This window comes from Schistocerca americana, chromosome 3, assembly GCF_021461395.2.
Source record: "Schistocerca americana isolate TAMUIC-IGC-003095 chromosome 3, iqSchAmer2.1, whole genome shotgun sequence".
NCBI lineage: Eukaryota > Metazoa > Arthropoda > Insecta > Orthoptera > Acrididae > Schistocerca > Schistocerca americana.
The window spans coordinates 986,263,132-986,335,220 of record NC_060121.1 but is presented as its reverse complement, the minus strand read 5'-3'; the positions used below and the strand labels follow the sequence as shown (position 1 = coordinate 986,335,220).

At 43.5% G+C, this 72,089-nt stretch overlaps 1 pseudogene; it reads left to right on the top strand.

Annotated features, from left to right (window-relative positions):
* The first annotated feature begins 48,826 nt into the window (after window positions 1-48,826).
* LOC124607775 lies at window positions 48,827-48,943 on the top strand (annotated as a pseudogene).
* The last annotated feature ends 23,146 nt before the right edge of the window (window positions 48,944-72,089 follow it).

Here is a 72,089-nt window from a genome sequence, read left to right as displayed (position 1 = left end):
TTAAATATTCTACGTAAACATGTGCTTTCGATGGCTTCTGAAATCATGATAGAGGAAGTCGTCGAATGGTCGAGAGTGAACATAAATCTGACGCAGCAAGAACTCAGGGATGCATGTCGTCGCAAAAACTACAGTGCCAAATCAACTAAATTCTTGTACCAACAAGGTAATCTGGAAAAGGTGTAGCTCTTACGAGGTGCATTCAAGTTCTAAGGCCTCCGATTTTTTTTCTCCGGACTGGAAAGAGGTAGAAACATGTGCATTGTTTTAAAATGAGGCTGCGTTCATTGTCAATACGTCCCAGAGATGGCAGCACCGTATGGCAGATGGAATTTTACCGCCAGCGGCGAGAATGAGAACTGTTTTAAATACTTAAAATGGCGACGTTTTCCTTACTTGAACAGCGTGCAATCATTCGTTTTCTGAATTTGCGTGGTGTGAAACCAATTGAAATTCATCGACATTTGAAGGAGACATGTGGTGATGGAGTTATGGATGTGTCGAAAGTGCATTCGTGGGTGCGACAGTTTAATGAAGGCAGAACATCGTGTGACAACAAACCAAAACAACCTCGGGCTCGCACAAGCCGGTCTGACGACATGATCGAGAAAGTGGAGAGAATTGTTTTGGGGGATCGCCGAATGACTGTTGAACAGATCGCCTCCAGAGTTGGCATTTCTGTGGGTTCTGTGCACACAATCCTGCATGACGAACTGAAAATGCGAAAAGTGTCATCCAGGTGGGTGCCACGAATGCTGACGGATGACCACACGGCTGCCCATGTGGCATGTTGCCAAGCAATGTTGACGCGCAACGAGAGCATGAATGGAACTTTCTTTTCGTCGGTTGTGACAATGGATGAGACGTGGATGCCATTTTTCAATCCAGAAACAAAGCGCCAGTCAGCTCAATGGAAGCACACAGATTCACCGCCACCAAAAAAATTTCGGGTAACCGCCAGTTCTGAAAAAATGATGGTGTCCATGTTCTGGGACAGAGAGGGCGTAATCCTTACCCATTGCGTTCCAAAGGGCACTACGGTAACAGGTGCATCCTACCAAAATGTTTTGAAAAACAAATTCCTTCCTGCACTGCAACAAAAACGTCCGGGAAGGGCTGCGCGTGTGCTGTTTCACCAAGACAACGCACCCGCACATCGAGCTAACGTTACGCAACAGTTTCTTCGTGATAACAACTTTGAAGTGATTCCTCATGCTACCTACTCACCTGACCTGGCTCCTAGTGACTTTTGGCTTTTTCCAACAATGAAAGACACTCTCCGTGGCCGCACATTCACCAGCCGTGCTGCTATTGCCTCAGCGATTTTCCAGTGGTCAAAACAGACTCCTAAAGAAGCCTTCGCCGCTGCCATGGAATCATGGCGTCAGCGTTGTGAAAAATGTGTACGTCTGCAGGGCGATTACGTCGAGAAGTAACGCAAGTTTCATCGATTTCGGGTGAGTAGTTAATTAGAAAAAAAATCGGAGGCCTTAGAACTTGAATGCACCTCGTATAACGCACCGTATTAATCAAACGTACTGAGAATTCACCTGTTGTGTTGCTCGTGTTGGGGTGGGGCAAAGACAGCGGCGTTACGGACGGAGCTATTTGCTGGCGATCGTCAGACCATTTTCAATTATGAATACGTGTTCACGTGATGAAAGTCGCAAATGGAACTTCAATCAGTTTCTCCTTTGCTCGTTTCCTCTTACAGTCCTCGGGCGGTGAAACTCGACTTCGTTCTGTACAACAGTTCTTGGGGCTCTCAAGCAACCTATTGCCGCTCCCTTCCAAAGTGAAACGTAGTCGAGATATGGCAACAGAGATTAGCACGGGCTACTGAGGCCGCTGTTAGAAATTGCAGTTGCAGTACGATCTGTCCTTAAGCCCTTGACTTGGACTTGTCGGGGAGATTATGTGCCGTTGACACGGGAACAAGTTTCCATCAGTTCGCCTTTAGACCGCATCAGCGCCGTTGCACACGCTCTTGCATCTGGACCGGAATCACAACTTACGTGTTTCAAGTGGCATGACGCAGATGTGTGTAGTCAAAAGGAGCATCAGGAGCCACCGGTTCTGAGAGACGTTCTCACCTGTATGCCTCCATAACAGACCATCGCTGTTACTAATGCGTATTAAAATACTGAAAACACCTGAAGTAACGAGATTAATATTGTGTTAGACCAGGTTCTGACCATCGCACAACTGCCATTAGTTGCTAAATGGAGACATATGACTTATGTCATTGCTAGCATGTAACGCATTTCTATTGAATGTTCTCCTCTTTGTGTAAATTAAATATCAATTGAAGTACTTGAACTGTACCTCCGAAATGCCTTCACAAAAGAAGACGAAGTAAATATTCCAGACTTCGAATGAAGAAGAACTGCCAACATGATTACCGTAGAAGTGAATATCCTCGGAGTAGTGAAGCAACTTAAATCACTTAATAAAAGCAAGTCTTCTGGTCCACACTGTATACCAATTAGGTTCCTTTCGGAGTATGCTGATGCATTAGCTCCATACTTAACAATCATATACAACCGCGCGCTCGACGAAAGATCCGTACCCAAAGGCTGGAAAGTTGCACAGGTCACACCAATATTCAAGAAAGGTGGTATGAGTAATCCACAAAATTACAGGCCCATATCGTTATCGTCTATAAGTAGCAGGATTTTAGAACATATATTGTGTTAGAACATTATGAATTACCTAGAAGAAAACTGTCTATTGACATGCAGTCAACATGGGTTTAGAAAACATCGTTGCTGTGAAACACAACTAGCTCTTTGTTCACATGAAGTGTTGAGTGCTATTGACAAGAGATTTCAGATCGATTACGTATTTCTGGATCTCCGGAAGGCTTTTGACACTGTACCACACAAGCGGCTCGTAGTGAAATTGCGTGATTATGGAATATCGTCTCAGTTATGTGACTGGATTTGTGATTTTCTGTCTGAGGTGTAACAGTTCGTAGTAACTGACGGAAAGTCATCGAGTAAAAGAGAAGTGATTTATGGCGTTCGCCAAGGTAGTGTTATAGGCCCTTTGCTGTTTCTTATCTATAAAAAAGATTTGGGAGGCAATATGAGCAGCTGTCTTCGGTTGTTTGCAGATGACGGTGTCGTTTACCGAAAAATAAAGTCATAAGGAGATCAAAACAAACTGCAAAACGATTTAGAAAAAAATATCTGAATGGTGCGAAAAGTGACAGTTGACCCTGAATAACGAAACGTGTGAGGTCATGCACATGAGTGCTAAAAGGGACTCGTTAAACTTGGGTTGTACAACAAATCAGTGTAATCTAGAAGCCGTAAATTCAACTAAATACCTACGTATTACAATTACGAACAACTGAAATGGGAAGGAACATACAGAATATGTTGTGGGGAAGGCTAACGAAAGACTGTGTATTATTGGCAGGACGCTTAGAAAATGTAACTGACCTTCTAAGGAGACTGCCTACACTACGCTTGTCTGTCCTCTTTTAGAATACTGCTGCGCGGTGTGGGATCCTTACCAGATAGGACTGACGGAGTACATTGAAAAAGTTCAAAGAAAGGCAAAAAGTTTTGTATTATCGCGAAATATGGTAGAGTGTGTCACAGAAATGATACAGGATTTGGGCTGGAAATCGTTAAAAGAAAGGCGTTTTTCGTTGCGACGGAATCTTCTCACGAAATTCCAATCACCAACTTTCTCATCCGAATGCAAAAATATTTTGTTGACACCGGCCTACATAGGGAGGAACGATCACCACGATGAAATAAGGGAAATCAGAGCTCGTACGGAAAGATATAGGTGTTCATTCTTTCCGCGAGCTATTCGAGATTGGAATAATAGAGGATTGTGAAGGTGGTTCGATGAACCCTCTGCCAGGCACTTAAATGTGATTTGCAGAGTATCCATGTAGATGCAGATGTAAATGTACCTAATAGACTAATTCGGAAGGGAGGCCCCTTTGTTCGAGATAACGATAATTTTCGCTTAATGATAGCTGGTCCTGATGTAACATAAAAGACAATTTTGGCAACAACATAAAACTGCTTGAAATTACTTGTCTCTTGCTACATCCATCTTTTTGCTTATACTTTGTAGCAGGTTTCTTCGCTTGATTAAGATTTTCGCATTTGGTTTCCCTTCCAGAAATTATCGTCAGCAGTTATTGGAACTCAGAAGCACGTCACACTACCACTGACACAGGAGGTTTTGTGGAGCACAGCTTTCAGGAACTAATCCCGCAAATCCTGATAGGGCACCACTGCCTAACCTACTTTTCGACACTTACTTTGAAAAGCATTATCATGTAACTGAAGTATCGCAGTCGACGTACAAGTCGACATACCTCGATATACACTGAGGTGATCAAAGTCATGGGACACCTCCCAGTGTCGTGCTGGACCTCCTTTTGCTCGGCACAGTGCACCAACTGGACTCGCCAAGTCTTTTGAAGCCCCCTGCAGAAATACTGAGCCACGCTGCCTCCACAGCCGTCCCTAATTGCGAAAATGTTGCCAGTTGTGCACGAGCTGACCTCTCCATTATGTCCCATAGATGTTCGATAAGATTCATAATCGGGTGATCTGGGTGGCCAAATCATTCGATCGAATTGTCCAGAATGTTCTTCAAACCAGTCGTGAACAGCTGTGATCCGGTGACAAGGCACATTTCATCCATGGAAATTCCATCGTCGTCTCAGGGAACATGAAGTGCATGGTCTCCAGGTGGCTGAACACGACCATTTACAGCTATCGATCGGTTCAGTTGGAACAGAGGACCCAGTCCGTGTAAACACAGCCCACACCATTATGCAGCCACCAACAGCAGGCACAGTGCTTGTTGACACCTTGGGTCTATGGTGTACCTTATGTGTAAAATACTACCGCCCTCTGTATATGTCCGTATCGCTATCCCAGGACTCTTGTTTTATTCAAAAGACGGTTTTTTAGTTAACTGATGACTTTCACCAAGATGTTGCTATACCTAGATACCTGAGTTTCCAAAATGAAAGTCCCAGATTCGAAACGCTGTTAAAAAAAAAAAAAAAAAAAAAAAAAAAAAAAAAAAAAAAAAAAAAAAGAGAGAGAGAGAGAGAGAGAGAGGGAGAGGGAGGGAGGGAACCGCTGATAAGACATTTGATAATCTCTACGTTATTATCTGACTTATCGGATGATTGTCTTCTAATTTTTAAAGGAGAGCCCTTACAATATGAGGTATAGGTGGTTTTAGCTTGTCACTAGGTACTTACATACTGATGTTTGTTATTACATTACGTGGCACTATATAACTGATCATCTTGGAACGATATTCACAACCGTATACAACTGTTTCTTTGAGAGAGAGAGAGAGAGAGAGAGAGAGGGACGGAGGGAACCGCTGATAAGAATGACGTCAAATTTGAGCGGAACGTTGTCGAAGGAGGAGGAAAGGTTATTGAACCAAAACAAAAAATGATCCATATACAAGAAACAATTGTGTATGGATTACTAGCCTCCTAAGAACTATTTGCCATTTGTTTTACATTTGATAATCTCTACTTTATTATCTGACTTATCGGATGATTGTCTTCTAACTTTTAAAGGAGAGCTCTTACAATATGAGGTATAGGTGGTTTTAGCTTGTCACTAGGTACGTACATATTGATGTTTGTTATTACATTACGTGGAACTATATAACTGATCATCTTGGAACGATATTCACAACTGTATACAACTGTTTCTTTTAATTTAATACGTTAGATACTTTTGAAAAATATCGTTTAGTGGAAAGAAAGAGAGTAGATGTTTCTGAATTTATATCCTGCCTGACATGTATTATTGCATAATGGGTGTTGCTGCAAGAGAAATACCACTGGAAATTCGATGTTGCGCTTCAGATTAACATTATCGATTTTATTACGTAATATGTTTTGCACCCAGAACCAAGTGTCCACATTTGTTGGTGTAAACATATCTGGTTTCACTGACACGTGGGTCCACTTTTATCTTGCGGCTGTTTTCACTTTAACTTTCAGTATTAATGATTCTCTGTTTTTGTTTACGTTCTGTCGAAGATGTTGGTAAAGGTGTTCCGTTCCTTCACTTAACCACTGATACAAAAGCATGTTGTTATGTTACCTATGCAGTTCAAATGTACTATCTTTGATGTAACTTGACTGGAGAGGGACTCTTCCAGTAATTGTTCGTCTTGTTTTTCCTATGTATGTCTGTGTGTTTGACATGAGACATTATTGTCAGTATTCTAAGAAAAATTATGACACGTGCTTGTACAATATCACTGGATAATTTCGATATTGTTCAGCTTCAAAGAACTATGGGACGCTTTTAACTAATCTGTTGCACCCTATATGTATACAAATGGAATTTTACACCCAATTTTGTATGCATTGTACTTTCATAATTTTTTAATGTCGATGTTGGTAGACATCCTGGATGATGGTTAATAATCTAAACCGTAGATGACTAACGGAACAAATAAACAGCCGATGGTTAAAATGCATTTTATAAAAAAATTCATCGTTTATTCTACAGGGTTTCACATATAAAGTATCAAATTGTTAGGTTGGTGCATAAGTTCGTGGACTTTTTGTTTTTCTTGCTGATATCCCGCCTGCTGTGGCTTTATTTATTGAGTTTAATTTTTTTATTTGTAGGTCATTGTTACTTTTTGAGTTAACGTATTATATAGTTTAGCCATTTGGAGACAGTGAGTGGAGCTGTTGACACTAGAAAATGGAAACCAGAATATTCCGGACATTTTCTTCTGTTTTTGCGCCGTTTGTGTGAATAATATCATTGGACAGAGCACATCAATAAAATGGGCACATTAGTGACCCTCCATGTTCAGGAAGATCTTCGGTCTTTCATGAAGGTCGTTTAAAGACATTAATCCACAATGACCCAGGTCAGAGTACTCGAGAACTGGTAAATGTGATGATGAACTGTGTTCATTCCATCATAGTGCGACATTTGCACAGAATGGGGAAGGATCAAAAATAGGGTGTACGGGTACCGCACGCTCTAAGCCAAAATCACAAAAATCAGCGGGAGGCCATAAGTGAAGCTCTGCTTGCTCGTCATCAATTGGCTCGTGAACAACACCGACCATTTCGATCCTGCGTCGTTACTGATTGTGAGAAGTGGTGTCTTTATGGTAGCGTAACAAAAAGCTGCAACTCACCGTACAAAGACCTACCTGTATCCACAAAAGATATGCATCTGGTGTAACAGCGACGGTGTGGCGTGCTACGAACAGCTTTCCTGAAGTGTAACAATCACTGATTACATTTTTTATCAACAACTGAGACGCCTTGACGTCGCAGTCCAAGAACAAAGACCTGGAAGACTGAGTGAAGGGATGCTACTCCACGTCAACGCCCGCCCGTGTTCTGCTACACTGACGAAAAACACTGTACAGGAGTTGGGTTGGGAAGTCATTCCGCGCCCACTTCATTCACCTGATCTTGCGCTCTCAGATTTTCACCTTTTCGTATTGTATCGAGCGAACTTCAAGGAACTTCCTCTCCGGATGAAAACGTGCTCCGAACATCTTCATCAAAAAACCAAGTTGTTTTCACATTGGAATCGGAAAGTTACCCCAGTGTTGGCATACTGTTGTAAATAGTGAAGGAGAATATATTACTGATAACTAAAGTCTATTATATCTGTATCTGAGGTGTTCATTAAACTTAAGGAAAAACGCTACGAACTTATTTACCAACCTAATGTGTTTGACGAAACAGACGTATTGTGGCATGAATAAAGTGCAAGGGCTCTGCCTTCATAGAGGTTGTAGTGAGCACGATGTACAACATTTAAGTTTAACAGGCACCTTGAATACAGTGAGGCACAAAAGCGAGCTCTTTACATTGACGCTGTACACATGAATGTGCTGAGTTGTCTACTGCACAATCGCAAAAAGATGATCACCGGCAGCATAATGTTCCTTAGGATGGCGCAGGTACACTAATCACAGACCGATTATTTGACACATAAGACAATCACAACAGAAATTACGACATTCAGTTGCTGCGAGCGAAGAGTTTAGACGCAATCCCCAGAAGCTCGACCGTTTACGAGTATTACAGTACGACCCGCATAAGAACACTGACAAGGGAACCTCCCCATCGCACCCCCCTCAGATTTATTTATAATTTGGCACAGTGGATAGGCATTGAAAAACTCAACACAGGTCAATCGAGAAAACAGGAAGAAGTTGTATGGAACTATGAAAAAATAAGCAAAATATACTAACTGAGTAGTCCATGGGCAGCATAGGCAACATCAAGGATGATATGAGCACAGACGCGCCGTGGTCCCGTGGTTAGCGTGAACAGCTGCGGAGTGAGAGATCCTTGGTTCAAGTCTTCCCTCGAGCGAAAAGTTTACTTACTTTATTTTCGCAAAGTTATGATCTGTCCGGTCGTTCATTGACGTCTCTGTTCACTGTAATAAGTCTAGTGTCTGTGTTTTGCGACCGCACCGCAAAACCGTGCGATTAGTAGACGAAAGGACGTGCCTCTCCAATGGGAACCGAAAACATTTCATCGCCAGGTCATAGGTCAACCGATTCCTCCACAGGAAAACACGTCTGATATATCCTATACGACACTGGTGACGGTATGTGCGTCACATGACAGGAATATGTTGTCGACCCACCTAACTTGTACACTTGGCGAATGGGTAAAAAGATTCTTCTACCTTGCCCGATTTAGGTTTTCTTGTGGGTGTGATAATCACTTCCAAAAACGTGATGAAAACATAAGAGTGTGTCACATAAACTGCAACAAATGAATGCAACAGTTTCACATTCGCACAGTTTTCTCTGTGCTCTGTCAAAACATATGTTTTTAACGTTTTCAAATTTTTCCGTGTGTAGATCGTCAAATCCTGCATATGTCCAAGCAAATCTGAACATGTCCTGGAATTTTGGAGAGCGAAGTTGATTATGTGTCAGTGCCTGAAGTCTGATAATTGTCTGAAAATAAAAAATTTTCTGTCGAAGGAAGACCTGAACCAAGGACCTCCTGTTCCGCAGCTGCTCACGCTAACCACGGGACCACGGCGCTCCTTAGCTCACGTCCTCCTTGATGTTGCCTATGAACTGCTCCGTTTGTATATTTTGCTTATTTTTTCATAGTTCCACACAACTTCTTCCTGTTTTCTCGATTGACCTGTGTTGAGTTTTTCAAGGCCTATCCACTGTGCCAACTTATAACTGAATCTGAGGGGGGTGCGATGGGGAGGTTCCCTCGTGAGAACGTTTTACACGAGGACGTCGTCGCGAGAAGTTTAATTCGAACTTAAGTTTAGTTTGACAAGCCACTCACAAGGGAACCTCCCCATCGCACCCCCCTCAGATTTAGTTATAAGGTGGCACAGTGGATAGGCCTTGAAAAACTGAACACAGATCAAGCGAGAAAACAGGAAGAAGTTGTGTGGAACTATGAAAAAAAATAAGCAAAATATACAAACTGAGTAGTCCATGCGCAAGATAGGCAACATCATGGATAGTTTGAGCCCAGGAGCGCCGTGGTCCTGTGGTTAGCGTGAACAGCTGCGCAATGAGAAGTCCTTGGTTCAAGTCTTCCCTCGAGTGAAAATATTATTTTTTTATTTTCAGACAATTATTATCTGTCCGTCCGTCCGTCAGATTCGAGGTAACTGCGCCGTAGTGTGGGAACGCTACACCTAAACGTAAAAATTTGAAAACGTTAAAAACATATGTTTTGACAGAGCGCAGGGAAAACTGTGCGACTCTGCAACTGTTGCATTCATTTGTTGCAGTTTATGTGACAAACTCTTATGTTTTCATCACTTTTTTGGGCGTGATTATCACATCCAGAAGAAAACCTAAATCGGGCAAGGTAGAAGAATCATTTTACCCATTCGCGAAGTGTACAAGTTAGGTGGGTCGACAACATATTCCTGTCATGTGACGCACATGCCATCACCAGTGTCGTATAGAATATATCAGACGTGTTTTCCTGTGGAGGAATTGTTTGACCTATGACCTTGCGATGAAACGTTTTCGGTTCCCATTGGAGAGACGTCCTTTCGTCTACTAATCGCACGGTTTTGCGGTGCGGTCGCAAAACACAGACACTAAACTTATTACAGTGAACAGAGACGTCAATGACCGAACGGACAGATTATAACTTTGCGAAAATAAAAGATTAAACTTTTCGCTCGAGGGAAGACTTGAACCAAAGACCTTTCGTTCCGCAGCTACTCACGCTAACCACGGGACCACGGCGCTCCTGAGCTTACTTCGACCTTGAAGTTGCTTATCCTACGCATGGTCTACTCAGTTCGTATATTTTGCTTATTTTTTCATAGTTCCACACAACTTCTTCCTGTTTTCTCAGTTGATCTGTGTTCAGTTTTTCAAGGCCTATCCACTGTGCCAACTTATAACTAAATCTGAGGGGGGTGCGATGGGGAGGTTCCCTTGTCAGTAACAGTGGGCTGTGTAATGACGTTCAAATGGTTCACATGGCTCTGAGCACTATGGGACTTAACATCTGAGTTCATCAGTCCCCGTAGAACTTAGAACTACTTAAACCTAACTAACCTAAGGACATCACACACATCCATGCCCGAGGCAGGATTCGAACCTGCGACTGTAGCAGCAGCGCGGTTCCAGACTGAAGCGCCTAGAACCGCTCGGTCACACCGGCCATCTCGTCCTCGACAACAACTGCAAGTTTAAACAAAATGACATTATTATTTACATAAGAAACGAAATATGTGATGTATGCAGTTATACAGTACTGTACTTATTATTTGATGCGAAGTTGGTGACTACTCAAAAGGCGGCGAAAAATACCCATGGGTTTTGACATGAACATTCTCTTCTTAGCGCCGGATTTTCGTAGTACAAGGCTAACCAGTGGCTCTTCTTGCCTTGTTCAGCACACAAGATGCGAACACTTTGCCTGCGAGCCACCGACTCTTACTGTCTGGCACAGACTCGTGTGCCACAAAGGTTCCTTGCAGTTCGACCGCCACATCCACCTTTCCTATTTCTCCGCCAAGGCAGTTTTACGTCAGTGTTCACCTACTCTCCCGTTGCATGAAGCGGTACTAAGAGTATAGTTTTAACATTTCAATACTTTTACAAAACATTACTCTTAAATTTACATGCATAGATTAATTACAGCAACATAAATAATGAACTAAATATTTACATAGATGTTACATCAAAGAGCCGGCCGCGGTGGTCTAGTGGTTCTAGGCGCGCAGTCCGGAACCGCGGGGCTGCTACGGTCGCAGGTTCGAATCCTGCCTCGGGCATGGATGTGTGTGATGTCCTTAGGTTAGTTAGGTTTAATTAGTTCTAAGTTCTAGGGGACTTATGACCACAGCAGTTGAGTCCCATAGTGCTCAGAGCCATTTGAACCATTTTTTTTGTTACATCAAAGAGAATGGTTAGTCGTATGTCACACTAAGTAGAAGCAGAGAAAGAAGTTATATAAGTTTAGATAATATCGATAACGGTGTTAAGAAGTGACCTGTTAATGAACAAAACACTTTACTAATACAAAAACCATACAGTTAGATTTTGCTTCTCGCGAGAGCAAGCGTGGAATTAATGGAGATTCAAATACACAAGCCAGCAGCTGACGTGCATACAGCACAAGTCTGCAGTTAAGGAACACAAAGTGTTTACTGCAGTCGTGACAAATAAGTGTGCGTTGGAGGCACTCAATACGCTGTCCGTGTAAACAGGTAAACAACGCATGCCGGCTTTGTCCTCTGTAGGCTGATGTGGGGCTGCGTCGCTTGTCTGTACTCGTGACCAAACTGTTGATACCCTCGTAGACTCGAACTGGACTCCGACAGAACTCGTTCGTCTTGTCCTGTGGCGGTAACACTGCTCCAACATACAGCATGTCTGCTGACGTCGATTGTCGAAGATACCGCGCTGTGTGTGTGCTCCACGTTCCATCAAGCTATGCTATTTGTCAGTGACACATCACGTGAAAGTTACGTTCGTCCGCAAGTTTTACTCATCAGCGCGTTATTAATATAGTTACGGCACTAACGGCTACTATTAAATTAACAATACATCAATAATTTTACCCCTGCGAATGAATACTTATTTGACCGTGATCGTGCGTAATGGAAAGGTGTCGGACTGTTCTTGTTCCTCTAAGGATTTCTATTGAAGGCAAGCAGTAGCAGAACAAACGAAAGTAGAACGAAGATTCTTCTGTAGTTGGAGTCACAGACGACGGCGGTCGAGTTCAGGCTTGTTCTGCGTACCTACGTCACGCATTCTCCGACAGCCAATGAGGGTTAAGTACGGTTCTGAGCACTCTGCTCTGAATGCCGCACCTATCACGAGCGTTAAACGTGATCGTAGCGAGTTGTTTAGTGAATTTTTATTCCATATGTTGCGAGCTGTCATTGCTGACGGTGGTGGTTAGTGATAAATTCTGCATAAGCAAGCGAGAGACATAATTTGCAGAATATACGCTTCCTTCAAGCGGAAAGGACTGTTCGACTTTGAGCAACAACCTTCCCACTGATAGCAAAGAAGCGAATAAATTTATTTCCATTCTTTTCTTGGGTAATATATCGTATAGGATTGAACGTCTTCTAAAGAGAAAATATAACTGTAACGTCTCCTTCTCTACAGATAACAGTTTAAAAAGAAATCTTGTACATTCAGTAGAGATTGCCAGCGATTGGTTTTCTAATTCAGGTGTTTACAAACTAACCTGTAATAACTGCTCTTCATATTATATTGGTCAAACAGGCAGAGCTGTGAAAACAAGATACAAAGAACACCTATTAGGTAAAAAAGGAGCGAATATACACAGCTCTACTTTTGCTGAACACCTCTTGATAGCCGGCCATACGCCTAAACAGTTAGAAGACACGGTTATCCTACACAGACAAGTCAAAGGGCGTAGACTAGATCTGTGGGAAGAGTTACAAATTTTTAAACATCTAGAGCTCAAAGACGGTAATATACTGAACGACCAGTTGAACCTTGCTCGTAGACAATTTTTCGAAGGCTTTAAACCTGTACTGTTTACGGTATAACATTAATGCTGGTAACCTCAGTGGTCTATTTTCTCAGGAAGCTATGATGCACTTTCAAATCTTTAAGCTCACTACCCTTTATGTAATGTGGTTTTCTCACGATGTATGGCTGCCACTACATCGGCCCTTATGTGATTTTGTCTGGCTCTAAAACGTTGGTTCCCTGCGAATGTGTATTAACTGGATTGAGGACCAAGGTTCGTAATTCTGTCTTAAGAGCCATTATTGTCAATTTTAAAGTCTGACATATATACTGTGTGTGGGCTTCACTAATATAGTAATGTAATTTTTTATATTCTGGCTGTATACGCCACTGTGCGTAACTCTCTCGGCGTAAGCGCCACCTGCCTTTTTGATGTATAACTACATTAATTGTACCAATGCTACCATACTGTTATAACGGGAGTGTTAAACGCTCTCCTTCTTTTTATTGTTACTTTATCTAAGGACGCTATTAATACTGATAATTTACACGTTGCTTTTGTACGCCAATCGGCACATGGTTCACGCCATGAGCGCCACCCGCCCTGGCCGCAGAGTAACTACGCTGGCCGATTACACTCATTCGGTTGTGAGCTCTGCAACATCCATGTACTAATTTACATATACATGACAAACCCTATTTTTAGGGCTATATTTTAATTTGACAAATGGATCTATGCCGACATTTGTAAAAACGGCGGTGATACATCAGTCCATAGTAATGTAAAATTGTAAGTACCAGGCGTCGTTCTCATATTTTTGTAATGCAAGAGCTCTCTAATTTGTGTTAAAATCTATTCTTGACTTAAGTTTCATACCTTTCTAATGTAAGCTATGATGTTCAATGTCCTTAGGCCGCCTTCTGAAGAAGACAAATTTAAATTTGTTGAAACCTAGGTAAAGAATTCTTTATCCATTGCAACTGGTCGGCTGTTTATAATTTTGTTACGTGGAACCATTGCTGTTGTGCAGCTATGTTTAAAATATTGAGACTGACTTTACATGATACGGAAATTCTGTGTTGCTGATGAGACAACGGACTAGCGCAGTTTGCAATTTACGAGTTTTTTGACAAGGACTAGACACGAGAGTGTTACAGGTTTACGCAAGAACTAGCTCTCAATAACTCTTGCTATTCGTACGTTACAGTAGGAAGCTAGTGGTCAATATAGGTAAACAGTTACTGACGGTGGGGCGCTACTAACTTGGACAGGCCGTTCTTCTGCTACTTTTGTTATTGAAAATTACTGCCACTGAAATAGTTGACAAGTAATTGTATCTTCTTCACTGGTTAATATTTGTATTCTCAAGGAGTCACTTCCTCATACTATTTAGCTCAGAGGGGACAAGTGATACCTGAATCTAGTATAATTTGAATAGTTGTATTTGCTTACTATACAATGCACACAAGCTATCAGAATAAGAGTTGTACTTCTTGATTACTGTTATTTTCACATGAAATTTAAATCCGACTCAAATAATGGCACAGGGACCCAGAAAGTAATCTATCAATAGACTCAGATCAAGACCGAACACTTTAATCACAACTACATATGAGAGACACAATTAACTATACAGGGTGTCCCGCCCAAACTTCTCACCGCTAACATCTCTGCAGCCGCAACACATGTTGACAAACTACTTTCATTGGCGTGATAGTACGACAGGGAGTGACGAAAGTAAATACTATGAGATATTCTAAACACTGTGCAAATATTGGTTACAAGAGAAACTTATGTTTTCTCTCCCCGCCCCCTCCCCCACCTCTCTCTCTCTCTCTTTCTCTCTCTCTCTCTCTCTCTCTCTCTCTCTCTCTCTCTCTCTCTCTCTTTATGGGCACCCCATATTATTTCACTGCAGGCAATAACATGAGAAATCCATTAGTAATGGCATTGGTTGCATCACAATACGTCACTTACATAACGAAAATTGGAACGCGAAGTTGTAGCTTAGAATGAACGGAGCGCGCCGCTATAGCACTTCCAGAGATGCAAGCGTGACCCGCAAGTTGCCCGTAATCGCGATGTGATTGACGTGTTACGAAGCGACAAACGCTATACTTACATATTGCTATGTATGCTGTTAGGATGTCATGTCACCCACAATAAAAATAAGGACATGGTTTACTCGTATGTGCTTTGTGAAGTTTTCGACAGCACTAGAGTGGGCATAACGGTAACGAAACAGCGATAACAACCGACCAGAGTAAATAAAATTAATGGCTGTCAAAGAGTCGCACAGAGGGATACATGCTATTTGTACGCAGTTGTACATCAATTACCACATTACTTGAGGTGTAGGTTTTCCATCAGTCCGGGTCAGGTGTACTTCAGGAACCGCTCGTACTGTCGCCCATTATGAGTGCCACCAATGAAATAGGGCCCATGGTGTGGCGTGCTACAGTACCACACCATGCACTGACACTCCACTCAACTTGGCGAATCCAGTGTGGGTTTTCTGGTAACCAGTGCGGCTTTTTTGCAAGTTGACGTTCCCATGGTTCGTAAACGTGGCCTCATTGGCAAACAGTACACTACGCATATAAACTTGTACTACTGTGGTGCCATGGATGGTACCTACCCTTGTCCAGAATACGCATCACGCTTGTTCCAAGCATTCCCGTCTGCCCACTTCACGAATACCTGCATGAGGGTTTATGGCAGCGGCCGGTAGAACAGCTGCCTCTGCTGCTGCATGTCTTACGCCTCTGCTCCGGATCCGCATTCGTGGAGGGAACCGTCCTGTCGACTTCTAAGGCTGCGTTCGCACTGCCGGCCGGGCCGGGCCGGGCCGGGCTGACGCGTGCTGTCTCGGCTGGTGCCTAGCCACCAGCTCTGGCCGACGTGTGGTGCATTCACATTGCGCGCCGCGCCGAGCCGGGACGGCGAAATGGGGGAAAATCCACTTCTCCGATTTTCATGTTTTAAAAATTCTTAGCGGTATATAAGACTTCGCCGCATCGTTTTATGAACTTATTTTTCCTTAAAAGCGTTACTTACGTCGTGAAAAAAGAAAAAGTCTACTTTTCGTTTCGCGTGATTTCTTAGTTTCGTAACGCTTCCCAACCGATTTTGAAGAAAGTATGCGGCTAAAAAAACTGATTTTTGTACACGTGGTAGTGCAACATCTTAGCTTCGTATTGAATCATTTATCTTTCCATATTTCTTAACAGTCATTGTGAAATGATGCTGTTTGTCAACGTTGTGCACTTGATTTACAAATCTTGTAGCGAAAAAGTTATGTAGTGGGTAGCTTACTGTTAGATCAGTTTTAGACCATACATTGTTGGGAATGAAATGTAGATAAAAGTACCAAAAAGTTTTGAAATGATAATGATACTGATATCTGTCTCTGGTCTCAAGTAATGCGAGCTATTCAGTGGCGTCAGTGCCGCGTCCGCAAGCCACGGACTTCGCGCGGTTACAGCTTGGTTTAGTGTAGTCATACACTCCTGGAAATTGAAATAAGAACACCGTGAATTCATTGTCCCAGGAAGGGGAAACTTTATTGACACATTCCTGGGGTCAGATACATCACATGATCACACTGACAGAACCACAGGCACATAGACACAGGCAACAGAGCATGCACAATGTCGGCACTAGTACAGTGTATATCCACCTTTCGCAGCAATGCAGGCTGCTATTCTCCCATGGAGACGATCGTAGAGATGCTGGATGTAGTCCTGTGAAACGGCTTGCCATGCCATTTCCACCTGGTGCCTCAGTTGGACCAGCGTTCGTGCTGGACGTGCAGACCGCGTGAGACGACGCTTCATCCAGTCCCAAACATGCTCAATGGGGGACAGATCCGGAGATCTTACTGGCCAGGGTAGTTGACTTACACCTTCTAGAGCACGTTGGGTGGCACGGGATACATGCGGACGTGCATTGTCCTGTTGGAACAGCAAGTTCCCTTGCCGGTCTAGGAATGGTAGAACGATGGGTTCGATGACGGTTTGGATGTACCGTGCACTATTCAGTGTCCCCTCGACGATCACCAGTGGTGTACGGCCAGTGTAGGAGATCGCTCCCCACACCATGATGCCGGGTGTTGGCCCTGTGTGCCTCGGTCGTATGCAGCCCTGATTGTGGCGCTCACCTGCACGGCGCCAAACACGCATACGACCATCATTGGCACCAAGGCAGAAGCGACTCTCATCGCTGAAGACGACACGTCTCCATTCGTCCCTCCATTCACGCCTGTCGCGACACCACTGGAGGCGGGCTGCACGATGTTGGGGCGTGAGCGGAAGACGGCCTAACGGTGTGCGGGACCGTAGCCCAGCTTCATGGAGACGGTTGCGAATGGTCCTCGCCGATACCCCAGGAGCAACAGTGTCCCTAATTTGCTGGGAAGTGGCGGTGCGGTCCCCTACGGCACTGCGTAGGATCCTACGGTCTTGGCGTGCATCCGTGCGTCGCTGCGGTCCGGTCCCAGGTCGACGGGCACGTGCACCTTCCGCCGACCACTGGCGACAACATCGATGTACTGTGGAGACCTCACGCCCCACGTGTTGAGCAATTCGGCGGTACGTCCACCCGGCCTCCCGCATGCCCACTATACGACCTCGCTCAAAGTCCGTCAACTGCACATACGGTTCACGTCCACGCTGTCGCGGCATGCTACCAGTGTTAAAGACTGCGATGGAGCTCCGTATGCCACGGCAAACTGGCTGACACTGACGGGGGCGGTGCACAAATGCTGCGCAGCTAGCGCCATTCGACGGCCAACACCGCGGTTCCTGGTGTGTCTGCTGTGCCGTGCGTGTGATCATTGCTTGTACAGCCCTCTCGCAGTGTCCGGAGCAAGTATGGTGGGTCTGACACACCGGTGTCAATGTGTTCTTTTTTCCATTTCCAGGAGTGTATAATGCAGGACAAAAAAAACTAATTACTAGTGATCAGCGCAGACCTAGTGCCGGCCCCTCTTATTTTTTTAATGGTCTCATACTCTAGATAAATCCAAATGTATAAGAATTTTTCCCTCGGCTACTGGACAATTCATCTGCTATGCTTTTATAATTGGCCACACGTTGCATCACAAAAGACAAACAATTATTTGTCACCAACATCCTACAATTAGTATGATGTACATTTCGTATTTCGAACTAAAAGATAACTGAAGCGCAATTCTGTAGTCTCGTTGTCTACTTTGACAGAAAAAATAATGGAGAGTTAATGAAACTACTATAGATCGGCACAGATGTGCGTTTCATTGTTCTTCATTGTTTTTTTTTTCTTCCTTGGCGGGTTGCGCTGCACTGTCAAGGTAATCCCCACTCTTTGGCTAAATGGCTGGTGGGAGGCCAAATAAGTAAATTTAAAAAGATTTCCACCCTTCGACAGCTGACAAGCAAGTCAGTAGAAAACGCAGCTGCAGTCAACAGTTGCTCGCCTTTAGCTGGTCTGTGCTGTCGTGTAGAACAATGTCTTCACTCTTTTATTGGTATTGTTTTGACTCTGCAGTAACTCGTCGAGTTTTGAAGTACAGAAGAAATAGGAGGTTATGGATTCATCCCATGAATAGCGACAGACATTTAGGAGAGTTTTTTTCTTTATATGAAGAACTTAAAAACTATCCTTAAAAAATTTTATTCAAATTACAGAAGGAATCATAATACATTTCAGTATATGCTGCAGAACATTGAAGACAAAATTTCTAAACAGAACACAAATTTTCGCAGAAGTATAACAGCAGAAGAAAAATTGTGTATAACGATAAGGTAAGATTCGTTAGTACACACTTTTTGGCTCGCAGTAGAACTTTGTACAGCATTCACTACCTCCAGTTAATTGTAGTCATGCTTTTGTATTTTAAATTTCACAAAGGCTTACCCTTACCTCTGAGGGGAAGAGAGTTTATGGGACTCCTGAGAATCATTAGGAAGTAATTAGCTTCGTCATTTTGGGTAATGTCTTGCTGTGCCTTCAACGAAGAATCGTAGAAATACTCCTTCAGAATTTTGTAACTTTTTTCTTCTTTTTTCTTCATGATGCAGCGCTTGGCAGTGGTGATGGTTCATCATGTGGAGCCACTGATGACCTCACAGAATTCTTTTCATTACCTTGTAAGATAGGCAGATTGATAGGCGAAGAGTTTTGAGATAATGCCCTTTGACTCAGTGGTTCTATTTCCACTGATAAGGAACTGCCACAGCATGACTTTACAATGCATTATCATCTGGTAGGCACACATTTCCGTCCCTCAGTGACACTCGTATCTGTCTCCGTTTACAGGTAAATGCGAACTATTCAGTGGCGGCAATGCCTCGATCGCTGGCAAGCTATTGTTGTAAATGCTTGTAAATACGGTAGATTAAATAAATGAAATAAAAGTAATTTCGCATGTATCATTATAATAAACGTGATTCTTCCTCACTGATTGTGAAATGTGAGGTAACATCTTAAAATAAAAGACGTGTGCAGTCACACTTGTGAAGAAAGCAGAAGGGAGGCGTTAGAGGCGTGTACTGCAGAAGCTGTAGTGCTGCTCCACAGGCTCGCGCCGGCAGTATTAAACACTCGGGATGTCGCCGGCTCGGCTCCGGGAGGCTTTTGCGGTGTCGGCTCGGCCCGGCCGGCAGTGTGAACGCAGCCTTAGGCAGTATTCATGTAGGTAGGGCGGGTCGGATGACGTCTGCTGGGGTACTGCTGGGCATACACCTGTGCCGCACGAACGGCATTTTGGTGACTTTCTCCGCACAGTAATCTCATGTCAGTCATTTCTTTATTTGTGAATAACACGTCGAACGAAAACTGAAACAGCCTGAGTTTCACGTGAGCTCCCGAGACCCACCGCACGGCGTCCATGGAGACAGGCGCACGCCAGAGCTTAAACAAGTCTTGGTGTTGACTTAGTACTTATGTACCAAAAAAATGTCACTACGCCTATTCAGGCTGTTTTAGTTTTATTTCTAGACAATGCTCTCTTTCTAGACAATGCTCTTCTGAACAAGGCTCAATTATTTGGGCTGAAACTTAGGTAAGGGTTGGTTGGTTTCATTACCGCAGTCGAGGCTGATAGTTTATTATATATTAGATTATCACGATTGCTGACTGGGCTGCAATATTGAATTGACTGAAATAACTTTTCACCTCAATAAATAGAATACTCGGAAATATCGTAGCGCATGGGATAGGACTCTATCTCGGTAAACGACTAAAAATGAAATACGGGTCCTCCATACAAAGTTCACAGAACACAAACTTATTAGTGAAAAAGAAACCGCATAACAGCTCCATTCAATTATGCAGTAGTAAAATGGTAATGTGAGACGAAGGTGATGACATTGTTGGTCTCCTATGCTATTTAAAAAAAAAGGGGACAAAGTGTCCATCGCTCTTGCTGTATAACTAGTTCTGAAAATTCTCTTTGCAGCCCCGGATCTTCGTAGTACAGAGCCAGCCAAAGTATGCCACGAATAATAAGCGAAATCACGTCCAAATCGGAGGCGGTATTAAACAATCTTCCAGTTCTTCTTGCCTCGTTCAGTTCACAGGAGGCGAGTGCTTTGCCTGTTGGCCACCGACTGGCTCTTTCCATGAAGGAGCCTTGCAGTTCCACCGCCAGATGCACCTTTTCTATCCCCGCCTAGCCAGTTTCGTTGCGGAGGGCCTTCCCTCCAAGTTTTACATGTTTACAAACCCACTTTACCTACGCAGGAACCAGTATTACAAGAAAGGTTTTAACATTTTCATTCTTTTACAGTATACTGCTTTTGAAATTACATCTATAGATTAATCACAATTACGTAAAAGATAATAAATAATGAATAAAATAAATAATGAATAAAATGGTTATACAGAAGTCACATTAAGTAAAAAGAGAAAGAAGTTAGCCTATTATAATTATAGGCAATATCGATATTAGTCTTACATGGTGAATTAGCAACTTTCATTTTCTGCTATATTGCCAAGAAAGGTTTAATTCCATCTTCAGACCTAATAGTTTAAGATCTTCGAATGCGAAGATTTACCATCCTATAATACTGAGATGTCGCTTTTGTATTGCTTCGTGCAGAAACTCATGTTCTGCCCTTTGTTGTAGTTAAGCGACGATCTTTTATCGATAATCCACAAACTCATTTACCTGCTGGTATGCTAGTTACAATTACTGCCACGTCTTTAAAAACAACAGTACTGCCACATCTATATCTACATCTACGTGAACACTCTGCTATTCACAATAAAGTGCCTGGCAGAGGGTTCAATGAACCACCTTCAAGCTGTCTGTCTACCTTTCCACTCTCGAACGGCACGCGGGAAAAACAAGCACTTAAATTATTCTGTGCGAGCCCTGATTCATCTTATTTTATCGTGATGATCATTTCTCCCTATGTAGGTGAGTGCCAACAGAATGTTTTCGCAATCGGAGGAGAAAACTGGAGATTGAAATTTCATGAGGAGATCCCGTCGCAATGAAAAACGCCTTTGTTTTAATGATTGCCACTCCAATTCACGTATCATGTCTGTAGCACTGTCTCCCCTACTTCGCGATAATACGAAACGAGCTGCCCTTCTTTGTACTTTTTCGATGTCATCCGTCACTCCCATCTGATGCGGATCCACACCGCACAGCAATACTCCAGAATAGGGCGGACAAGCGTGGTGTAAGCAGTCTCTTTAGTAGACCTGTTGCACATTCTAAGTGTTCTGCCAATGAATCGTAGTCTTTGGTTTGCTCTACCCACAATATTATCTATGTGATCGTTCCAATTTAGGTTATTTTTAATTGTAATGCCTAAGTATTTAGTTGAATTTACAGCCTTCAGATTTGTGTGACTTATCCGGTAATCGAAATTTAGCCGATTTATTTTAGTACTCATGTGAGTAACTTCACACTTTTCCTTATTCAGGGTCAATTGCCACTTTTCGCACCATACAGATATCTTATCTAAATCATTTTGCAAGTCGTTTTGATCATCTGATGACTTCACAAGACGCTAAATGACAGCATCATCTACAAAACAATCTAAGACGGCTATTCAGATTGTCTCCTATGTCGTTAATATAGATCAGGAACAATAGAAGGCCTATATCACTTCCTTGGGGAATGCCGGATATTACTTCTGTTTTACTCGATGACTTTCCGTCTATTACTACGAACTATGACCTCTCTGACAGGAAATCACGAATCCAGTCGCACAACTGAGGCGATACTCCGTAGGCAAGCAGTTTGGTTAGAAGACGCTTGTGAGGAACGGTGTCGAAAGCCTTCTGGAAATCTAAAAATATGGAATCAATTTGACATCCCCTGTCGATAGCATTTATTACTTTATGAGTATAAAGAGCTAGTTGTTGTCACAAGAACGATATTTTCTGAAACCTGCACATATAATATTTTTTGACCTGAACTCTGAGAATTAAGATCTTGATGTCAATTACAGGTTCTCTGCTCTTAACCACCCGTAGATAGACTTCGCAGAAAATCCCCAGTCATTGCGAGGAACTGGAGACGGGAATGACACCGTCAACCGGAAGCAAACGCACGTCTCGTTAATGCGTCGAGTGACGCACGCAGATCCTCAAGTGTCCTGAATGAAGGGACAGGTTCCGTTGGAGCTACAAAAAGCGTCATTCATACTTAGCGAACTTGGCACGGATACATCTTACTCACCCTGATCTGGAGGCTAGATCCAGCTGCCCACTAGAAATCCGAACCTGTCGGCACAGTCAGCCAATTGGTGCTGTCACACGTAACACAGGCGACTGGCCACGTGCTGTCCAGCTATTCCTGTGGCGTGTCGCACAGTTTACCATCTGATCACCAGTGTTTCGGATCTGAATAAGAGAATGTCACAAAACATTTAATCAAAACTCTTCCGCTCTTCTGCACTGGTTTATGGTCTCTTTATCTAAAATCCCATATTACGAATGGCCTCAGAAACGAGAAAAAAAGGAAAACAAATGAGGGGAAGCAAGTGCAGTTTCGCCACGCTCCTCGGAGGTTATTCCTGCGCCGCATGGCATACGTTCAGTGCTGTTTACATAGTTGACACTCTTGAGAATAATGCTCCATATAATTCAATAGGGAATATTGTAAACGGGAGGAGCACTAAATTTCACACATTTTGATTGATTAGTTTGTATTTAATCTATAATTTATTGACTTTTAGGGCACTGAATTCAATAAAAGAAGCTGAAATTTTATTAGTAGCGGTCTAGAAATCACGCAATGAACTCGAATATTAAAGTTTCATTATTCTTAAGAATATGCAAAGTTTTATATTTACCTCTTATTAAACTTCAGTATTAGTAGATTAATATATTATATTAAAAATCTAAATTACATTCCTTAATGTGAACTTTATACAGAATGAAGCAGAATTCCATCGATCAAATTTCAGAGTCAGTTTAGTAGCATTTTCTGATAATTTTGGTCTAAGAGGTCCATAGTCTGAAGTGGCTCGTTACAGAGTAACTTATATTCTGTATTCACAAGCGGCGACATAGTCTCGAATAGAGTAGTGACCCGAATGTAGAATCAATTTCCTTTACTTTGGGTCTAAGTTGGCAAATTTTTTGTCATCAGACTACCGTTTTCTGTCTACAATGACCATCTTCGGATCTGTTTTCATAAAACAGATCCGAAGATGGTCATTGTAGACCGAAACCTGTAGTCTGATGACAAAAAATTTGTGAGCATAGACGTAAAGTAAAGGAAATTTATGATATTCTGTAATCATCTGAGTATGGAACCGGCTATCGACATACATCTGACAGCAGTGGATGTGCTCTGTTTGATATATTTGATAACCCTGTGCCTTACTGGTAAAGTTATGACTTATATTTTAATGGTGTTAGTGTTGTGTCTCTTTGTGAGCTTACCTCCATGTTTTCAGTGTCCATATAGCAATTTGGCACACGTGCGGGCATTGTATTTCACATATGCGATGATCTGGAGATGGCAGTATAGCTTTTTTTGGAAATTTGTGGTAACATACTGTGGGACCGAACTGCTGAGGTCATCGGTGCCTAGGCTTACACTCTACTTAAACTAACTTACGCTATGGACAACACACACACTCATGCCCGAAGGAGGACTCCAACCTCCGACGGCAGCAGCCGCGCGGACCGTGACAATACGCCCAAGACCGCGCGGCTGCCCCGCGCGGCGCACTATATCTTTTCTGCGAGCTGGGCAACAAAACTTGTATTTTACATTAACTGATCTACTTCCCATTTCGTATCAACATTTATCTTTGTATCCTCGATTCACTAAAAGTATGTGCACAACAGAGCAAATGTCAACTGCATGCGCTGTGCGCCTTATTTGGAAATAAACTTGCCCCATTCAATGCCGACACTCACTGTCGATTGAAGCTGCTCTCTACCAAAACTAAGGTTCACTAATTTTGGTACACTACATAAATGACGTCGTAACTGGTAGGACTACCAATCGTATTGGTAGCAGTGGTAGGGAAAGAAACAGGAACGAATGTGTGAGAGAGAAACTGGGAGCCGACAACTTCTCATTTTTTTCTGTTTGTTTGTTTTGTACATAATTAGAACCGCACGTCGTTCACCGTTGGCCCATTGTGTATTTTATATCCTTAATGATATAAGTTGCATTTCATAGGTTCAAAATGGCTCTGAGCACTATGCCACTTAACTTCTGAGGTCATCAGTCGCCTAGAACTTAGAACTAATTAAACCTAACTAACCTAAGGACATCACACACATCCATGCCCGAGGCAGGATTCGAAACTGCGACCGTAGCGGTCGCTCGGCTCCAGACTGTAGCGCCTATAACCGCACGGCCACTCCGGCCGGCCATTTCGTAAATAATAAAAATTTGTTGACCACGTAACTTCTGCGCTTTTATGTAACCAAAGCAGTGATTTGTGATTCAAGTATAGTTTACATGTACAAACACAAAAGATCTATCCACTTATTGTTGTTTTCTTTTAGTGCATAGAACGTTCTTTATCATGATCAAAGGCAAGAGTTTCTTGATATTATTGATAAGTGCGAAAGTTGTTAATGAATAACGGAAGCATGTTTTACATAATCTCAACGAAGTATTGACACGATTTTTGATATGTTTTAGTATTGCATTTTTTCTTTTAAATTTTACCTTTTCTAAGGAAATTGCGTTTTCTAGAGTTATATGATAAATACCTATTTCTTGGATTGAATCAACTGTGGGTGCTTGGCAAAACGTTGTAGATTAAGCAGACAAACACTGTTTCTTGCCTTGTTTCACAAATTTTATTACGGTTATTCGACAACCTAGGTTTCAGTTTATAATCCGATCTTCAACTAAATTACTGATCAGTAAGAACATTCAAATACATTACTAATCATTAATGTAAGTACTTTCAAATACATCACTGATCAGTAATGTATTTCAAAATGGGCTTATAACACGAAGCGTAGGTTGTGCAGTAACTACAATAAAATTTGGGAAAAAAGGCAAAAAAAAAAACAGTCTTTGTTTAGTCGATCTAAAACGACCAGGCAGTTCCACGATATTCATTTGCTTCTTGGCCACCACGTGCTCAACCGGATACACATTTATTCTGCCGGGCCAGTATTGAACGCCATGTTCTTGATAGTGGTTGACGGTTACTCCAGATTTCCGTACATTGTCTGATGCAGTGCCACGTCACTCACCAACAGCGTCACTGTCTTAGAAAAAACTGCTGCAGTTGAAGGTCTGCCGGAAGCGCTCGTAACTGAAGCGAAGATTTTCGTGTTTTCTGTGCTCAGTATGTCATTCCCCACATTCCAACGCCCCCTTCCATCCATAACCTAATGGAGAAGTCGAGAGGATGGTCAGCATATTCAAAACTCAGATCAAGAAGTATCTCCAGTATCACTCCACCGATGCACCACTAACGTTTTTTTTTTTATTGAGCAGCAACAGGTCCACACGCATCGGAGACAAAAGTCCAGTGGAACTTCTCCACGGATGGCGGCCCTTGCCCTGTTGAGCCTGCTCTTGCCAAACGCCACGGCCAACACCAACACTACCTGCTTCCAGATTCCGTCCTGGGACTTGGGTGTGGGCGAAAGGGTTTGGCCGGCAGCCAGCCTGGGTTCCAGGAATCATAGCCCCACACCGGGGCAGGAAGGTCTTGGGTGCAGCTTCCGGACCGGGAGGTTCTGTGACATGCCAATCAACTTCGTCTCGGAGTAGTTCCCCAACAGTTTCTTCCGTCCCCCTCTCCACATCACCATTACCAGTCTCCTAGTTCCCATCCTACCCTACGCCACCCAGCCAGTGTAACACCAGACTGGTACGTGTCTTTTGCCCACAACCAGCAGACCAACACCCCCCCGCCCCCCCCTCCAATAAGAGCGACTTACCCCAGACATCGCCCAGCCCCAGAGGTTGCCCTTCCCGGACTACAAGATGTCAACCAATCACCAAGGACAAGTAATTCCGGATGAAGACGTGTCGCTGGCTGCTCCTGCTCCACCGGCTCCGCTGTCGAGGTCCTCACCACACTACCTTCGCCAGGGCGTTATCGTCTGTATGCTCCTGTTGTAAGACGTATGCTTTACCGGCGATGGGCGACGCATGACAGAATCTCTGACCAGAGAGTAGTTTATCGTTAGTTGTTGCTTGTCGCTAGTCTGCGCTTGTCTGCGGGAGTCGACAGTAGCGAGTCAGTAGTAATCTGGTGGAGTCGGCATGCGTCGGCTGTGTGCTCTGCTCGCGACTCTGGTCAGGACTCTGGAGGATGAGTATTGTTGTAGAAGGTGAAGAAGCAGCCTTGCGCATAATTAATAATGTATGTTAATTGTAATTTAACTTGTTCAAAAAAGATGTCCCAATAATAATTTTTATAATACAAAGTAACTCTTTTAAAGAAAAGCAATCATTTCAGTTTAAAGAATTTTTCCAATGCATTATCATTGCTTCCAAGAATAAAAAAAAAAAAAAAAAAATATATATATATATATATATATATATATATACGCCAGCATTGCACGAAGCTGTGTCGAAAAATGAATAATTAAGAGCAGATATAATTGCAGTTTTACTGAGGTAAGAATTTTTGCTTTTTTTATTAAGAATACAGGGCCCAGGGCCGAAGGTCAGCGCTGCTGTCCTCATAAAATTTATCAGGTTACTAAACTCTTTTATTATTTTGGTGTTTAGGAATTTTTCTGTTTCTAAGTTGACATTAAATGAGAAAAGAATTTTGGGGTAATATTAAATGTGAATGCCTTTCTGCACACAGACTATAAATGTGAGCCAATTTTCTTCAGAGGTTACAATATTATTTAAAATTCATTTAATTATTATTGTATGGGGAGTTTACATTTGGCTCAATTTTCGTTCTTTAATTTCAGCGGGGAGGTTACACTTGGCACCATTTTCATTTTTTTAATTATATTTCCTTTGGGGAGGTTACACTGTGTCCCGAGTCACCAACGACTGTGAGCACTCGGAGGCTCGACTCTACAGATGTGGCGTTCATTCGCAGCTGATGCATCTCCTCTTCCCGAAGGAGGAAGGGGTGTGGCATCCACCACTATAAAAACTCCGCAGCAAGCAGAGGCGCGCTATTCACGCGCGGCCGAGAACGCGGGCCTCTGCAAGCATCGCAGGCCGCCTTCGCGCGTGAGAGCTTCAGACCACAGCGATTGGCCACCCGTAACACTCAGCGATTGGCCGCCCAGAATATACAGCGACCCCAGCGCCATTAACCATGGAGCCTTATTTGACGCCGCTACTGACTTCTCCAAGCCATTTCCGCCCTCCCCCTTCACTTTTCCTCTCCTTCCCCCTCCCCCCCCCCCTTTTTCCCGTCATCTGACCAGTTTCCCCCCCACCTGCTCTCGGGTGTGGTATGTCATATTTGTGCCAACTTTTAGTGCAGTGTTTACGTGAGTGTTCAGTGTTGTGCGTCCTTCCACAGTGTTGTGAACAGAAATCATGCTGTCGCTGGGTGTGCTTTTTATGTCTCTTGCGAACAGAACCCAAGCTGTCGCCGTGTTTTTTAATTGTCTGTCTATTATTTTTTCTGCTTCCTGTGTATTTTATTAGCATCAGCCTACCTGTGTTTTATGTTTTAAGCTCCAGAATTTTCTGCCATTTTACCTTTAAGTCACCGATTTTATCGCCAACTGTTATTATTTTTTTATTATCTTCATCTTTTTAAAAGAAATTCTGTAGGCTGAAGAGCGGCGTAAGAAGCTGCTGCCAGCCCACCACCTTTAGGGGAATCGAAACTCAATAAAGGAAAAAAAAAAAAAATTCTCCAAGCCAGTTCTAATCGTGCCATGTGCTACTGCACAACTACGGAGTGCTACGCTCCAGTGGACCTTCTGTTCGATGTTGGTTTGGCTGCGCTCTGGACTTAGAATCCGAATGCTATACTGAAACTTGCACTTCAACGTTCAGTAGGCTTATTATGTAAACGGACTTGTAATTTCCGCCGGAATTTTGCATTCCACTTGCACTACCTCCACACTGGTATAGCCACCATCAATTTATATAATTTCCATGCTGTTCATCTACAACTTGACGCTACGTAACAAAATGATTTCGTATCAATCTTGTGTCAACAAACCGTACGACTGTGATATTTTTATTGTGTCATTCTTGGACTTATGTAAATGAAGGAGCCATGACAGATGTGGAATATGTGAATTTTACTGAGCACCTTCTGCATCTCTTCATGCATTATGTCTTCTATGATGGCAATGGCATCTTCCAGCACGAGAACGGCGCGTGTCACAAGACCAGATTCGTGCTGCAGTGGTTTGAGAAGGATGACAGTGAAGTCATGTCAACGTCTTGGCCGGCGGTTCACCTGATCTGAACTTAATGGAACGTTTGTGGGACGCTATCAGCCACTAGCACTGCGCCCAGAAACCACCGTCGTGTAATTTACGGTACTTTCGTGTCCGGTACGTAGACATCTGGTATCACATTTCACGGAGAATCTGCCAAACGCTTGTAGAATCCGTGCCAAGCAGATCAGTTGCTGCATCGCATTCCAAACGTCCACCAAGATGTTATTGAGGAGGTTATCGTGAAGTTATGGCTCATCAATCACCATCCGGGTCTGCCAAATGCTGTTGGCAAGCACGATAGACTCAGCCCTTGTGAGGCCAATTGAAGAGCTACTTGACTGAGAAGTAACGGTAACAGTCGCGGAAACTGACATCGGCTGGGAGAGTAGCGTGCTGACCACATGCTACTCCATATCCGCATCCAATGACGCCTAAGGTCTGAGGACGACACGGCGGCCGGTCGATATCTCCAAAGCCCGTTAGAACTTTTCTTTTTTGAAGACTCTGAAGCCACGTTAACCAAACTGGATAAAGGTATTGGAAACGAAAGTGACATTAAAATAAACCAGTCCAAAACAAACGCGATGGTTTCTGAGAAAGGAGGACAACCTAAAGCCCGAATACATGAATGCGACGAACTACTTCAGAGCGTTGACTCATTTAGTCATCTAGGAAGTAAGACAGCTTAGAATCAAAACCGTCCATGCAACAGGTTCCTGCAGTAAAAAGAAGGAAGTAGTAACAGCCTGAAAGTCAGGAAAAAGTTTCTGGCATATTTTTGGAGTGTGGCGTTGTACCGCTGCGAAAGTTGTTAACTGCTGCCTGAGGAAGGAAAAAGACTGAATTCTTTTGAGAAGTGGTGTAAGAGGCGCATCCCGAACTTCAGATGGGCTGATAACTGACGAATGCCATTGCCCTTAAAGAGTAGGACTGAAGGGTAGCTTACGCATAAAATCAATAATGGAGGGACATGTCAGTGGAAAAGTAAAGATGACCAAGACTGAAGTTGTGGTTGTTGTGGTCTTGAAGCCGAAACTGGTTTGATACAGCTCTCCACGTTAGTCTATTCTAAGCCAGCCTCTTCATACCTGGCTTAACAGTTGCTGCCTGCATCCACATGAACCGTTCCGCATCCCCCTCCATAAACTCACTTCACTTCCAAATTAATGATTCCTTTGTGCCTTAGTTTGTGCTCAACCAACAGATTCTTTCTTTTAGTTAGATTGCGTCACGAAGTGCCTACTTCTCGAATGCGATTCAGTACTCCATTATTAGTTATTCGATCTTTCCATTTTAATCTTCTTCTTCCTCCTCTTCTGTAGCACCACCTTTCAAAAACATCTGGTATTATTGTAAATGGTCATCGCTTTTGTTTCACTTCTACAGTAGGCTACACTCCACACAAATACCTTCAGAAAATAGTTTCTATCATCTAAATTTACGTTCGACGTTATTAAATGCCTCATTTTCAGAAATACTTTTATTGCTCATGCGAGTCTGCATTTTACATCTTCCCTAAATTACTATTATTAGTTATTTTGATTTCCAAATAGACAATTTATCTACTGTTTCTAATTTCTTAATCTGGCATCACCTAATTTATTTAGACTCTATTGTTTTTTATGTTCATCATGTATCCTCTTTTCAGTCTTTTCTGTTCATTCTATTCAACTGTTCTTCAAAGCCTTTTTATATCTGAGAAAGATTTACGATGCCATCAGCAAAGCGCAAAGTTTTTATTTCTTCTCCCTCTCCCTTCATTATGTTTATAAATTTCTCTTTGGCTTAGTTTACTATCTCCTCAAAGCACAGATCGAATAAACGGTGGAAAGGTGTCACTGTCTTTTCATCTGCTGATTGCTTTTCATCTCCTTCGACTCTTTCAACTACATCCTTGTTTCTGCGAGTAGCCTTCCAGTCCTCACACTTTTCCCTTTGTAGCTCATGATTTCAGATATTGTAGGCGAGTTGTAGTGCAACCACAACAGAGGGGTATCTGTTGAGAAGCCAGACAAACGTGTGGTTCCTGAAGAGGGGCAGCAGCTTTTTCAGTAGTTTCAAAAGCAACAGTCTGTTTGATTGACTGATCTGGCCTTGTAGCATTAGCCAAAACGACCTTACTGTGCTAGTACTGCGAACGGCTGAAAGCAAGGGGAAACTACAGCCGTAATTTTTCACGAGGGAATGCAGCTTCACTGTATCGTTAAATGATGATGGCGTCTTCTTGCGTAAAATATTCCGGAGGTAAAGTAGTCCCCCCTTCGGATCTCCGGGTGGGGACTACTCAAGAGGACGTCGTTATCAGGAGAAAGAAAACTGGCGTAATGCGGATGGGAGCGTGGAATGTCAGATCCCTTAATCGGGAAGGTTAGAAAATTTAAAAAGGTAAATGGATAGGTTAAAGCTAGACATAGTGGGAATTAATGAAGTTAAATGGCAGGAGGAACAAGACCTCTGTTCAGGTGAATAGAGGGTTATTAATACAAAATCAAATAGGTGTACTGCAGGAGTGGGTTTAATAATGAATAAGGAAATAGGAGCGCTGGTCAGCTATTACGAACAGCATAGTGAACACATTATTGTAGGTAAAGTAGACTCGAAGCCCGCACCTACCACAATAGTACAAGTGTATATGCCAGCTAGCTGCGCAGATGACGAAGAGATTGAAGAAATGTATGATGAAATAAAAGAAATTACTCAGATAGTGAAAGGAGACGAAAATATAATTGTCATGGGGGACTGGAATTCGATAGTAGGAAAAGGGAGAGAAGCAAACGTAGTAGGTGAATATGGAATGGGGGCAAGGAATAAAAGATGAAGTTGCCTGGTAGAATTTTGCACAGACCATAACTTAAAAATAACTAATACTTAGTTTAAGAATCATGAAAGAAGGTTGTATATGTGGAAGTGGCCTGGAGACACTGGAACGTTTCAGTTAAATTATATAATGGTAAGACAGAGAGAGAGGAACCAGGTTTTAAACTGTAAGACATTTCGAGGGACAGATGTGGATTCTGACCACGATCTATTGGTTATGAACTGTAGATTAAAACTGAAGAAACTGCAAAAAGGTGTGAATTTAATGCGATGGGACCAGGATAAACTGAAAGAACCATGTGTTGTAGAGCGTTTCAGAGAGAAAATTAGGGAACAATTGACAGGAACAGGGAAAAGAAATACAGTAGAATGAGAGGAATAGGGGAAAGAATTACAGTAGAAGAAGAATGGGTAGCTTTGAGACATGAAATCGTAAAGGCAGAGGATCAAGTAGGTAAAAAGACAAGGGCTAGTAGAAATCTTTGATTAACGGAAGTGAATTTAATTGATGAAAGGAGAAAATATAAAATAGGAGTAAATAAAGCAGGCAGCCGCGCGGGATTAGCCGAGCGGTCTGAGGCGCTGCAGTCATGGACTGTGCGGCTGGTCCTGGCGCAGGTTCGAGTCCTCCCTCGGGCATGGATGTGTGTGTTTGTCCTTAGGATAATTTAGGTTAAGTAGTGTGTAAGCTAAGGGACTGATGACCTTAGCAGTTACGTCCCATAAGATTTCAGACACATCTGAACATTTTAAAGTAGGCAAAAAGGAATACAAACCTCTCAAAAATGAGATCGATAGGAATTGCAAAATGGGTAAGCAAGGATGGCTAGAGGATAAATGTAAGTTTGTAGAGCCATATATCACTAGGGGAAAGATAGCTACTGCCTACAAGAAAATTAAAGTGACCTTTGGAGACCAGAGAACCACTTGTATGAATGTCAAGAGCTCAGTTGGAAAGCCAGTTCTAAGTTCAAATGGTTCAAATGGCTCTGAGCACTATGGGACTTAACATCTATGGTCATCAGTCCCCTAGAGCTTAGAACTACTTAAACCTAACTAACCTAAGGACATCACACAACACCCAGTCATCACGAGGCAGAGAAAATCCCTGACCCCGCCGGGAATCGAACCCGGGAACCCGGGCGCGGGCCAGTTCTACGCAAATAAGGGAAAGCAGAAAGGTGGAAGTATATAGAGGGTCTATACAAGGGCGATTTACTTGTGGGCACCATTATTGAAATGGGGAGGACGTAAGTGAAGATGAAATGGGAGGTATGATGCTGCGTGAAGAATTTGACAGAGCACTGAAAGACGAAAGTTGAAAAAAAAAAGCTCCGGGAGTAGACAACATTCCATTAGAGCTACTGACAGCCTTGGGAGAGCCAACCTGACAAAACTCTACCATCTGTTCAGGAAGATGTGTGAGACAGGCGAAATACCCTCAGACTTCAAGTATAGTAATTCAAATCCCAACGAAAGCAAGTGTTGACAGGTGTGAAAATTACCTAACTGACAGCTTAATAAGTAACGGCTGCAAAATAATAACGCGAATTCTTTACGTAAGAATGGAAAAACTGGTAGAAGCCACCCTTGTAGCCATGTGCGAAAGTGAAACGTGGACGATAAACAGTTTGGACAAGGAGAGAATAGAATCTTTCGAAATGTGGTGCTACAGAAGAACGCTGAAGATTAGATGGGTAGATCACGTAACTAATGAAGAGGTACTGAATAGAATTGGGGAGAAGAGGAATTTGTGGCACAACTTGGCTAAAGAAACGTGGACGATAAACAGTTTGGACAAGGAGAGAATAGAATCTTTAGAAATGTGGTGCTACAGAAGAACGCTGAATATTAGATGGGTAGATCACGTAACTAATGAAGAGGTACTGAATAGAATTGGGGAGAAGGGGAATTTGTGGCACAACTTGACTAAAAAAGGGAATGGTTGGTGGGACATGTTCTGAGGCATCAAAGGATCACCAATTTAGTATGGGAGTGCAGAGCGGAGGGTAAAAATCATAGAGGGAGACCAAGAGATGAATACACTTCAACAACGACAACAGTCGAGTTAACATTATCAAAAGCTTTCTCTATATCTACATATTCTATAAACATTTTCTTGCCTTACCTTAACTTACTTCCCAAAGTGAGTCATACGTTCATCATTGCCTCGCGTGTCACTATGTTTCTTTGAAACCCATATCGATCTTCACTGGTAGCGGCTACTATAATTTTTTTCCATTCTTCCGTAAATAATTCATGTCAATATTTTGCACTGACCAAAGACCTTCCGTCAAAGATACATGCCTGACTGATTCTTTGACACCAGCGATCACATCAGAAGCTTCACTTCATGCTACAGTCTGTGACGCGGCAATGAAAGATGAGGCAAACCCTTTAGGAAAACAGACGTAGCGGCAACTTGTCCTCAACCCTCCAGAGAACACCGCCCCCCCTCCCCCCCCCCCCCAAGAAAAAGCTCTCTTTGACTGTTGGGGTTAATGCTGTTGATATCATCAGAGCCAAAGGATGAAGTAAACCCTATCAAGCAAGCGTCTCTAATTCAACTGCTCTTGAGTACAGATGTCGTTGAATAGAAACAAAGGAGGGCTAGAGGAACGTAATACGTCCTAGACAACAATCGCTAAATTCACACTCGATCGGCTCCTTTGAGTCAGGAACAGATGCCCCGTACGTGGAATGGATGACTAGTTTCTCTGGTCTTCAAACGGAAGCGGCTTGCTGTTCCAGCTGTGGCAGCAGTCCGTCTGGGGATTGGCACGACCGACCCTGCTGTGTCTGTTGACCTTGGCAGTGCCACTGTGGCTATTCGCGCTTTCCGTGCGGTGAAATGAGATCCTTTACGTTTCTCGACTCTCACCGGCCACTATTCTGCCACCAAACGCGCCCATAATGGCACCGCATTCCCGTGTACTCGCGCCTTTACGAGCTTTCCGTGGCGGCCCATCGGTAACTCGAGTACGTTTTCCTTTTATGTCCAGTGCTTAAGCGGAACCTTTTAGAAGGCAGAATTCTGCTGAAGTCTATAGACGACTTGAGGCAAAGCTACATTTCTTTCGAGTGGCCAATGGTGTAGAATTTGCACTGGCCGAAAGAACAAAGAATACAACTGAAGGAAATGTAAAATGGAATCATAGCTACAGACTAAGCTACTCTCTGAAATCTGGAAAGAGTGTGTAGAAGATGGTAATGCCATCCGCAGAAAAAGTCTTAAACTTATGTTGATTGACCACGCATGTATGTTGGTCCTGCACGTTTTCTACCGTACGAGGAACATTCAGTAAGTTGTTGAGACCATACTTAGGATGCAGTACACCGCAACTTCTCGCATTCGAGTCCCATCCTTGAGAAATCCATAGCAACAAATGTCAGAAAGAAACATAATGATTGCCCATCCATAATCGCAGATTGGAAAGTTTGTGCTTTGTGTCACATGGAGACAAGTGCTCAACTACAAGTGGTTACCTGAAATCCCACTTGATGTGTTACCTATCTACGGCCTCTTACAAGCTGTTATTATTATATTTTCTCTTGGCCACTGTAACAGGTTACGCGAAGTCTTCATAGAGTTTACATTATTTTATTTTGCATTATATTATTTCATGCTGCTTTACCAGAATGTCTAGCGGTTCTAGACATTCAGTCCGGAACCGCGCGACTGCTACGGTCGCAGGTTCGAATCCTGCCTCGGGCATGGATGTGTGTGATGTCCTTAGGTTAGTTAGGTTTAAGTAGTTCTAAGTTCTAGGGGACTGATGACCTCAGAAGTTAAGTCCCATAGTGCTCAGAGCAATTTGAACCATTTTTCTATCAGAATCTTATTATGAATGTAAACTATAATTAACACAGAGATTGAGGCTGCTATGGTGGCGTCGGCCACATTGTTGGAAGATGATTCCCACGCAATTTTCTAACATGTGGGAATGTTTATGTTCAGTGGACATTCATGATAAATTCGTGAACATCTCGCTTTGGAAATTCTGGACATTTCCTTGCGCTAGAAGCAAACGTAATTACTTTTCTCTTAGCTGTTGTTCACACAGCTGAGGATTCCTTAGTGAAAATTTGTTTGATAAAATACTTTTTATCTGTTGTTTCATCTGTTGTTGCACGTAGTACATTTGAGTAAATATGTTTAGTTCGATTGTGTATTGTACACCAGCATTCAAAATGTTACTCGAATTATTAGAATCTAGAATCTTCGTTAGAGTTTTACGTAGTAGATACTCGAAAAATTCCTGTGTACATTGAAATCTCACATTCATTGGCCGTAGACGAATTAATTGTCATTAGAAAATTTGTATCCCATAATAGTTTGCATGAAGTTTGAAATGTGTCCTATCGATAGAGAACCTTCCTTAAAGGGACAGCTCTAGGTAAGCGACACTGAAAAATGGGAATAATTCAAAAACTTCGCATGCGTATTTTATCACATCAAAAAGGCACATATCATCAGCGATAGGATTACGTATTGACCTTACGAGAAACATTAATATCCTCCATAGGCGATTATTGGTGATCTGAAAAGAGTAAGAGGTGTTAATCACATTTATCGCAAAACTAAAAATAATTGTGTCTCAGCTCCAACACGTTTTGATTGTCTGCCATCATTGTTCAGTGACTTTTGACCGTCAAAGTCCGACTAAAAATCGTAGTTTGAGAAAATGTGGGAATTAATAGAAGCGGTATTCGATACTGAAGAAGATAGATTTTTTCTCTATTACGAGAATAATTAACGAAAGAGCAAAAATGAAGCTCGAATCGTTTGTCAGTGAACAATCCGGCTCCAACCCTTTTGGTGACGGCTTATGAAAAATACAGACAGTACATATAATCCAAAACGTTATTGAGAAGAGGTATTTCATCTGATACTACCAAATGAAACACAGCTGGCTACTTAAAATTTAAATTTTTAATTCGTAAGGAGACACTACACTGCACTTACATGTTGCTTCTATCAAGTTCAGACAGAAAAAAAGGTAAGTAATAACTGAAAAGAGAAATGAACATAAAACATCAGTTTGAATAAACAAGATACAGTAAAATATATACAACTTTTCAGGCTCGTCTCAATCATAAATTACATTGGTATTTAGAATTCGTCGAGTCGAAGTTCTTGTTTACGGTAGATTCTAATTACAGCGTCCGCAGGAAAAAAATATATGCCACCCAAATGTTGTGCGTGATTAAAAAGTAGTACTATAGCGTGATGAAATACGTAAAGCGGGACATCGTAAGTACTCTGGAATATGAACAGAAAAACACAAGATATATTTGGGTTCCACGTGTCGGTAAACTGCATATTAAAGCTTTGACAGTAAATGAGCTGATGCGCTCGGTATGGGAGTAGCTAAGCTATCAGGCTTGGATCGTAGCAAGTTCTGTCTGTGCAACAAAAATACATTTTCTTCATTAAGGAATGTTGTTGGGTTGGAGGGGTAAAACAGACGTGAGCTGGTGGTTGTGGAGCTTGATCTAAGATGAATTTCAAGAGCATAGCTTAAAATTTCAAGAAGAAGTTTGAGAAACCTATCCGAAAATTTCTACCTAGTGAAAACTTCATACACAGGCACAACAAACGTATGGCTGTGCACTGGGTCCGTTGGATTTGAAGCTATGGCAGTGACGGTACATACGTACGGGGATACAAGCCACACCCTCTATAGGAGTGGAAAAGCAGCTAAAGGAATGGAACTTTCAGAGAATGCTCGAGAATCAAGAGGCTTAAGCAAGGGAGCTTAGATGCCAGGTCATGTGATTCACCCAGTTACGAGAACATGCTGAACACTTCAGTTTTCAGTAGGACGGAGTAGTGATAAACGGGTAATTGCATCTAAGAATATTTCTAAACAAAGAGGCGCATATGTCTCGCATTACAGCACTGGCCTCCAAGGGAATCTGATGCCGTTGTATGAGTTTTTCTTTCTGGGGCAGGTGGAGGGTGTTCGTGAAATACTCTGTCTACATCCCTTACCGTCCAACATCTTTGGAAGGACATACGGTAACAGCATGGCAACAACCAGAAATGTTCGTAAAAGTTCGGCTGTGTGTCGTGAGTCCGGTGGAGGGCATATTGAACGTTCGTGAAAGGTAAATGAAAATTTTGAACCTAATTGTAATAATAAAACGCACGTGAATGTAAAATCTATATTTCTTGTCTAAATGGAAACGCAGTACTTCTGTCTCTATTTACACAATGTGATCAAAAGTATTCGGACACCCCCAAAACATACGTTCTTTATATTAGGTGCATTGTGCTGTCACCTATTGCCAGGTACTCCGTATCGGCGACCTCATTAGTCATTAGACATCATGAGAGAGCAGAATGGGGTGCTCCGCGGAACTCACCGACTTCGAACGTGTTCATGTGATTGGGTGTCACTTGTGTCATACGTCTGTAGGTGACGTTTCCACACTCCTAAACATCCCCAGGTCCTCTGTTTCCGATGTGATAGTGAAGTGGAAATGTGAAGGGACAAGTGCAGCACAAAAGCGTACAGGCCGACCTCGTCTGTTGACTGACAGAGACCACCGACAGTTGAAGAGGGTCGTAATGTGTAATAGGCACACATCTATCTAGACCATCACACAGGAATTCCGAACTGCATCAGGACCTGTTTACTCAAACTGATGTTACAAGTACTATGACAGTTACGGGGGGGGGGGGGGGGGGGGAGGTGAGAAAACTTGGATTTCATGGTGGAGCGGATCCTCGTAAGCCACGTATCACGCCGGTAAATGTCAAACGATGCCTCGCTTGGTGTAAGGAGCGTAAACATTGGACGATTGAACAGTGCAAAAACGTTTTGTGGAGTGACGAACCACGGTACACAGTGTGGCGATCCGATGGCAGGGTGTAGGTATGGCGAATGCCCGGTGAACGTCATCTGCCAGCGTGTGTAGTGCCAACAATAAAATAACGAGGCGGTGGTGTTATGGTGTGGTCGTGTATTTCATGGAGGAGGCCTGCACCCCTTGTTGTTTTGCGTGGCACTGTCACAGCACAGGCCTACATTGATGTTTTAAGCATCTTCTTGCTTCCCACGGTGGAAGAGCAATTAGGGGATGGCGATTGCATCTTTCATCACGGTCGCCCACCTGTTCATAATGCACGGCCTGTGGCGGAGTGGTTACACGACAATAACATCCCTGTAATGTACTGGCCTGCAGAGAGTCTTGACCTGAATCCTATAGAACACCTTTGGGTTATTTTTGGAACGCCGACTTCGTGCCAGGCCTCACTGACCGACGTCGATACCTCTCCTCAGTGCAGCACTCCGTGAAGAATGGGCTGCCATTCCCCAAGAAACCTTCCTGCACCTGATTGTACGTATCCCTGTGAGAGTGCAAGCTGTCATCAAGGGTAAGGTTGGGACAACACCATAGTGAATTCCAGCATTACCGATGGAGGGCGCCACGAACTTGTAAGTCATTTTCAACCAGGTGTCAGGATACTTTTGATCACATAGTGTGTATACAGGGTAATTAAAAAAGAAACTACAGATTTCAGTTGTTTGTTACAGACAAACTATGAAAGATATAAACACATTGCGCATGACGCTGGATAGAGAAAGGTGCAAAGTTTCATGTTCGCGCAGACACTATACAATACACTCAACATGAGCACTATGTGTTGGTCAAAAAACATCGGAACGGTACCACACACGAATCAACAGATCCCCGCTTATTGAATTAACAGCTTCTACAGTTCGATTTCTCAGCTTTGAAAAGTAGCTGCCATAGATGGGGCAAAGACTCTGCATGTTGCGTACCCCTCCCAGAAGGAATAGCCACGTGGGAGGCTAAAAGCAATGAACAAGACCTTGTTGTCCACCTCTTCCAATCCACGTTGTGGGATAGTGTTGTTAAGATAACGCCGCACCTCGAGATGAAAGTCAGATGGGGCGTCGTCATGCTTAAAAATGAAATAATTGGAATCATCGAAGATTGGGTTGAGGAAACAACCTATTTTCTATCATGTCCAAGTATGACATTTCTGTCACAGTTTCCTCCGCAAAAAAGATAGGTCGATAAACTTTGTGAGCGGAAACGGCATAATACACACTCATTTTAGGAGAGTCTCTTTCATGATCGACGACGAAGCCAGGATTTTGCGACCCGGGAATTCTTAGATTTTGACGGTTTGCTTTACCCGATAGCTGAAACGTCGATTCGTCAGAAAAGATGAGCATTTCGGGGAAAGTGTCCTGTGCCGTACGCTGGAGAAATGAAATACAGAATTCGTACCCTCAGTAGGAGTCACTGGGACGTAATTGCTGCAGTAACTGCAACTTGTAAGGCTTCATGTGAAAACGTCTTTTCAGAACGCGCTACACCGTTGTCTGGAGAAGTCGAATTTCCTGGCCTGTCCGTCTTGTGGACTTCCGAGGGCTCCGTGTGAACACGTCTCGGATACGCTCGACATTTTCATCAGAGGTGCGTGGCCGACCATTGCTCTTCCCTTTGCGTATGAAACCAGATTCCAACAATTTTGTATACCAATCACAAATCTGCTTTTGCGGAGGCGGCTTCTTGTTGAATCGACGGCGCAATGCCCGTTGCACTTGAATTACGGATTGTCTTCGTGCAAATTACATCGTACAAAATGATTTCCCTTGTGGTGTAGTCACCATATTGCTACGACCAAACAGCAGCGTAGGTGTGTCTAAACGTTGAACCTTCCTCTGGCCAGTGACATGCGCAGTGTGTTGCTACCTTTTATATACTGGTGTCCAAAATTAAAAGCAACAAACCTCTATTTCCACGTCCTGCTTCTGATTGACGATACTATCACACAAACTGTCAACTGATGTTTCCAGAATGAGATTTTCACTCTGCAGCCGAGTGTGCGCTGATATGAAACTTCCTGGCAGATTAAAACTGTGTGCCGGACCTAGACTCGAACTCGGGACCTTTGCCTTTCGCGGGCAAGTGCTCTACTAACTTTTTTTAAATCTCATTTTGTTCGTTTTTTCGTTCGTTGTATGTGCTCGTGGTGGACGTCGCAAGACACCCGTTTCAGTTTGTCGTTGATCCATTAACTCAGTTTCTTTATTACAGAGTGCAGCTAACCATCTGAACCAACACGCTGAGTTACCGCGCCGGCACCAACTGAGCTACCCAAGCACGACTCACGCCCCGTCCTCACAGCTTTACTTCTGCCAGTACCTCGTCTCCTACCTTCCAAACTTTGCAAAAGCTCTCAGCGCACACTCCGCTGCAGAGTGAAAATCTCATTCTGGAAACATCCCCGAGGCTGTGGCTAAGCCATGTCGCGATGTGCTGTGGGCCCAGACTTCGTATTGATCGATGATAATGCTCGACCTCATAGAGCACGGGTGTTTGATGTTTTCTTGAAAAGGGAGATGCTGCACGCATGACGTGGCCTGCTCGCTCTCCCTATTTGAATCTGATGGAGCACGTCTGGCATGCACTAAGGAATACTCCATTAGTAGTGCAGCGCTTGACACAGTCACGTCGATTAAATATTTGGGCGTAACATTGCAGAGCGATTTGAAGTGGGACAAGCATGTAATGGCAGTTGTGGGGAAGGCGGATAGTCGTCTTCGGTTCGTTGGCAGAATTTTGGGAAGATGTGGTTCATTTGTAAAGGGGACCGCTTATAAAAAACTAATACGACCTATTCTTGAGTACTGCTCGAGCGTTTGGGATCCCTATCAGGTCGGATTCAGGGAGGACATACAGGGCTATTACAAATGATTGAAGCGATTTCATAAATTCACTGTAGCTCCATTCATTGACATATGGTCACGACACACTACAGATACGTACAAAAACTCATAAAGTTTTGTTCGGCTGAAGCCGCACTTCAGGTTTCTGCCGCCAGAGCACTCGTGAGCGCAGTGAGACAAAATGGCGACAGGAGCCGAGAAAGCGTATGTCGTGCTTGAAATGCACTCACATCAGTCAGTCATAACAGTGCAACGACACTTCAGGACGAAGTTCAACAAAGATCCAGCAAGTGCTAACTCCATTCGGCGATGGTATACGCAGTTTAAGGCTTCTGGATGCCTCTGTAAGGGGAAATCAACGGGTCGGCCTGCAGTGAGCGAAGAAACGGTTGAACGCGTGCGGGCAAGTTTCACGCGTGGCGCGCGGAAGTCGACGAATAAAGCAAGCAGGGAGCTAAACGTACCACAGCCGACGGTTTGGAAAATCTTACGGTAAAGGCTAAAGCAGAAGCCTTACCGTTTACAATTGCTACAAGCCCTGACACCCAATGACAAAGTCAAACGCTTTGAATTTTCGGCGCGGTTGCATCAGCCATGGAAGAGGATGCGTTCAGTGCGAAACTTGTTTTCAGTGATGAAGCAACATTTTTTCTTAATGGTGAAGCGAACAGACACCATGTGCGAATCTGGGCGGTAGAGAATCCTCACGCATTCGCGCAGCAAATTCGCAATTCACCAAAAGTTAACGTGTTTTATGCAATCTCACGGTTTAAAGTTTACGGCCCCTTTTTCTTCTGCGAAAAAAACGTTACAGGACACGTGTATCTGGACATACTGGAAAATTGGCTCATGCTACAACTGGAGACCGACAGCGCCGGCTTCATCTTTAAACAGGATGGTGCTCCACCGCACTTCCATCATGATGTTCGGCATTTCTTAAACAGGAGATTGGAAAACCGATGGATCGGTCGTGGTGGAGATTGATGTGTTGGCAGAAGAGCCAACACCGTGTTGCTAGAGGAGGCCGAAATGCACGCGTTTAAGCTCACGCAGATTGGCGTGAGGTCTGGAACAGTTAAGGGAATTAATAGTAGGAAATAAAGTACGTAGTTGATGTAATACTTAACTTTAATCCATAATTGTAGAACATCGCTGTTGTTTAGACATGCTTCAAGATAAATATCAAATGCTATGGCGCCTTGCTAGGTCGTAGCAAATGACGTAGCTGAAGGCTATGCTAACTATCGTCTCGGCAAATGAGAGCGTATTTGTCAGTGTAGCATCGCTAGCAAAGTCTGCTGTACAACTGGGGTGAGTGCCAGGAAGTCTCTCTAGACCTGCCGTGTGGCGGCGCTCGGTCTGCAATTACTGACAGTGGCGACACGCGGGTCCGACGTATACTACCGCACCGCGGCCGATTTAAAGGCTACCACCTAGCAAGTGTGGTGTCTGCCGGTGACACCACAGAGATCATGATCAGCAATTTATGTCATGGCCTCCACGCTCTCCCGACTTAACCCCATGCGATTTCTTTCTGTGGGGTTATGTGAAAGATTCAGTGTTTAAACCTCCTCTACCAAGAAACGTGCCAGAACTGCGAGCTCGCATCAACGATGCTTTCGAACTCATTGATGGGTACATGCTGCGCCGAGTGTGGGAGGAACTTGATTATCGGCTTGATGTCTGCCGAATCACTAAAGGGGCACATATCGAACATTTGTGAATGCCTATGTTTTTGTATGTGTGTGCAAAGCATTGTGAAAATATCTCAAATAATAAAGTTATTGTAGAGCTGCGAAATCGCTTCAATCATTTGTAATAACCCTGTAGAAGCAATTCAGAGGCGGGCTGCTAGATTTGTTACTGGTAGGTTTGATCATCACGCGAGTGTTACGGAAATGCTTCAGGAACTCGGGTGGGAGTCTCTGGAGGAAAGGAGGCGTTCTTTTCGTGAATCGCTACTGAGGAAATTTAGAGAACCAGCATTTGATGCTGACTGCAGTACAGTTTTACTGACGCCAACTTATATTTCGCAGAAAGACCACAAAGATAAGATAAGAGAGATTAGGGCTCGTACATAGGCATATAGGCAGTCATTTTTCCCTCGTTCTGTTTGGGAGTGGAACAAGGAGAGAAGATGCTAGTTGTGGTACGAGGTACCCACCCCCACGCACCGTATGGTGGATTGCGGAGTATGTATGTAGATGTAGATGTAGAGACGGGTTGCATCACGTCAGCATCCACCAACCACTCTCCAAGACTTGCGAGCAGCTCTGCAGGAAGAAAGGGCGCTGTTGCCTCAGTACGAGACTGATGACGTCATCCAGAGGATGCTCCTTCGTTGTCAGGCCTGTATTGCTGTCAGAGTTGGTCACAACCCACACTGAGCACATTAATTAGTTGTCGGAAAGTGTGCCCAAATCCATGAAGTTAGATAAAACGAAGAACATTTCCGTGTACCGTTATGCAAGTTGCAGTTGTTTGCGTTCTGTATTGATTACATTGTTTCTACTTTACTGTCAGCTGTCCGTAGTGTCTTGTGGCAAAATAAACGCAACTCAGAAAAATTCTGTTCGTTGCTTTTATTTTGGCGACCAGTGTAGTTTGTCTGTAATAAACAATTGAAATCCGTTCTTTCTTTTCGAATCACCCGCTAGAAATAGTTTTCTGGAATCGAACGAAGGTTTTGTAATTCTCTTTACTGTTGGGCTCAAGGCGTACTACGTTACCATTACTGAATGTTCTAGAACCATTTACCCGGAAACTACTTTGCCTGCTTCCTAGCAAGACGTGGTGGCGAGCTCTGAACAGGATTCGTGCAACAGCCGCTCGTTCTCAGGCAGCCACAATACGGCACAATGCAGCGAGCAAGTGGCGTAACTCGCTCGGGAAGTGAACGGTGTTGACACAATGGTGGGAAGTGCGGCGGCGTAACGTAACGTAACGCCGTCGGGGTCCGCGCCCCGCCGACGCAATGCGAGCGACACTTAGCGCCACCGCTCCAAATGTTTCCCGAAATCCCCGTTGCGGGAAAACCAGAAGTCTGCAATCTCGTGTCGCTCAGTACGGTACACAAGATAAAAGTTAGATGACGTAGGCAGTGAAATGACGTAAGTAGTGTAATATATGCCATAAATTAAAGAATGAATGAACAAAATGAAATGGGAGGTGGGGCACGTCACATTGATGACGGCTGGAGCGCATTAATGATGTAGATAAGCAGCATTTTTCAGGTGGAATGAAATTAAAACTCCTACTGTAGAAGAAAACTCTATTACCTGGCACAGAAATCATCGTCCTTGGAGAGAGGAGAAGCTTGTGACACCAGACTGTGATAATATGAAATTTAATGCAATAAATTATTTGTACTGCAACAGCAGTAGTAATCGGAGTTCGAAAAAGAAATTGAAAGTGCTGATTCGACTTTTGAGGAGGTGAGTGTGCATTCGATAGCGTGCTGACGGTGCGCGATCGACCCGTCACCAAATCAATCGCTTCCAACGTGTTTAGATGGTTGAAGCATAAATACACGCCTTATGCATTGTTAGTAAAGACCATTAATTACTTCACCCTTAAATAAAAACATAGATAGTTCAAGCAATACTATTATTTGTAACCAAATAACATACAATACAATAAGAAACTCTTTCGTCATGGCAGCCTGGAAACAAAACGTAACAAGGAGACTTACCGTGTCTCGTTTGTTTTCAAAACATCAGACAAACGAAATTTATGAACGGATATTATTCCACGTCAGAGATACAAGTCCAGCTATAAACTCTAACTGACCCGATCGCTGACATTACGAACACACTGTTGCGTTATAATAGGCAACAGAAATTGGCTCTGTGTACAGTTGGTACTAGTACTTCTAAAAGTCCTGCGTCGTATATTTATATTCATGACATGCTCTACACATTATTTAAGTTCAAATGGCTCTGAGCACTACGGGACTTAACATCTGAGGTCATCAGTCCCCTAGACATAGAAACTACTTAAAGCTAACTAACCTAACAACATCACAGACCTCCATGCCCGAGGCAGGATTCGAACCTACGACAGTAGCAGCAGCGTGGTTCCAAACTGAAGTGCCTAGAACTGCTCGGCCACAGCGGCCGGCCATTATTTAAGTAATGACAAATGTGGGCTTGATGTTGTGGCTTAAACCATTTTAATCCTTACCCGTGAAGATGGTCCATCACTGAAACCGGTCGATATTTTGGTTTAAAATAAAAGTATCTGATGGTCTGACATGCATTTTATATAACAGAAATTTCTTTTCCAAACATTCCCCCACTGAGGAAGATGTAATAGCGATTCCTTCTTTCAATCGTCTCACGAACGCTAAAATGACAGGTACTGAGATAAATGACTGCGGGGTAGGAAAAAAACTAAAATCGCTGAGCAGATGAAAGCCGAATTGACGTGGTGGGACGCCTACATGATTCTGCATAGAGTATACGAAGGAACTTGCTCCTCTTCCAGCAGGAATGTGCCGAAGCTCACTGAAAGAAAGAATCTTACCAAGCGGTTGACAAAACCCACAGACCATTCTAATTTTCCGGAAGGGAAGAGACCCCTAACGCATGCACTTAACTATGGTCCAATATTGCTACCGTCTGTCAGTTGTATAAAATTGCAACAAATTTTATGCTCGGCTCTTACGACCTTTACGGAACCGAATATCTCCTCTATAGGAATCAACATCGATTCTTCGGACAAGTCGACAAATCCACATCGCTCTTTTCGACCACGAGACAGAGTAGACCATAGGTGTCGACATCCAGATTGATGCCATGTCACTTGTGTTTCTGAAGGCGTTAGAAACGGTTCCATACTGGTGTCGGATAATCGAATTCGAGCTTACGAAATCTGGGACCAGCTTTGTGATTAGGTAGAAGAGATCCTGGCAATTGGAATACGGCATGCCAGTTTTAAAGGAGAGAACTTTTCAGACACACAAATAACGTCGGGCGTACCCCAAGGAAGTATTAGAGGACCGTTACTGTACACGCTGTCTGACCAGAAGACCAGAAGACGTCTTTAAGCTCGCGTTTCCGTGGGATGTGTCCATCCTTCACCTTCATGACTACTTGATGGAAACACTTTCAGTGATTCTCATTGTCTGTAGAGATAGGCAGCCAATTCTTTCTCAAGAGCCGAGACCAGAGGTGGTAACGATATTGGACTCTGGGGCCTGGAGTGAAGAATACGTTTCAACTGACTCAAATTTGGGCAGGCCAGCCCGGCCAGATAACGCTAGTATCCACAAAGCATTGCCTCACAGATGCTGCGTTATGACCGGACACATTATCATGCTGATACAAACAGCCGTCGTCTACGAATTATTCCTCTGCTGTTCACAACAAACAAATCTACAAAATGTGTTCATATCCTTCTGCATTTAGCGTTTTCTTAAGGGGGTAAGGACGTGATACGGGCCGACTTGGAGCAGGAGAGGCACCACAGGACATTTTAATTTCCACTGTCTATACTTTTACAAATAAATTCATAAAACTTTGTTAGCATGGCCAGGAAGGATTCAGAATTCACACTATTAGCAGTGGAAGTTGTAAAACGTAACGAAATAATTTTCCTTACATGTGAAATTTCATCATTTTTTTCACTTACTAATGGCAGCATTTGTTGCTATAGGTACACTTTTCTTCACAAGTAAGAGAGATTCTTCGATGAATTTTGCGCAGCAGACAAACCATACTTAAAGGTGTATGAAACTCTAGAATTTCCCAAATTTGTTAAAAACTGTGGTAAAAATTGGTATAATTAACTATAAAATTCGAGTTTTCTCTAAACACGAAGTTTAAAACGTAACAGCTCATTTATTTTTCCATAGATTAAATAAATTCTAGAGTTTCATACACCTGTAAGTATGGTTTGTAAGCTGTGCAAAATTCATCGAAGAATCTCTGTTAGTTATGAAGAAAAGTGTACCTATAGCAACAAATACAGCCAACAGTAAGTGAAAAAAGTCATGAAATTTCACATTTAAAAAATATTGTTTTTTTCGTGTTTTTGAACTTCCACCGCTATGAGTGTGAATCCTGAATCCTTCCTGGTCATGCTGACAAAGTTTTATGAATTTATTTGTAAAAGTACAGACAGTGCAAATTGAAATGTCCTGTGGTGCCTCTCCTGCTCCAAGGCGGCCCGTTTGACGTCCTAACCCCCCCCCCCCCCTTAAGATCAATGGGGCACCTCATCATAATCACGAAAACACCCCCACACCCTAACACCACATCCTGAACATTCCACTGTTGCAACTAAACATTGTGGCAGTTAACGTTCTCCAGACATTCGCCAAACTCTAACCCTTCCATTGGACTTCCAGAGGTGTAGCAGCGTGATCCATCACTCCAAATCATTCCGTTTCCAGTCACCCATTGTCCAGCAGCGTCTCCCTTTGCACGACCTCCAGTGTCGCTTAGCATTAACTACAGAAACGTTTGGCTTGCAAGAAACTCTCAACCGTTTCCATTCTTTTTAATTCTTTGCGTACAGTGATTGTGGTAGTTGGACTGGTGGTACCCCTCTGGAACTGACGAGTTATTTTTTTCCGATGATTTCATGTGATTGTTTACAACCACCCTCCGCAATTTCCCGTCTAGCATTGAACTCTGCCCGGTCTTGTTTTAAGTGTACTTCTTACATCGTGTTCCACATCACAATCACATCACCAACGCGTTCCTGATCAGCTGCAGAGGTGCTGAAATGTCCCTGAAGGATTTCTTGCTCAGGTAACATCCAGTGACTAGTCTGCTTTCAAATTCACTAACAAAGTCGTCCATTGCTACTGTTTCTCCAATGACAACACATCACTGACCGGACCTTATACAGGGTATTTATAAATAAATATCGGTGTTTTAACGCTTTAAAATATTTATTATATTCAACTTACAGTTATAAATGATACGTCACATGAAAGAGCAACTCAAACAGTTTTACCAAGAACCTTATAAATGTTCAAGGTGAGCACCATTTGTCACACGGCACACATCAAGTCTATAGCCGAGTTCCTCCCAAACGTTGATAAGTGTGTCTTCAGTGATTGTAGCAACAGCTGCTTCAATCCGTTTTCTTAATTCAGGGAGGTCTGCTGGTAGCGGAGGCACGTACACACGATCCTTGATGAAGTTCCAAAGGAAAAAAATCGCATGGTGTTAGGTCGGGTGAACGTGGAGGCCTTGCAAAACAAGCCCTGTTATTGTGCCCCTTGCAGCCTATCCAGACTTGATGTGTGCCGTGTGATAAATGGTGCTCACATTGATCATTTATAAGGTTCTTGGTAAAACTGTTTGAGTTGCTCTTTCATTTGACATATCATTTGTAACTTTAAGTTTAATATAATAAATATTATGTAGAGTTAAAACTCCGATATTCATTTATAAACACCCTGTATATTGGCAGGTCCGTCTCTCGTGACAGCTGGTGGTTAATTCCGCGTTCTGTAGAACTGTTCGGATAATTTTGATCAGTTAGTGTATAAATGGCCAACGGCCTTGCCACAGTGGTAACGCCGGCTCCCGTCAGATCACCGAAGTTAAGCGCTGTCGGGTTGGGCTAGCAATGGATGGGTGACTATCCGGTATGCGGAGTGCTGTTGGCAAGGGGGTGCACTCAGCCCTTGTGAGGCAAACTGAGGAGCTACTTGACTGAGAAGTAGCGGCTGCGGTCTCGTAAACTGACGTACCGCCGTGAGCGCGGTGTGCTGACAAAGTGACCCTCCATATTCGCATCCAGGACGGCTGTGGGCTGAGGATGACACGGCGGCCTGTCGGTACCGTTGGGCCTTCATGACCAGTTCGAGCGGAGTTTTTTTTAGTATTTTAGTATATAAATGAACTAGAGGCGAATACTGCAGGTTCTGTTAGGCTCATAGCGGATGATGCTGTTGTATAGAGAGAAGTCACAACGCTACAAAATCGTATCGAAATTCAGGAAGACCTGTAAAGGCTCGGCGCTTGTTGTAGGGCATTGGCATTAGACTCTGAACATAAGCCAAAGTAACGCACTGCGTATAAATAAACAGTACTCCGTGATTATACGATTGCCGAGCACTCACGAGAAGCAGTTACATCCTTTAAGGGGGGTAGGTCGTCAAACTGGCCGACTTGGGGCAGGCGAGGCACCACAGGATATTTTAAATTCCACTGTCCATACTTTTGCAAATAAATTCATAAAACTTTGTCAGCATGACCAGGAAGGATTCAGGATTCACACTCGTAGCAGTAAAAGCTCAAAAACATAAGGAAATAAATTTTTTTATATGTGAAATTTCATAATTTTTTCACTTACTATTGGCTTCATTTGTTGCTATAGGTACACTTCTCTTCATAAGTAAGAGAGATTCTTCCACGAATTTTGCACTGCTTGTTAAACACAAACTCCTTAATGCAAAACTCTAGAATTTTCCAAATCTGTTAAAATATTTGGTAAAAGTTGAGATAAGTAATTATAAAATTTGAATTTCTTCTAAACATGAAGTTTAAAATGTAACAGCTCATTCATTTTTCCATAAATGAAATAAATTCTAGATTTTCATACATCTGTAAGTATGGGACGTATGCTGTGCAAAATTCATCGAAGAATCTCTCTTACTTATGAAGAAAAGTGTACCTATAGCAACAAATGCAGCCAATAGTATGTGAAAAAATTATGAAATTTCACTTGTAAAAAATTACTTCTCTTCATAAGTAAGAGAGATTCTTCCACGAATTTTGCACTGCTTGTTAAACACAAACTCCTTAATGCAAAACTCTAGAATTTTCCAAATCTATTGAAATCTGTGGTAAAAGTTGAGATAAGTAATTATAAAATTTGAATTTCTTCTAAACATGAAGTTTAAAATGTAACAGCTCATTTATTTTTCCATAAATTAAATAAATTCTAGATTTTCATACATCTGTAAGTATGGTTTGTATGCTATGCAAAATTCATCGAAGAATCTCTCTTACTTATGAAGAATAGTGTACCTATAGCAACAAATGTAGCCAATAGTATGTGAAAAAATTATGAAATTTCACTTGTATAAAAAATTATTTGGTTATGTTCTTGAACTTTCATTGCTATGAATGTGAATCTTGAATCCTTCCTGGTCTTGACAACAAAATTGTAAGAATTTACTTGTAAAAGTATAGACAGTGGAAATTAAAATGCCCTGTGGTGCCTCTCCTGCTCCAAGTCGGCCCGTTTGACGTCCTGCCCCCCTTAAATGACAAGAAAAACGAATACGGATGGATTTAAGACAGAAGAGCTGCATGAAACCAGCCTCCGTAGCCGAGGCCGCTGAAGCACGCCCATGCGGTGACGCTCGGCTCGGACGTACGCCGGTTCGAATCCTGATGGTGGATGAAATTTTCAGTGACAGTATTTGGACGGCGAAGGCAGGAGAGGTGGTGGCCAGACTTTGCGCCAGTGTCCTGGGTTAAATTCTAAACCTGGCTGCAGTGTCTCTCGAAGCGAGGACGCGTGGCGCTGTCGATGGTCATTCGACCTTTGGATGTGGAGGTTGAGCGCGGCGGCCAAATCTGGCTAGAGGAGTAGGCCATGTTCCAGCAGTGGATTTCACCCCTTCCCTTCTCTCGTCGTCTCCAACACGGACATGATACTAAACTCCACACACTCGCAGCACAGACACCTATGCGCACCAAATACACTTCCGCACACAGCTCTCGATTCCACGCGAGGAAAGGTGCCTGCCCTTACGGCTCTCCCAGACATTCGTGTTGTAACGTCACAATAGGTTTCGTTACATAGTTAAAATCAGTGTTATAATATGTTGCTATCAGCTGATAGACATTATCAGCGTAAATTCAATTACTTTACGTAATCAATGAACAGTGAAATAATCTCAGCCCCAAATTACATGCACGTAGAAACAATTATGGATCAAAGTCTTTTATTCTCATTACAATATGCACGTCCTGTGTCCCTATTTACATTTCCCCACCTCTACTTAAAGTACGTGGTCAGGTTTGAATGTTTTGAGTGTGGTAGCAGACGAACCAGAGATGTAGTGGGTCTCAGAATCTTCTACCAACTTTAACACAGTCACTGGAAGGCAAAGAGCAGGAACAGGATGGTTCGACCAGAGAGCGAAAGTCATAAAAAAAAGTTTTCTTACCAGAGGTTGGTCATGGGCCTCCCCCACCACCTCGCGCTGCTCGGGAGAAAGAGCCGCACAACGGTTACGGGGAGTTTTTTGGGAAGACAGGTAAGCCACCAGACGTTCCTTCAGAGCGCTGCGTCGAAATCAGGACAAAGGTATTTGAATGTTTAAATATGTTTAATGTTAACAATTTATTTATCAGAGGCTTTTTCGTGATTGATTAATTAAGAACCATTTATTGATTTTTGTTCAATTTATCCGATAAAAGAATAATCTTCTCCGTTCGAGATTTCCGTTACGACCCGCCACGTGGTGCATTGTTTCAAACTCCAACCGCTGAGAAGGCCAGTACAGGGAGTTGTAGCCAGTTTTGCGATTGCTGAACATTTATGCTAGCGTGTGTCGATGTTTAACAACTTACTGAAAATTTAGTGACGAGTGTAGCTTTTCTAAGATGAATCGTTTCGTATTCAAGCACTTCGCGCTGGACATACCAGCCACGAGTCCCGCTCTATGCCAGCCACTGTACATTGAAAATCAGCATAGAGAAATAGTTACGATATTTGCATTTCAGTGATAACCCAGTGCATGTGTATGTATCAGCATAGTAGTGTAGTGACCACGTGCTCTCCAACATTTTCCTTCCCCCCACAGGACGATGCAAATCAAAGGCAACACGGCTTGTAATTCAAAGGAGAAATGGTCTATGTGCATAGTTAAATAATCTTTGTCCATAGTTTAATGAAAATTCAAAGCAGAATTAGTGAAATGTGTATTCAAAAGATTGTTAAGGAGTAACTTCGTTAATTTTTGTCTAATGTTGGTTAAAATAAAATTAACTTTGTTTTTCGAAGTAATTTCCGTTCTCGGCTTGCTCATTTAGACCATACCTAAGAAAAGAGAATCATATTAATCACACTGCCCCTTTACTAAAATTATTGGCACAAAACTAGATTCGTGCAGGACGTAGTTTTCTCTGACCACCCCCAAAATTACAATTGCGTTACCCGTTGCGACCTCAAATTCAATCGATAAGATTGTACTCTCAAGTTTGTTGGGCCTAAACATCAATTCTAAAGCGCGCAGAATGGTCAGGGAAGGTTACGCTGCCGAGAGAGAAAAAGTGTGCATAAGATCCGTCCCCACAGCAGGCTTATATAAAAATGAATAAAAGTAATCCCTGCTGATAAAATTAAGCAAACTCCCTTCTCAGACTGCCACAGGCACGGAGAATTAGCGACATTTACGATCTAAATACCAGTCGTTGGGAGCCTGCAATGTCATACGACTTTACTTTACTTTTACCCATATAAAATCCTATTAATGGCAAGTATTAGCTCGAGATCCACTGCAAGAATGCTCAGGAAGTTTAGTCTTCGCAAGAAGGGAATGGCTTACAAAACCCAAGTTAAAGATTTCTGTTTTGCTCATCAATCGGCGACCGTTATTAGTTAGGACTAGCCGAAGAAATAGAGAAGATTTAAAGAAGAGTGACGCATTCCGTCACAGGTTCGTTTGCGGAGAGCGAAAGCCTCACGGAGACTCTCATTGATCTCCTTTGGGAGCCGCTAGAAGATGGACGTTCCGCAATGCGAGTCAACCCATGATACATTGCTTCCCCCACGTTTACCTCGCAAAAGGACCACGGAGGTAAAACTGGAAACATCCGAGTTCATATGAGGCTTACCAACAAACGCGCTCCCGGCCCAATATTCACGACTGGAACAGCAAAGATGAAGTGACAGTGATACGTATAGTACACTCCACCATACACCATAACGCGTCTTGTGGAGAATAGGTGAAGATGTAGAAGTGCACTAGCTTTCATGTGTGAAAGAGTAACTTAAAGAAAAACTAAACAAAATCTAACACAAAAGTTACGTGTCTAATGAGACAAATTTGAACAACATAGAAGTAAAAAACGTCAAGGATTATATGGTCGACCATGAAAAAGAAAAGAATTTAAAATATTCATAGAGACAATGAAATCAATGAAATCAATCCAAAAACTCGTATTCTGCAGTATTGGAAACTTTGTGTCTGGCTGGGATTCGCTCTATGTTCTCTCCTGCGTATTGTGCCAGCCTTAACAGTTTGGGCCACCTAAACACGTGGCCAGAACAGATCTCAGTTGCATGGGTCACTTACGTCTCCCTCCTACAAATTTATTTGAATGTTCCCGTGGATATTAACGTACCTTGGTGTCTGGTACAGACTCGTCCCTGCATATTATCCACACCCTCAGTGGTACATTCCCTAAATACCGCCTGGAGAAACCTCTCAGTATAGTGTCCGAGGTAAGTAGGACGGACTCGCCAGTGACAGTAAAAGATACAGTAAAACAATTATCTGCGTCAGTCACTTTTTATTTACCTCCACGATGCGATTCGTAGGATTACATCTCATCTTAACGTGGATCACTGAATTACATTACATTTTAGTTTCCTCGATCTTGCCATCATTTCACTACAAACAAGGTATAATCAGTAGTTGTTAACGTAATAAGGCACTATGATTACAAATTTTAAACAATAGTACAGCTATTTACACTACTTTCCAGCAGAAATCTCTCTGAGGTTTGATAAATTTGACTCCTTCATCACAAATGCATTCTTTACCTACTGCAGGCAGATTTTTTGCTTCAGTATCCGTAACTGAGTACGTTCTCGTGTCACAGTTCGCGCCGATTTGATGACCTGATAGCTGAGTGACACAAAACCAGCTGCATAGAGGAGAAGGCAGAGCGATCCGAAGCCTTCCCTTTTAGGGTCCAACCTGGGCCAATCCAGTCGCTGTTTACTTCTGAAAGAAGGTACAGTTCTTTTACAGGAGAAAATTAGTTTATTATGGAAGTATACTGACATCCGTATTAGTTATTTCCTTCTACAATTTTCGTGTGTTTAAATGAAGTGTGAATCAAAGTAACTCGTACAGTATCCCTCTGTGCTCCAGGGGTTATCCATTCTGCAAAGTTCTTTGTGAAAGCCACTTATTGCTTGGACATTAATTTGAGATATCACCACAAATAGAAACTACAGTTCGAATATTCGTATTTTCCTCGTCTATGAGTATGATGACGATAAGTGACTCTGTGCCACCTCTTAAATCACATCATCATATTTTGATATCAGCAGTTCTTCAAAACTTTGCAAATAATATGAATACGTAGCCTCCTGCTGCCGGATTCAGTCCCATTTCAATTCTCCTGGCTGTATTGTCGCGTTATGCTATAAACTACTGAACTGCAGGGTTTTCTCTCAAAGCAACGACCTGAACTATTAGAAAACAATTACAGCTACTGTTCAGAAATCGATTATTGTCTTGAGTTGCCGATACCACAGGATATCTTCTTTGGATGGATGAAATACGAAATGATGAGATATTAGAAATGACTGGGAGGAATGAAATATCAGAAACCGGGTGTAAAAAATATATAGAGATGCTCAAATGTATCGCTGTTAAATATTCATTCTGTAACATAAAAATTACGAAGTTTCCCCTCGATAACGTTTGCCTCAAGTAAATAGCAGTATGCAAGACTACGTTTTCCCAAGTCATACCATCTCCAGAAAGAGAACGCAGTCGAACAAAGACATGTTTAGTGTACCGTCACTAAAAGCAGACTGCTGTTGCACGCTCACTTCCATTAGTGAGCAGAAGCAACGCGTGGCAGACGAAACCACTGACACAGTTTCTGACCACATGTTTGAGTGGCGCTGACAATGCAGAAACTGGCAGCGCAAGTCAAAGATGTTGCTACATCCGGTTGTTTGAAAGGTAATTCAGATAACGGTAACTTTTGGGGATTCGTAAGAGAGAAAATAGGAAAAATACGGAAATCAAAGACGTTGCAGTAGAGGAGAAGCATTGAGCAAGTGCTTATAGGTCTTACGTTATGCATTTAGGAGCCCGTGTGTACCAGTTTTTTTTTCTTCTTCTTTTGGTCCATAATACCGCCTCTGAAGACTCAAGAAGCCGTTGGAAACCCCCGGAAGAAATACCGAGCCATTCTGCCTGTATGGCTCAAATGGCTCTGAGCACTATGGGAGTTGACATCTGAGGTCATCAGTCCCCTAGAACTTAGAACCACTTAAACCTAACTAACCTAAGGACATCACACAACACCCAGTCATCACGAGGTAGAGAAATTCCCTGACCCCACCGGGAATCGGACCCGGGAACCCGGGCGCGGGAATGCCGCCTCTATAGCCGGACAAAATTGCGGAAGTGTTACCGGTGCAAGAGTTTTTGCACGAGATGACCTCTCGATTGTGTCCCATAAATATTCGATGGGATTCATGTCGGGCGACCTTTGTGACCAGTTCATTCGCTCGGTGTCCAGAATGTTGTTGAGATGAGTCGCGAACAACTGTGGCCCGGTGACAGAACGCATTGTCTTCCATAAAAATTTCATCACTGTTTGGGATCGTGAAGGCCATGAATGGTTGAAAATGGTCTGCAACTAGTCGAACATAACCATTTCCTGTCAGTTAGTGGTTCATTCCAGGCAAACACAACCCACAACATTATGGAGCCATCACCAGCTCGCACAGTGGCTTGTTGACAATTTGGGTCCACGGCTTCGTGCGGTCTTCGTGCGGTCGAACCCCAACACCAGCTCTTACCAACTGAAATCGGGACTCATCTGACCAGGTCACAGTTCTCCAGGCGTCTAGGGTGCAACTGGTGTGGTCACAAGGCGAGGAGAGGCGCTGTAGGCGATGCCGCGCTGTTAGCTAAGTCACTCGCGTCGGTGGTCTCCTATCATAGCCCGTTAAAACCAAATTTCGCCACACTGTACTAACGGCTACACTCGTCGTACGTCCTACGTTCATACACTACTGGCCATTAAAATAACAACGCCAAGAAGAAATGCAGATGATAAATGGGTATTCATTGGGCAAATATATTATATTAGAACTGACATGTGATTACCTTTTCAAGCAATTTGGGTGCATAGATCCTAAGAAATCAGTACCCAGAACAACCACCTCTGGCCGTAACAACGGCCTTGATACTCCTGGGCATTGAGTCAAACAGAGCTTGGATGGCGCGTACAGGTTCAGCTGACCATGCAGCTTCAACACGATACCACAGTTCATCAAGAGTAGTGACTGGCGCATTGTGACGAGCCAGTTGCTCGGCCACCATTGACCAGACGTTTTCAATTGGTGAGAGATCTGGAGAATGTGTTGGCCAGGGCAGCAGTCGAACATTTTCTGTATCTAGAAAGGCCCGTACAGGACCTGCAACATGCGGTCGTGCATTATCCTGCTGAAATATAGGGTTTCACAGGGATCGAATGAAGGGTAGAGCCGCGGGTCGTAACACATCTGAAATGTAACGCCCACTGTTCAAAGTGCCGTCAATGCGAACAAGAGGTGACCGAGACGTGTAACCAATGGCACCCCATACCATCATGCCGGTTTATAAGCCAGTATGGCGCTGACGAATACACTCTTCCAATGTGCGTTCATCGCGATGTCGCCAAACACGGATACGACCATCATGATGCTGTAAACGGAACCTGAATTCATCCGAAAAAATGAAGTTTTGCCATTCGTTCACCCAGGTTCGTCGTTGAGTGCATCATTGCAGGCGCTCCTGTCTGCGATGCAGCGTCATGGGTAACCGGAGCCATGGTCTCCGAGCTGATAGTCCATGCTGCTGCAAACGTCGTCGAACTGTTCGTGCAGATGGTTGTTGTCTTGCAAACGTCCCCATCTCTTGACTCAGGGATCGAGACGTGGCTGCACGATCCGTTACAGCCATGCGGATAAGATGCCTGTCACCTCTACTGCTAGTGATACGAGGCCGTTGGGATCCAGCACGGCGTTCCGCATTACCCTCCTGAACCCACAGATTCCATATTCTGCTAACAGTCATTGGATCTGGACCAACGTGAGCAGCAATGTCGCGATACGATAAACCACAACGCTTAGGCTAGAATCCGACCTTTACCAAAGTCTGAAACGTGATGGTACGCATTTCTCCTCCTTACACGAGGCATCACAACAACGTTTGACTAGGCAACGCCGGTCAACTGCTGTTTGTGTATGAGAAATCGGTTGGAAACTTTCCTCATGTCAGCACGTTGTAGGTGTCGCCACCGGCGCCAACCTTGTGTGAATGCTCTGAAAAGCTAATCATTTGCATATCACAGCATCTTCTTCCTGTCTGTTATTTTTCGCGTCTGTAGCACGTCATCTTCGTGGTGTAGCAATTTTAATGACCAGTAGTTTATCTAGGGATATTTCGCGCAGTTTGTTTGTCTGCTAGTACTGTCAACTCTAAGTAAACGCCGCTGCTCTTGATCACTAAATGAATGCTGTCGGTCACAGTGTTGTTCGTAGTGATAGGTAATGCCAGAAATCCGTTATCCTCGCCACCGTGTTGACACTGTGGAAAAAAAAAAAAGGTTCAAATTGCTCTGAGCACTGTGGGGCTTAACATTTGAGGTCATCAGTCCCCTAGAACTGAGAACTACTTAAACCTAACTAACCTAAGGACACCACACATATCCGTGCCCGAGGCAGGATTCGAACCTGCGACCGTAGCGGTCCCGCGGTTCCAGACTATAGCGCCTAGAACCGCTCGGCCACTCCAGCCGGCGACACTGTTAATTCCTGTGGTGTAGCCAAAATATTGTCTCAAACCTTTTCACATGAACACCTCAGTACCTTTTGTGCCTTGTGTACGTGACACTACTGCTATCTGCACATGTGAATATTGTCCCACTACTTATGTCACCTCACAGTGAAGTGTAAACAGCCAGTTCATCAGTGGTACAGTAAAAGAATTGCGTCACTGCTCCTGCAATATAAGAGCTATAGCAGCCTCTGTTATGGAGGCCTCGGCTCATCACTTGCAAGGAAAAACTGTTCAGTTCTACTTATAACTGTATTGAAATTGATTAAAATTCTATTTCGCGCGCACCAAATCTGCTCTGACTCTTTGAGTTCTCTGTGAGGGCATACGGAGAGAGAGAGGGAGAGAGAGAGGCGCGAGTGTTTTCCCAGACACAGCAGCTGCTGCTAAAGGAGCACTTCACAGGTGTGTGGGAAGGTGCTGTATCGTAAGGTGGTCTTGCGTGCCGTTGCGTCGTGCGAAGCTGAGCCCGCGGTCCAATTACAAGTGTGCCGGCGTGCGCTCGCAGGGAGGCACCCGCAGCAACACGCGTCCTGTTTGGGTGAAAGCCGCGTCCGCAGAAAGCCGTCCTGGCGAAATTCGTCAGTGAATTAGGCGCCATCGGAGGCATAATGGGGACGCGCAGCGACCGCTAATTGAGGACGGCTCAGAGCGCGGGCCGAGCAATGCGATGGCCAACCAGCTAACGAGCCGACGCGGCGGAAACCGCCACTTGCCGCTTGTCGGCCGCGCGCGGCGCGGGAAAGCGGACGGCTTATTTTCTCGCTAATACCCACTTAGCGGCGCCTTCCTGGGAATATTTAATCCACTGCCCGGGCCCAGACGCGAGTGATGCAGTTAAGTTAATTAAGCGTTTCTGCAAGTTCTGTTTCCTTTTACATTTCACGGAGTTTTTGTCCCTACCTGCCACTTTGGGGATTGGTGTATAGCTGCTGACGATGTGTACATTTGTATCTCAATCCGCGAACTGTAAACTGACTAAGCGAATCTTACAGCAGGTGCATATCATTCTGATCATCGTCAGCTACTAAAAAACCACTGCTAGACTTTTCTACGCATTTCATCTACACCTACGTTCACAACTTCACATATAATCGCTACATACAAATACTACTGATTTTCTTTCGTATTCCATAAGCGCACTGAACGAGGAAGAATTGACCTTCTACACTACAGCCCATTAAAATTGCTACACCACGAAGACGACGTGCTACAGACGCGAAATTTAATCGACAGGAAGAGAATGCTGTGATATGCAAATGAATAGCTTTTCAGAGCATTCATACAAGGCTGGCGCCGATGGCGACACCTGCAACGTGCTGACATGAGGAAAGATTCCAACCGATTTCTCATACAACAACAGCAGATGACCGGCGTTGCCAGGTGAAATGTTGTTGTGATGCCTCCTGTAAGGAGGAGAAATGCGTACCATCACGTTTCCGACTTTGATAAAGATCGGTTTGTAGCCTATCGCGATTGCGGTTTATCGTATCGCGACATTGCTACTCGTGTTGGTCGAGATCCAGTGACTCTTAGCACAATATGGATCGGTGGGTTCAGGAGGGTAATACGGAACGCCGTGCTGGATCCCAGTGGCCTCGTAATCGCAATGACAGGTATCTTATCCGCATGACTGTAACCGATCGTGCAGCCACGACTCGATCCCTGACTCAACGGATGGGGACGTTTGCAAGACAACAACCATCTGCACGAACGTTTGTAGCAGCATGGACTATCAGCTCGGAGACAATGGTTACCCTTGACGCTGCATCACAGACAGGAGCGCCTGGATGGTGTACTCAATGACGAATCTGGGAGCACGAATGCCAAAACGTCATTTTCTCGGATGAATCCAGGTTGCGTTTACAGCATCATGAAGGTCTCATCCGTCTTTGGCGACATCGCGGTGAACGCACATTGGAAGCGTGTATTCGTCATCGCCATGCTGGCATATCACCTGGCGTGATGGTATGGGGTGCCATTGGTTACACGTCTCGGTCACCTCTTGTTCGCATTGACGGCACAGTGAACAGTGGACGTTACATTTCAGATGTGTTACGACCCGCGGCTCTACCCTTCATTCGATCCCTACCAAACCCTACATTTCAGCAGGATAATGCACGACCGCATGTTGCAGGTCACACGATACCACAGTTCATCAAGAGTAGTGACTGGCGTATTGTGACAAGCCAGTTGCACGGCCACCATTGACCAGAGGTTTTCAATTGGTGAGAGATCTGGAGAATGTGTTGGCCAGGGTAGCAGTCGACATTTTCAGTATCCAGAATGGTCTGTACAGGACCTGCAACATGCGGTCGTGCATTATCCTGCTGAAATGTAGGGCTTCGCAGGGATCGAATAAAGCGCAGAGCCACGGGTCGTAACACATCTGAAATGTGACGTCCACTGTTCAAAGTGCCGTCAATGCGAACAAGAAGTGACCGAGACGTGTAAACAATGGGACCCCATACCATCACGCCAGGTGATACGCCAGTGTGGCGATGACGAATACACGCTTCCAATGTGCGTTAACCGCGATGTCGCCAAACACGGATGCGACCATCATGATGCTGTAAGCAGAACCTGGATTCATCCGAAAAAATGACGTTTTGCCATTCGTGCACCCAGGTTCGTCGTTGAGTACACCATCGCAGGCGCTCTTGTCTGTGATGCAGCGTCAAGGGTCTCCGAGCTGATAGTCCATGCTGCTGCAAACGTGGTCGAACTGTTCGTGCAGATGGTTGTTGTCTTTCAAACGTCCCCATCTGTTGACCCAGGGATTGAGACGTGGCTGCACGATCCGTTAGAGCCATGCGGATTAGATGCCTGTCATCTCGACTGCTAGTGATACGAGGCCGTTGGGATCCAGAACGGCGTTCCCTATTACTCTCCTGAACCCACCGATTTCATAATCTGCTGACAGTCATCGACCAACGCGAGTAGCAATGTCGCGATACGATAAACCGCAATCGCGATAGGTTACAATCCGACCTTTATCAAAGTCGGAAACGTGATGGTACGCATTTCTCCTCCTTACACGAGGCATCACAACAACATTTCACCAGGCAACGCTGGTCAACTGCTGTTTGTGTATGAGAAATCGGTTGGAAACTTTCCTCATGTTGGCACGTTGTAGGTGTCGCTTCCGGCGCCAACCTTGTGTGAATGCTCTGAAAAGCTAATCATTTGCATACCAGAGCATCTTCTTGCTGTCGGTTAAATTTCGCGTCTGTAGCACTTCATCTTCGTGGTGTAGCAATTTTAATGGCCAGTGGTGTATCTTAGTAGCTGATATGGTTGGATTAAAGTTGTATATGTCAGACATGCCCATTTGTCCTCTCTCATCTGTTGAACACTTATTAGTGTTCAAAACAGCCGTTTGATTGAATTTTGATGTGCATAACAGCTTACTTTGTTAATACATATACAGTTTTGGAACTAGCTGAATGAGTAAGTCCTCAATGAAATGTGTTACAGTTTTTATTTGTTATACGGCCTCAGTTTACTGTAGATAAATGTTACGTGATGGTTTCAACACTCGAAGTACGAATTTTCCACTGTACAGGAAACACAGAAGTCAATTTCAGACTGATTGCGTTGTATTTATGTGATCAGCAAGAAATCAGCACTGTTGTGCTGTTGTTACAAATATACACTGAAGGACAAAAGCAATTGATACACTTCCCTAATATCGTGTAGCTCCCCCGCGCACACGCAGAAGTACCGCAACACGACGTGGCATGGACTCGACTAATGTCTGAAGTAGTGCTGGAGAGAATTGATACCATGAATCCTGCAAGGCTGTCCATAAATCCGTAAGAGTACGAGGCAGTGGAGATCTCTTCTGAAAAGAACGTTGCAAGACGCCGCAGATCTACTCAAGCCGCACGGTTAGAGGCGCCATGTCACCGATTGCGCGGCCCCTCCCGCCGGAGGTCCGAGTCCTCCCTCGGGTATGGGTGCGTGTGTTGTCCTTACCGTAAGTTAGTTTAAGTAGTGCGTAAGTCTATGGTCCGATGACCTCAGACGCTTCGTCCCTTACGAATTCACACGCACATATGCTCGATAATGTTCATGTCTGGGGAGTCTGTTGGCCAGCGGAAGCGTTTAAACACAGAAGAGTGTTCCTGGAGCCCCTCCCTAGCAATTCTTGACGTGTCGATGTCGCATTGTTCTTCTGGAATTGCCCAAGTCTGTTGGAACGCAAAATAGACATGAATGGATGCAGGTGATCAGACAGGATGCTTACTTAGGTTTCACCTGAGAAAGTCATTTCTAGACGTATGAGGGGTCCCACATCACTGGAACTGCGCACGCCCCACAGCATTACAGAGCCTCCCCCAGCTTAAACAGTCCCCTGCTGACGTGCAGGGTCCAAGGTTGTCTCCATACCCGTACACGTCCATCCGCTCGATACAATTTGATAAGAGACTCGTCCAACCAGGCAACATGTTTCCAGTGGTCGACAGTCCAATGTTGGTGTTGACGAGCCCAGGCGAGGCGTAAAGCTTTGTGTCGTGCAGTCATCAAGGGTACACGAGTGGGCCTTTGGCTCCGAAAGCTCATATCGATGATGTTTTGTTGAATGGTTCGCACAATGACATATGTTGGTGACCCAGCATTGAAATCTGCAGCAATTTGCGGTAGGGTTGCATTTCTGTCACGTTGAATGATTCTCTTCAGTCGTCGTCGGTCCCGTTCTTGCAGAGTCTTTTTCCGGCCGCAGCGACATCGGAGATTTGTTTTTTTTACCGGATTCCTGATATTCATGGTACACTCGTGAAATGATCGTACGGGAAAATCTCTACTTCATCGCTATCATGGAGATGCTGTGTCTCATCGCTCGTGCGTTGACTGTAACACTACGTTCAACTCACTTAAATCTTGATATCCTTCCATTGTACGAGGTGCATTCAAGTTCTAAGGCCTCCGATTTTTTACTCCGGACTGGAAAGAGATAGAAACATGCGCATTGTTTTAAAATGAGGCCGCGTTTATTGTCAACACGTCCCAGAGATGGCAGCACCGTACGGCAGATGGAATTTTACTGCCAGCGGCGGGAATGAGAACTGTTTTAAATACTTAAAATGTCGACGTTTTCCTTACTTGAACAGCGTGCAATCATTCGTTTTCTGAATTTGCGTGGTGTGAAACCAATTGAAATTCATCGACAGTTGAAGGAGACATGTGGTGATGCAATTATGGATGTGTCGAAAGGGCGTTCGTGGGTGCGACAGTTTAATGAAGGCAGAACATCGTGTGACAACAAACCGAAACAACCTCGGGCTCGCACGAGCCGGTCTGACGACATGATCGAGAAATTGGAGAGGATTGTTCTGGGGGATCGCCGAATGACTGTTGAACAGATCGCCTCCAGAGTTGGCATTTCTGTGGGTTCTGTGCACACAATGCTGCATAACGACCTGAAAATGCGAAAAGTATCATCCAGGCGGATGCCACGAATGCTGACGGACGACCACACGGCTGCCCGTGTGGCATGTTGCCAAGCAATGTTGACGCGCAACAGCAGCATGAATGGGACTTCCTTTTCGTCGGTTGTGACAATGGATGAGCCGTGGATGCCATTTTTCAATCCAGAAACAAAGCGCCAGTCAGCTCAATGGAAGCACACAGATTCACCGCCACCAAAAAAATTTCGGGTAACCGCCACTGCTGAAAAAATGGTGGTGTCCATGTTCTGGGACAGCGAGGGCGTAATCCTTACCCATTGCGGTCCAAAGGGCATTACGGTAACAGGTGCATCCTACGAAAATGTTTTGAAGAACAAATTCCTTCCTGCACTGCAACAAAAACGTCCGGGAAGGGCTGCGCGTGTGGTGTTTCACCGAGACAACGCACCCGCACATCGAGCTAACATTACGCAACAGTTTCTTCGTGATAACAACTTTGAAGTGATTCCTCATGCTCCCTACTCACCCGACCTGGCTCCTAGTGACTTTTGGCTTTTTCCAAAAATGAAAGACACTCTCGGTGGCCGCACATTCACCCGCCATGCTGCTGTTGCCTCAGCGATTTTCCAGTGGTCAAAACAGACTCCTAAAGAAGCCTTCGCCGCTGCTATGGAATCATGGCGTCAGCGTTGTGAAAAATGTGTACGTCTGCAGGGCGATTACGTCGAGAAGTAACGCCAGTTTCATCGATTTCGGGTGAGTAGTTAATTAGAAAAAAAATCGCAGGCCTTAGAACATGAATGCACCTCGTAGAGGCAGTAACCGATCTAACAACTGCGCCAGACCCTTGCTGTCTCATATAGGAGTTGCCGATAGCAGCGCCGAATTCTGCCTGTTCACATACTCGTATCTGCGTATTTGAATTCGCATGCCTATACCACTTTCTTTGGCGCTTCAGTGTATCTTGGTATTCACTTGATATAAATATTGCTATGGACGAAGAGACTGTTGCTATATGTCACAGTCGTCTGTACTTCGTTAATTGATAATCGATTATGCAGTTATATCACTAGGCGGAACGCCACAAGGGTCCTTCGCTAAGCCCACTACGGAACGGAGGAAACAAGTTTAGAAGATTCTATCCGTGATACAAAACGCCGGAATATAATACCAGAGCTAAGAAACTATCAATGATAAATTTTATTAATTGCCAAAGCAAAATTCGTAACGGATGTTCTTGATACAGCACGTATGGTTAACTGCTGAAATGTGAAACAGATGAATGCCTTCCAGACATTTTAAAACGTCAACATTTATTTACCAGAGAAAATCTGTACATCAAACATCAAAAATATTTAGAAGGCAACACACAGAGCCTTTTTACATTATCCATTCCTTTTTTCTTTCTAATTATCAAAGAATTATATTTTTCTCACTCAGTGCTGCTGAATTTTTTTTTCCAGCAGGCCCGAACACCGTGAGCTACTAATGGGTTATTTACGTGCACAACAGGTCAGCTCCACTCGACCGTAGATAAATACACTGAGCATTGGCTGGCTCTGAACACTATGCGACTTAACCTCTGAGGTCATCAGTCCCCTAGAACTTAGAACTACTTAAACCTAACTAACCTAAGGACATCGCACACATCCATGCCCAAGGCAGGATTCGAACCTGCGACCGTAGTGGTCGCTCGGTTACAGACTGTAGCGCCTAGAGCCGCACGGCCACTCCGGCCGGCCACTGAGCATTAATAGCAGTCTTAGAAGCGTTCTCGCACGACATTTATTTCACATTTTGTAAGGTAAGTGAAGCAATTAAGAGGACTTTGTATAACACGTACAAACGATTTTTATACAGTAGTAGCAATTAGATCTATTCTTTAACCCGTGCATGCAGCATTGCTGTCATAGTTCACCAAAATAAACGTAGATTTAGTTATAATATAAGTATTGGATATGGAGAAATATGGATAAATGCTTTACAGGTCATGCCGAGAGCTGACGCGATTTTCCAGATACAGAGAGATGTTGAAGTCATTCCGTGCACTGACGATTATTAACCATGAATATTTCATTATAGGTAATGCAGAGAGATATTGTAGTCATGCCGTGCGCTGACGATTATTAACAGTGAATATTTTATTATGAAGAGAGATGACCCGAGGTACAAAGGAGAGAGGAGAATGAAGATGTTAGCATATAAGGAATATAATTTAGTAATGGTTTATTTTGATAACAGGTGACACAACACAGCGCAGCACTACGGATGGAGAAACCACATTAAACTGCCTACTATATGTACTTCGCTGTTCGAACAATTTTTTTCTGCATTGAACATATCTTTTACATGAGATACATGTTGTTGTTGTTGTGGTTTTCAGTCCTGAGACTGGTTTGATGCAGCTCTCCATGCTACTCTATCCTGTGCAAGTCGCTTCATCTCCCAGTAACTACTGCAACCTAAATCCTTCTGAATCTGCTTAGTATATTCATCTCTTGGTCTCCCTCTACGATTTTTACCCTCCAAGCTGCCCTCCAATACTAAACTGGTGATCCCTTGATGCCTCAGAACATGTCCTACCAACCGACTAGTAGAAACTAGTCAAGTTGTGCCACAAATTTCTCTTCTCCCCAATCCTATTCAATACCTCCTCATTACCTGTGTGATCTACCCATCTAATCTTCAGCATTCTTCTGTAGCACCACATTTCAAAAGCTTTTATTCTCTTCTTGTCCAAACTATTTATCGTCCATGCTTCACTTCCATACATGGCTACACTCCATACAAATACTTTCAGAAATGACTTCCTGACATTTAAATCTATACGCGATGTTAACAAATTTTTCTTCTTCAGAAACGCTTTCCTTTGCCATTGCCAGTCTACATTTTATATCCTCTCTACTTCGACCATCATCAGTTATTTTGCTCCCCAAATAGCAAAACTCCTTTACTACTTTAAGTGTTTCATTTCCTAATCTAATTCCCTCAGCATCCCCCGACTTAATTCGACTACATTCCATTATCAACTTTTGTTGATGTTCATCTTATATCCTCCTTTCAAGACACTATCCATTCCGTTCAACTGCTCTTCCAAGTCCTTTGCTGTCTCTGACAGAATTACAATGTCATCGGCGAACCTCAAAGTTTTTATTTCTTCTCCATGAGACGTTTGTATTCCTTTTTGACTGCTTCATTTACCGCATTTTTATATTTTCTCTTCTGATCAATTACGTTCAATATTTCTTCTGTTACCCAAGGATTTCTACTAGCCCTCGTCTTTTTACCTACTTTATCCTCTGCTGCTTTCACTACTTCGTCCCTCAAAGCCACCCATTCTTCTTCTACTGTATTTATTTCCCCCATTCCTGTCAATTATTCCCTTATGCTCTCCTTGAAACTCTGTACAAGCTCTGGTTTAGTCAGTTTATCCAGGTCCCATCTCCTTAAATTCCCACCTTTTTGCAGTTTCTTCAGTTTTAATCTACAGTTCATAACCAATAGATTGTGGTCAGAGTCCACATCTGCCCCTGGAAACGTCTTACAATTTAAAACCTCGTTCCTAAATCTCTGTCTTACCATTATATAATCTATCTGATACCTTTTAGTATCTCCAGGGTTCTTCCATGTATACAGCCTTCTTTTATGATTCTTGAACCAAGTGTTAGCTATCATTAAGTTGTGCTTTGTGCAAAATTCTACCAGACGGCTTCCTCTTTCATTTCTTCCCCCCAATCCATATTCACCTACTACGTTTCCTTGTCTTCCTTTTCCTACTACCGAATTCCGGTCACCCATGACTATTAAATTTTCGTCTCCCTTCACTATCTGAATAATTTCTTTTATTTCATCATACATTTCTTCAATTTCCTCGTCATCTGCAGAGCTAGTTGGCATATAAACTTGTACTACTGTGGTAGGCGTGGGCTTCGTGTCTATCTTGGCCACAATAATGCGTACACTATGCTGTTTGTAGTAGCTTACCCGCACTCCTATTTTTTTTATTCATTATTAAACCTACTCCTGCATTCCCCCGTTTTGATTTTGTATTTATAACACTGTATTCGCCTGACCAAATGTCTTGTTCCTCCTGCCACCGAACTTCACTAATTCCCACTATATCTAACTTTAACCAATCCATTTCCCTTTTTAAATTTTCTAACCTACCTGCCCGATTAAGGGATCTGACATTCCACGCTCCGATCCGTAGAACGCCAGTTTTCTTTCTCCTGATAACGACGTCCTCTTGAGTAGTCCCCGCCCGGAGATCCGAATGGGGGACTATTTTACCTCCGGAATATTTTACCCAAGAGGACGCCATCATCATTTAACCATACAGTAAAGCTGCATGCCCTCGGGAAAAATTACGGCTGTAGTTTACCCTTGCTTTCAGCCGTTCGCAGTACCAGCACAGCAAGGCCGTTTTGGTTAGTGTTACAAGGCCATATTAGTCAATCAGCCTGACTGTTGCTCCTGCAACTACTGAAAAGGCTGCTGCCCCTCTTCAGGAACCACACGTTTGTCTGGCCTCTCAACAGATACCCCTCCGTTGTGGTTGCACCTACGGTACGGCTATCTGTATCGCTGAGGCACGCAAGCCTCCCCACCAACGGCAAGGTCCTTGGTTCACGGGGGGGGATGAGATACATACATAGGAAAAACAGATCACTTCCAAATGTCAGCATACCGATTCGCACTCTGCGTAAAAGACAAATGTTTTCTCTTAAATGACAATGACAATGTGTGCTACACAACTCAAACATAATACACTCCTGGAAATTGAAATAAGAACACCGTGAATTCATTGTCCCAGGAAGGGGAAACTTTATTGACACATTCCTGGGGTCAGATACATCACATGATCACACTGACAGAAACACAGGCACATAGACACAGGCAACAGAGCATGCACAATGTCGGCACTAGTACAGTGTATATCCACCTTTCGCAAAATGCAGGCTGCTATTCTCCCATGAAGACGATCGTAGAGATGCTGGATGTAGTCCTGTGGAACGGCTTGCCATGCCATTTCCACCTGGCGCCTCAGTTGGACCAGCGTTCGTGCTGGACGTGCAGACCGCGTGAGACGACGCTTCATCCAGTCCCAAACATGCTCAATGGGGGACAGATCCGGAGATCTTGCTGGCCAGGGTAGTTGACTTACACCTTCTAGAGCACGTTGGGTGGCACGGGATACATGCGGACGTGCATTGTCCTGTTGGAACAGCAAGTTCCCTTGCCGGTCTAGGAATGGTAGAACGATGGGTTCGATGACGGTTTGGATGTACCGTGCACTATTCAGTGTCCCCTCGACGATCACCAGTGGTGTACGGCCAGTGTAGGAGATCGCTCCTCACACCATGATGCCGGGTGTTGGCCCTGTGTGCCTCGGTCGTATGCAGTCCTGATTGTGGCGCTCACCTGCACGGCGCCAAACACGCATACGACCATCATTGGCACCAAGGCAGAAGCGACTCTCATCGCTGAAGACGACACGTCTCCATTCGTCCCTCCAATCACGCCTGTCGCGACACCACTGGAGGCGGGCTGCAGGATGTTGGGGCGTGAGCGGAAGACGGCCTAACGGTGTGCGGGACCGTAGCCCAGCTTCATGGCCTCCCGCATGCCCACTATACGCCCTCGCTCAAAGTCCGTCAACTGCACATACGGTTCACGCCCACGCTGTCGCGGCATGCTACCAGTGTTAAAGACTGCGATGGAGCTCCGTATGCCACGGCAAACTGGCTGACACTGACGGCGGCGGTGCACAAATGCTGCGCAGCTAGCGCCATTCGACGGCCAACACCGCGGTTCCTGGTGTGTCCGCTGTGCCGTGCGTGTGATCATTGCTTGTACAGCCCTCTCGCAGTGTCCGGAGCAAGTATGGTGGGTCTGACACACCGGTGTCAATGTGTTCTTTTTTCCTTTTCCAGTAGTGTATATAGTCGACTGACAATATGACTCGTAACTGACGACCACATTACCGAACATATTGAAGTATCAGAAAGTGACATACTTTGTCAAAATGTACTTTCATATTTAAAAAACTGTTAATTCACAACCCATGAAGTAATATAACAGTGTCGTTATGTAATTATTTATATGAGCACCAGATTATGATTTATTTAGAGGAAATATATCTGCTAAAGTCACAGAAAGTGACATAGTTTGTATAAAGGTACTTGTCTATTTTATTTAAAATGTTGATGCCTAAATGTACTACTAAATTCCACTTGCAGGAATATTTGTTTATGTTATTGAACGTCACGTAATGTCATATGTACTGTAGGCTGAATTCACTACAGACGGAAAATGTGTTTTTTTTATGTAATTGTCTAAAATTGCAATTTTTTTCTACAGTCACACAAGGTGACATATTTTGTCCTTTTAGACGTAAAATAAGAATACGGTAAAGATAATTTTTATGAGCACAGAGGAAAGAGATGATGTAAAATTTGCTAATAACGGTATCAACCATACCCGTGAACCTTTTGACGGAATGATTAAACTGTACCTTAATTCCTGTGTGTTCCCATGGTTATGGAGCACAAACAAAGGGAATAGTGAACCAAGCTATTTCAATCTACGATGTTTTCTATGAGGTGTCGGCATACCAAGATGCACACCGCAGTCATGATGTACGTCAATAGGTGCTTGCATACCAAGATGCAGACCATCACTACTAATGGACAATTGGCGTTGGAACTTGTACCTGATGTAGCTGCGTCAACTCACGCAATTCGACGGTTAACTTAGTGTTTGGTTACACTAAAACTATGGATCAAGGAGACGACGGAATCACATGGCGAATCCTGGTGTTGTGCTATGTGAGGGAAAGAAACAGACTTTTGAGTGCATTCACAGACAGTTGCCAGTGCTTTGACCATGCCATCCAATACCTTTTTTCCCCTTCCTTGAATATGGCACTAATAGATGCCAGTTTTGCCAGAGAAACAAATTTATAATGAAACATAAACTATGTTCTCATTTTTTGCCATCCTTTACTATTAGAGATATAAATAACTTTTACTACCTGATATACGCTTCCAATTTACTGACTCTTATTATTTGTATATTTTGATGTATACTCTTTTGAATATTCTCTTTGTTAGACTTAGGAAAACAAATTCTTATGACAGTATATGTATGTGCTTTGTTGAAAGAAATATTCTGTCATTAACTTAGTTATTACTATACATATTTCTATAATCAAATTTTCTCCTTACGTCAAGTCCAAATGACTTAACGACGTAGGAAAATTTTAAGGAAACCCAGTGGAGGGTTATGTAAGACGTGCATATTTCTATTGTCTATTGTCAAACCACAATTTATAAAAGATGTTTATATTTTATTAATAGGATTAAATAGGAATAATTAATATTTGTCATGTTGGAAATAATTGTGGTAGCAGGGAATGTCTGCACCAAAGTATTGTTGGCAGGAGAGACCGCACATTGATATAATTTTAAAAAAGGCGGGAGAGACCGCGTATGGATACGTTTTAATTAAAGAGCGGGAAAGACCGCGCATTGATACATTTTGTAATAGCAGCAGGGATTGTCTGCACCAGAAAGCATTCTTGGCAGGAGAGACCGCACTTTAGCATTCGTAGGAAGTCTGTAGTAAGCGAGAAGTGAAGCGAGTCGGCAGCAGGTCTGAAGCGAGAGGTTGAGAGGAGCGGTGTGCCTGCCAGCCACCAGCTATGATTTACAAGAGATTATAAACGGATGTACAGAGACATCAGCTAACTATTATCATAAGAGGAACTACTATTACTGAATTATTTTTTGAGAAACTCTGGAATATTGAAGGTATGTTTGCGCAATGGTAGTTGTAAGATTATTGTAAAAAGTAAGTCCCATTTGAACGTTTGTAAAATCATTTCATTACCAACAGTAAATATTTGAAGCGTTTTCAGAATATAATTAATTTTTGCCAGCAATGTTGCATTACTGATTATAATCCATCCCAAAAGCTATCAACGTAAAACTTTGCAAAATTTTATTGTTGTCAAGAAAAAGTGTAACTATGAATTACGTAACTTCAGTCAAATTAAGTAAAGAATAACGTCAGCTTTACTATTAAAGAATAGCGTCAGCTTTGGTAATAAATACAGCCACTTATTATGACAGCCCACCAGCAGCTAATAGAGTATAGAAAAACAATCATAGTATAGTAAAAGAATCGCAGTTAAACCGAGACCTCACGTACTGACGTACAGGGAGCGTCGATCATGGTGCAGGGCACTTGTAGAAAATCGCATGAAATCAGCTGAAGGAATTGAAGTGCCACCAGCCTCCAGCAGCCACAATCACTGTGCGTAAGGAATTTAAAAAAAAAGAGAGAGAAATATGGTGCAGTGGTTGAGCAGCTCCTCGTAAGCAACACATTTCTAGTCAGTGGTAAGTGACACTTGAGTTGGTATAAAGAGGGAAGCCGTTAGACGGTAGATGACTGAATACGAGGCATTTGGAGCGATGAATCGCCCTACATCCTGTTTGCGTTTGCGTTTGGCGAATTCCATGGGAATGTAACCTGCCATCGTCTGTAGCACTAACAGTGAATTTCGAAGGAGGTGGTGATAT